Genomic DNA, 70,567 nt, shown 5'->3' on the forward strand with positions numbered 1-70,567 from the left:
CGACCGGGTGCCCCAGGTCCACATACAGGTCAGCCCAGGGAACTCAAATATGGGAGCAGACAGATCCTGGGAACTCGAGAGCTCGGGAACCCCAGCTCCGCTGTGCCCTGTGCGTGCAACTATCAGTAACCCTGAGAGATGCTTTTCCTTCCAGACTGAGGGAGGAGGCATGTCTCTTCGGCTGGCTTTACTCCTCGCGGCTGCCGTCTGTCTCCGTGTCTCCTGCAGCATTTCGAACCCAGCAGCAGAGACAAAGGTGGGGGCAACTCAGGAGAGCAGCAGAGCTGAACTGAGCCTGGTCCCTGCATCCTCAGGTCACCCGGCCACCAGAACAGGTGTCTCTCTCCCTCAAGGTGTGATGATGGATGGAAGCCCGCACCTCTTGCAGGCAGTCTGCTGAGATCTCTCAGGACGTGCCCATTCAGTCTTGCTGTCACCATGTGACATCGGTGCTGTCATTAGTCTCGGGATCTGGGGAGCAGAGAGAATCAATCATTCCCCACAAGGCCACTGATTTGGGTGTCTAGAGAGCCAGTTCTGGGGGCAGGGAGCCCCCCCACCAGGAGATTAAGCATTTCGACCAGCATTAAGGAGACCCAGAATTCAACTTAGGGCTGACGCTATGCATCTACAGTGTGGGCATGGGGTGGGGTCCTGCACTGTGGGGAGGGTCGGGGGTCCCCACAGTGTGGGGAGTGGGTGAGGACCCTGCAGGTCAGCTGCAGAGCACAAACATGTCATAACCACTGTCCCGGGACCCCTGTGTCCTGGGCCATGGGTCAATGGGAGTTTGAGGCTCAAGGGTGCAGGGACCCAGAAAGGCTGGAATTGGAGACAACACCATGAGGGGACCCCAGGTAGAGACTGGAGTGACCCTGCGGGGGTGACAAGGGAGAGAAGAGACAGGTGAAGGCACCTAGAGGCAGCCCAGATAATGTGCCCCAAACCAGGCCCCACTCAAATTTTGGGACTTCAGGTGATTCTGCACAAAATATGGATACCCAAACCACATAAAAAAGATCCCTGAGTACCGCCCAGTTGGCCCCAAAACAAACAGCAACAGCAACAGAGCCCGGGGTATTTGCACCAAATTTTGGATGAGATTCAATTCATGTACACACGCTGTTAAAATAGTCGTTGACAAAGTAAACAAAATGCCTTGTTTATTTTCTGGTATAACAAGGCCTTTGGGTCGTCCATAAACCAAATAGAAGCGAAGAGGGAAACGGGAATTTCATTTGGGGGTAGCAGGAAGGTCTCTGTGGAGAAAGAGTGAGCTGGACTGCTCCTTAAAGATGGACCCAGATTCTGGATGATTCCTGGTGTCAGAAGAGATCAAGAGGGCCAGGCCAGGCTGGGCACAGAGCTCTTGGCACGTGTGACCAGCAGGGGGCAGAGTAGGGAGCTTATAGAAAGCCTGAGTGTAGAAGGAGTACTTGGCTCTGTAGGGATGTGTGCGTGTGTGTGTGTGTGTGTGTGTGTGTGTGTGTGTGTGTCCGCGCGCACGCGCCTTTGTCTCTGTCTCTCTGTCTCTGTCTCTGTCTCTCTCTTTCTCTCTGTCCCAGAGTCTCTATCTATATCTCTGACACTACTAATCCTTGGCTGTTGGCTGTTCCATGCTGGGACTGTGCTTGGGAGGGGCCTTGGTTGGGGTCCCAGAGCCCGGGGGCACAGAAGGCGCTCTGAGACCTGAGCCTCTGTGGGGCGCCCAATGGTGTGAGTGTCCCTGAGGGGGGAGTTTCTGTCCCACAGGGGTGAGGCTCATGTCTGCCTCGGTGGACCATAACTGGGCATCCCTGCAGCTGGGCACCCACAAGTGGGTCCCCCATGCTGCTGACACCCCATAGAGCCGGGCACACTGTGCAGATGATACCCCATACAGCTGCCAGGACCTGCAGGTTCACAACTTCCCAGGTCAGGAGGGGCCCTGCAGGCCGAGCAGTGAACTCTTAGCAGTGTTGACTGTTTCCGGATTCCCCTGAGTGGAGAACCAGACACCCCGAGTTCTCAGCACTGACGGGCTGCAGAGGTGACCAAAGCAACACAGACACCCACCTACCACCAACGGTCAAACAGACGAGCCCTTACTCTTGTGCTGATGTGATGGGAAAGGGATAAGAAACAACGACCTGACGGGAAACATGTGTGACTGCAAAGAGACGGTTGCATCAGCCCGAGAATAAATAAAGCGTTGAGCCCAGGGAGGAGGCGAGGGTGAAGGTCTGTGCAACCTCAGGCAGCTCTTCAGGGTTCACAGACTTGGGGAGAAAGCCCAGGCTCACAGGTGTAGGGGCCCCAGGGGACACTGTGGCAGAGGGGAGGCGGCTCAACCTGAGAGCAGCTCAGACTTCCAGACTGAGGACGGAGGCATGTCTGTCCTGCAGGCCCTGCACCAGGTCCTCAGCCTCCCGGAGGGCACCACCACTGAGCCAGAGACGGTGACCCAGGAAGACAGAGGCAACAGCACCCTGGTGGGCGCCCTCAGTCTAGCCCGCAGCAACACCGACTTCGCCTTCAGCCTCTACAAGCTCTTGGCTGCCCAGAGTCCCGAAACCAACGTCATCTTCTCCCCGCTCAGCGTCTCCATGGCCTTGGCCTTCCTGGCACTGGGGGCCCGCGGCCACACCCAGACCGAGATCCTACAGGGCCTCAAGTTCAACCTCACCGAGACCCCCGAGGCCATCATCCACCGGGGCTTCCAGCAGCTACTGAGACATCTGAGCCGGCACGGGATGCCCCTGCAGCTGGACGTGAACACGGCCATGTTCCTGGACCAGCAGCTGGACCTGCAGGATGGCTTCCGGCAGGAGGCCCGAAAGTTGTACGCCGCCGACGCTCTCTCCACAGACTTCCATGATATCACTGCCGCCGAGAAGCTCATCAACGACTACGTGGAGCTGGAAACCCGGGGGAAGATCAAGGAGTTGGTCAAGGGCCTGGACGCAAAGACCAGGATGGTCTTGGTGAACTGCCTCTTCTTTAAAGGTGAGGCCGCGTGTGTGGGAGAGAAACGGGCTTGAGCACTGAGTCTTCGGGCTGCTTCTGCCCTGCACAGCCTGCTGTGATCCCAAGAGCCCCTGCCAAGAATCAGCCACCTGCCTGGAGACCAGGGGCCGGGCAGGAGCTCAGCGGGGGCCAGGAAGGAGTTGTAGGGTCCCTGCCTGCGGGTGGGGGCTGGGGGTGGGTCTGGGAACACCCAGAGATGATGGGGCCCAGGAGGCAGGTCAGGGTCCGAGAGAGGGCAGAAGACTGGCCATGCCGAAGAGGAGACCGAGGAGAGCAGAGGACAGGGGTGCTGGGCGCAGGCTGGGCGGCTGCGGGCAGGAGCAGGAGGAAGGACCTGTGGGATAGGGGGGCTGCGGGCCTCATTCAGTGCCCAGGGCTGCGTCACAGCTGCTCTGCTTGTCTGAGCCCCACGCGACCAGCTGAGGGTCCTGGGTGCAGAGACTTGGGCAGTCCCCATCCCCCACCCTGTGCCATGTGGTTGCAGGGACCAGGCTTCTTGTGAGGCGGGCAGAGACTCTCTCACCCATGGACCACAGTGCTCAGGAGCCTGGTCCCTGAGCTCAGCACAAACAGCTCCTCTGGGCCCCATTTCCTGCCTGCCCAGGTGACCCCAGGTCCAGGAACTACCTAGACAGTGTACAAGGTGGCCATTCCCTGTCAGGCGCTCAGCATTCTCTCTGCCTACAGCCCAGTGGAAGACGCCCTTCGACCCCGATGACACCCACCCATCAGATTTCCATGTGAGCAAGAGCAGGAAGGTGGAGGTGCCCATGATGAACGCTATGGTCATCCGAGTGCCCTACTTCCGGGACAAGGAGCTTGGCTGCACCGTGGTGCAGCTCCCGTACAAGGCCAGCAGCGCCTGTGCCATCCTTGTTCTCCCTGACGAGGGCCACATGGCCGAGGTGGAGGCCGCACTGCTCCCAGGCACGCTCCAGCGCTGGAGGGACTCACTGGAGATGAGGTACCCCACCCTGTCTCTGCACCTCCCCTTCCTCACCCTCACCCCCCCATCCCCACCAGTGGGACCCTCCACCTAGGGTCAACAACGGGACCCCTGGGTGGGTGCAGCGATGTGGTCGGGGGCTCCCAGGCTCTGGGCATCTGCCCCACCTTGGGGTACCACGGGAAGCAGAGGTCCAGCTGCCTCTGACAAGCACAGGCTCGGGGTATGGGATGAGGACCCCGAGCCCCCAGGACTCACATGCCTACGCCCCACCCCTGTCTCCATGTCATGAGGCCGGGACAGAGGACAGGACCTCTGAGGGCTGGGAGAGACGGGCCTGGGACAGCTGTGCCCTGGCTCACGGTGGAACCGCTCTGGGCCGAGAGAATACGGAGGGTGAGAACTTGCCTGCAGTGGTTGATTTTGGCTCCACCCCTGGCACCCGGACCCCTCAGAGTGATCCCTGAGTCAGATCTAGGTGTAAGCCCTGAGTACCATTGGGTGTGACAGGAAGAATTCAATTCACGCTCCCATCATTCACTCACTCATTCACTCACTCATTCACAGATTCATTCACTTTCTTTTATTCTTTCACTCACTCATTCATTCACTCACCCAGCCTGGGGTGTGATAACTGAGCACTACTTGCACCCAACCATGAATTCAGCAAGAGGGGATCCTGCTGTTGAAACCTGGTCCTCTGCCACCCTCTGTCCTGTGGAGAGTGACCCCCTCAGCACGCCAGTGGTTTTTTGTCCCCAGGGTGAGGACTGGATGGACGACTGGGGACACTGGAGGGAACACGGGGACCCTGGACCAGGGTGCATGTGTGAGAAAGGGGTGTGGATGTGGGAGCTCAGAGGTAGAGCCATGGGGGGATTTCCAGGGAAGAGCAGCTGAGCAGAGGGTGAGCAGGCAGCAGTCACGGGCAGGTGGCAGCCAGCAGGTCAGACTCTGAATTCATGCCCGGGTCCGAGTAGTGCTCAGTTGCAGCACACAGGTGAGTGAGCGAATGAGTGAGTGAGAGTCACAGGTGAAGGGAAGCTCAGTTGAGGCCTGTGTGTGAGCGTGGGGGCAGGGCCACGCACCCGCGGGGTCAGTGTCTCTCCCTGCTCTGAGGGAGCCCAGAGGATCAGGTTCGGGGCCTGAGTCCAGAGGGCCCAGAGGCCAGCGGGGCAGAGGGCCAGGGTCGCGCTGCTCACAGTTTCCTTCTGCTCCCAGGGCCATCACCCTGTGGCTGCCCAAGTTCTCCGTCTCCGGGGACTATGACCTGAAGCAAGTCCTGGCCCTCCTGGGCCTCAGAAGCGTCTTCTCCAGGGACGCGGATCTCTCAGGCCTCACCCATGCCAAGAACCTGCGCGTCTCCGAGGTGAGGGGACCTGCGGACCTGCACCTCGGAGGGGGACGCGTTCCAGACCCTGGGAGCACAGAGGGGCCCTGAGTCTGTCGTAGCTGTATCTGCGCCTCTGAGCCCTGCCCAAGGCTCCCTGGGAGAGTGGTCCTAGTTGGGGGGCGTGGGGGTCCCAGCCCCACTGTGGAAAGGGCCCTGAGTCAGGACCCAGCTTCTCCTGCCCAGGGGTCACCCAGGGGTCACCAGGCCCTCCAGCCTCTACTGGCCCACCATAGAGTGGGGGCTCGGGACTGGTCACGGCCCAGCAGGCCCAGCAGCTCGAGGGGTGAAGGAGCCCTGTGGGCTGCGCTGAGATGGATCTAACCCGGGGGACCCCACCCTGCCCCGGCTCCCCAAAGCATGGAAGATCATTCCTACAAGGGCGGTCGGGCGAATCTGGCCGGGGAGCAGGCGGCCGGGGGACAGGCAGAGACAGCGGGCACAGCCCAGCCGGGAGCCAGGGCCCTGCAGGGAGCAGCAGGCCAGGGCTGTCCACTCTGCTCCAGGCACTGTGTCACCTGCTGCCCCACCCACAGGGGCTTCATCTAGGAGCTAAGGAAAAGCACCCGAGTTGCCCCTTCCTGCTCCCAGAGTGCGTGTTGGGGACCTTGGACACTGCCCTGGGCAGAGCAGGACACCGAGGCCCCTCTCCCGTCTCCACACCTGAGTTCACTCCTGTCCATGGCCTGTCCGACCATCTGTGCTCTGGACTGTGCTGGCTGGGCCCTGGGTTCTGGAGGGGCCATGACTGGGGACCCCCAGAGCAGGGACAGCTGCCTCTCGAGGAGCTAGGCTGGCTGCCTTCTTCTTGTCCTGCCCAGTGGTGACAGCTCTGTGTCCCCCAGGTGGTCCACAAGGCGGTGCTGGACGTGGCGGAGGAAGGCACTGAGGCAGCAGCAGCCACAGGAACCAAGTTCACCCCTTTCTCCGCAAGGTCGTATAAAACCATCGTGAACTTCAACAGGCCCTTCCTGGTGGTCCTCCTCTCTGAGGACACAAAGAGCATCCTCTTCCTGGGCAAAGTGGCAGACCCCCAGCAGGCCTGAGCTCCCGCTGGAATGAGACCTGGCCTGAGGAGTCGGCCCTGCCCCAGGTGCCCGCCTGCCCCGCCCCACCTGGGCCCCCTTGCTGGTGGCAGACTCCGTGCACGGAGCTTTGTGAGAGCAATAAATCGTCTTCAAAGGTGTGGATAGTACAATGGGCTGGGCATTTGCCTTGCATACAGCCGACAGGGCTCAACCCTGGCACCCCATATAAGTACTATTAGGGACTCCAAGGGCTGTCCCACCCACCAGCAGAGGACGAAAGAGCGCAGAGTTGAGGGGCGCTGTCTCCATGCACCACCCAGTGCCCAGGTGCTAATGTGACCCGCTGTTACTGTGCCTCTGACTGAGTGTCTAGGAACTGGGACTTCATGACCCCCACCCCCAGCTTCGTTAATCTGCCAAAGCAGCTCAGGGGACTCAGGATAGAGTTCTCCTGGGGCCCCTGGGCCTCACCAAGGACAGAAAGCAGGAAGGGCAGCTGGACAAGGAGTTGGGGACAGGTCAGGGGAAGCCCAGAGCACCCCGTCCTCTACGTGAGCCCCTGCCCCAAATCTCCGTGTGTCCCCTAGTTGGGGAGCACCCGCAGCACTTTGGGATTTGTGGGTTTGTACACCAGTGTGACGGGGAGATCCCTGGGCAGGGGGAGGGGCACTCCCATCCTCTCCCCACTAGCCCCCTGGAAACAAATGTCGGTCCTCTGGCAATTAGCCCACCTTTCCTCTTCCCTTTGAACCCTGCACATACACCAGGCCCCTCTGGCCCTCTCGGCACTTAGGAAATTCAGGGCTCCTGTGTGTGGTGACACAGACACTAAGTGAAGACCAAGGACACGCGAGCAAGGCAGGTTAGCCATCTGCAAGATCAAGTCCCGGCTCCTGACACATCCCAGCCAGGCCCCAGTAAGGGCCACAGGCGGTCTGTTCCCCACCTGCTGACCACAGTGACTTGCCCTGAGGAGGCTCACAGGGATAGTCCATGGACTATCTGAAGGGCAAAATAGAGACTGAAAATAAAGCAATATTTTTAAAATATTGAATTAAGTAAATAATGTAAATAAAGTAAATAAGTAAATAATGAACGTGGCAGATGAGAGCAGGTTCTGGAAGATCAGTGAAGTTAAGCTGAGTGTCCAGTCAGCCAAGATTTTCTCAAGGAGGTGCTGTCAGAGGAAGCGGGGGAGGGGCGGCGCTACGGGAGGTGCAGTGACTGCAGCTCTAGAGAAGAGCAAGTTCGACACCAAAGAGTGATGGAGACATTGGCAAGAGTCGGAAGAATGGGGTGGGTCTGGAGCAGGAAGAGGGACTGCAGAGGGACGACCTATGTAGCTCATCTCCTGTTGCTGAGATCAGGGGCTTAGTAAGGTGTCTAGAATGTTCAGCCACTGATTCCATCAGTGACTCCAAGAATTTTGTGCTGATTTGCTGGCACGAGATTTTAACTTCAGAAAATGTGGTTGCTGGCTTGGTTGGAAACTCTGCCCAGAACAGAGTGGGTGGGAAGAACTTAAATTTCTGTTTGTATTCCACCCACCCATCTACCATCCATCAGTACAATCATCCATCCACCACCTATCTCCACCATATATCATATACCATGGGAGCACAATGATATAACCCAAGCTATCTCACATACATGCTCATTCACCCAGGATAGATGTCAATCCTTTGACAACAAAAACCCAGATAACAAGAAGTGGCCTGTGATGTCTCACAGACACCTAGACAAAGGGTCATAGGCTACGATCGACCTCCTGTACCTCACCAGAATTAGAATATTTGAACAGACTTTGACTTACCTCAGAGACTGGCAGTGAAGGGCAGCTCTGTTGGACAAAGGTGGCACTGACAGTGATTTTAGATGACCCTCCCAGCAAACCCAGGAGAGTGTCAAGTTTCTTTGCAAAAAGGCAAATGGCGTGGACCTGGCCGCTTCCCCCAGTTCTAGGCCAGCTCACGATCACGTGGAGGCCTGCAGCCAATCAGGAGCTTTTGGGCAGATCTCGCTGGGGTCTCCAAATGTTGTAGAGAGAACTCTCCCAGCATGTCTTGATCACACTTGTTTACTGAATTGAAGAGACTTCATTAACCTGAAGGGGCTACCCCTCTAGAAAAAGAGCCCTGATCCTGGGTCCACGCATGGTCCACATGCGTTGTTTATCACTTCCTGTTGGGCAACAGCATTATTTTCTCTGGCAGCTGGGGAGAATAGTACATGATGTGTAATTTGTCTAAATTCAGTGTATTCCCAGGGTTTCTGTCCACCTTGGGGTGACCCGATAAATTTTCCTAGGTCACCTCATGCCTGGCTCACATGATCACAAAGGCACCTCAAGACAGCCTAGACAGAAGGTCCCCAACATTAGGCCCCATTCAACCCCCAAATGCTGCAGACAAAGGCCCCTTTGGAACACAGGGGACCAGAGCCTGAACAGGAAAATGTGCTCATGGAAAGTCTACCATGCAGCAATTTTTTTTATTTGTATGTGTGTGTGTTCGCAGCACCATCAAGTCTGCTCCTAGACAATGCCCACGTGGTGATCTGCAGGGTTTGGAGACTAGGCCATGTCAGGCATTGAACATGGATGGGAAAATGCCACTATGCATGTGCTCCTATTGCTGAGATCAGTGTTTTTCCTAAGCAATCTGTGGATCCAAGAATTTTATGCATGTTATTGGCACCATATTTAAACCTGATAACGTGATACTGGTGACTTTTCTGCCCCACATAGAATGGGTAGAACAGAATGTGGAGTTCTAGATATATTCCATCTACCACCCAGCAATCTATCATACACCCATCCACCATCCATCTCCTATTCATCCATCCAACCATATATCATGCATGCAGAATTTATGTATCTTTCCATCCACCTATCCATTATCCACCCATCAATCATCCACCTACCTCCCATCGAACTGTCTATGCACCCAAGTGTTTATTCCTACATCTCTACCCATCATCCACCCACCCAACCATAAATCCATCCACTCTCCTTACATCATACATCCATCCACCAATCATTTCTCATCTATCCATACACCATTCATCTCAATCCAATGTCAATTCAACCGTCATCCATCCACGATCCAAACATTATAATCAGACTATTGGTCCATTCATCACCCATCCACCCAACTCCATCTATCCATCTTCAGTTGATCAAAAACTCCATCATCCATCCATAACTATTTTCCAATCACCTATATACACAGTCATCCTACTACTGCCCATTGTTATCTATCCTCTCATGATCTATAGTCATCCATGATCATCGATCTAGTCTTCCATTCATCTACAAATCCAACCACACTCCCATCCATGTCTATGTCCATCCCTCCATCTGTCCATCTATCTGTCTATCCATCCATCTGTCCTTCCATTCACCCATCGATCCATTTATCCATCCTCTGTCTATTCACTCATCTGTCTGCCCTTTCATCCATCCATCCATTCATCTGTTTGTCCATCTGTCCATCTGTCCATCCATCCACCCATTCATGCATCCACCCACTTACATATCCATCATCAATCCACCTGTTGATCTATCCATTAGTCTGTCCATCCATTCGTCTTTACGTCTGTCCATCCACCAACCCATGCATCCATCCATCTATCCATCCATCCTGATGTGCAGATGTTCTCAGGTTTCACTTATAAGGCACCCTTTTCTGTCCAGTCTTTGCTATCTCAGGAGGGAGTGGGCATTTGTGGGCAGGAAAACCAAGGCCAGAGTGGAAGAAGGGGTAGTGGAAGAAGGGCTGGCAGCAGCCAAATGCCAATGGAGCAGCATGCAACTTCCTGGTCCACTCCAGCCTTCAGGACTCCCAGTCCCTGTGCTCTGTCTGAAAGCCTTTCTGGGGGAGTAAATATAGCTGATCTGGGCCATAACACAATGGATTCTTTAGTCACAAGCCCACTACATGGATGGCCTTACCAGAGAAGAAGGAGTGTCCATGCAGGACGGAGCCAGTGAGGGGACACAGATGAGCCCACTTATGGCCTTGAGTTGTCCAAGAGACAGCTCCCAGAGGACCCCAGAGAAGGGTCAGTGTGGGATGCTCAGAGCCTGGTTCCAACCATGCCACAGGTGGTGGTGCTGGAGGCAGGAGATATGGCGGCCTAGACCCAGGAGAGGGCGCAGGGTCCTGGAGTGGGAGTGGGGGACAGAGCCCGAGTGAGGGTGTGAGAGGCCCTGAGCCCGTCTGTGACACAGTGAAGAAATGTATCGGGATCTCAGAGCCTAATGCCCCAGTGAGGAAGAGCCGGGAGATTGTGGGTGAGTGTGGCTGAGTGTGGCTGAGTGTCAGAGAGTGTGAGTGAGTGTGGGTGAGTGTGGGAGAGTGTGATGTGTGGGGGTGAGTGTAGGAGAATGTGGGTAAGTATAGGGTGAGTAGGTGAGTGTGAGGTGAGTGTGGCATGAATGTGGGGTAAATGTGCAATGAGTTTGAGCTGAGTGTATTGTGACTGTAGGGTAAGAACGGAAGTGAGTGTAGTGAGTCTGAGTGTTGGTTGAGTGTGGAGTGAGTGTGTATTCTTTTTTTTTCTTTTTGGGTCACACCCAGCGATGCTCAGGGGTTACTCCTGTCTCTGCACTCAGGAATTACTCCTGGCAGTGCTTGGGGGACCATATGGGATGCCTGGGATTGAACCCGGGTCGCCCGCATGCTAGGTAAACGCCCTACCCGCTGTGTTATCGCTTCGGCCCCAAGAGTGTGTATTCTTATATTCATTCATTTACTCAAATGATCATTCACTGACACACTCATTCACTTATTAACTCATTCAGTCACTCATTTACTCATTCACTCACTCCTTTTATTCTATTTTTAAATATAGGATCATTGTTATTTATTCAGCCATTGATCAAGCTGATTGAATTGGACATGACCTCTACATTACTTTTATTTAATTTTTTTAATTGGATATCAGTGAGATAGTTATTGCAAAGTTGTTCATTATTAGGCTTCATTCATACAATGATTCAACACCCATCCTTCCACCAGTGTACATTTCCCACCACCAATGTTCCCTATTTCCCTATCACCATCCACAAATCACCACCCCAACCCACAGCCTCCCTCTATGGGAGGCACTTTACTTCTTGCTCTGTCTCTCCTTTTCCTTTTGTACATTATGGTTTGCAGCACAGGTGCTATGAGGTCATGGTGTTTGTTCAGGGCATTCACTATTTTTTATCAGGAAGGTAAAGCTGGAATAACTTTTCAATTGGGTGGCCTATATGAGGTATCTATGTGACTACTGAGGCTTCCAGAAGTACAGGAAGGTGGAGTGAGGCAGCCAATTCCAATCTCTAGAAAACCTGGAGATTTCAGTTACAAAACCTGCATACCACAGTTTTCATCAGATTATATCCCGGTGAGATCCATCCCGAGACAGTGAAATTAGGCCAGGGATATGGCAGCGATTTTGGATTGTGGAAGAAAGTGTTTGCTGGGGGCTGTTTGGGCAGGCCTCCAGGATAACCTGCCCCCCCCCCCCACTGATTTACCCCGATCTGTTCGGCCATGTGTGGATATCAGATTTACTGCAGCTTTTGATCTCTTTTGAGATTTATTTATGAATTTCTGAAGTAAGACCTTTGGTAGAGCTTATATGGTAGCACCGGAATTGGTACATGGGGGTAACTGCCAGTGCAACCATGAGTATTGGGAAGTGGGGGAAGGTAGCTCATCCCAACTCTGTGAAAACCTGGAGATTTCAGTCACAAAACATGCACACCAAGATTTTCAACAGATGATATCTTGGTGAAGTCTGTCCTGAGACATTGGAGAGAGGCTGGAAGTACAGCAGCAATTTTGAATTGTGGAAGCAAGCGGCTGCCAGGGGCCCTGTAAGGTGGGCACAGGCCAACCCACCTCCCCCCCTGATATGTCCTGGTCTGTTCAGTCAGGTTTGGGTCCGAGTTTAACCACGGCTTTTGATCTTTTTCGAGATTTATCTATAGGTCTCTGCAGTTAGGCCAACAAATGGGCTTGTATTGCTGAGCCAGAGGTGTTTTGTGGGTTTGGCTCCCACAAACCTAATTTGGCGCTTAATTTCATGGTAAACTTGTTCCCAAGTTGTTGGGATCCAGCCAAAAGCACAAAGGCAATTTGGGGGTATCAGGAAGCCTGAAGGCACCGTCAGGATGCTGGTGGTCTTGCCCTGCATGTACAGGTTGATCTGCTGGCAGCACCATCGCCCCTATTCCTTTTTTATTTACAAAATCACTTATTCATTCCCAGAATGATCACTCACTCATTCACTCGTCAGCATGAGGATTGGTAACTGACAGATGTAAGATCCCAGGCTCCAATTCATGGATCCTCCACCACCCACAGTTTCCTTCTGCTCCCACAAAGATAAGCCAGGACCTGCCCAAATCTTTCATCTGACTCTGACCTGGAGCAAGCCCTGCCTGAGCTGGGCATCAGCGAGGTCTTCTCCCAGCAGACAGATCTCTCAGGCCTCACCACCACCACGAACCTGAGCCTGGCCCAGAGAGCTGAAGCTGGGGACCTGGGAAACAGTGTATCAGCGGGGTGGGCTGTTGTATCTGACACCCATCACTTTGCCCCTTAGACATATTTTACTGGTCTCTGAACATGTATGTGATGTGTGTGTAGTGATGTACGTGATAAGTCTCATGATCACCACGAGGATCCTTGGATTCGTCTCTAAGCTGTGTCACTCTCCAACCGTGTAAACAAGGCAGATTGTTTGCCTGAAGTCAGGGTGACATTTGGTTTTGGAAGTGGAATGATATTTGCATGTCCCAAAGCACAAGGGCAAAGGGAGCAGTAATGCCCTATCCCAACGTAAAGCCAAGAGGCCACCTGTTTCACATAAACAAAGTTTTATTGGTACACACCCTTTCCCATAACCTGTGTTTGATTATTTTGGCTCCAAGCAGAGCAGGGCCAGGCAGACATTAGAGAAAGGATGACAAATGAAAACTTCAAATATTTATTCTGTTGTGCAGAAGAAATTTGCCTATCCCTGACTGTTACACCAATACTCAGTAGTTCGAGTCATTGGAAGAGTGCCCATGATGTGCTTCTGCTGTCAAATAAAACAAAAATGTCTTATATGAAGACATTTTGAAATTCATAAAAAGGCATTTATTTGAAGATATTTTTTGAACATTTTTTTTTTTGGTTTTTGGGTCACACCTGGCGATGCACAGGGGTTACTCCTGGCTCTGCACTCAGGAATTACTCCTGGCGGTGCTCAGGGGACCATATGGGATGCTGGGATTTGAACCTGGGTCGACCGCGTGCAAGGCAAACGCCCTACCCGCTATGCTATCACTCCAGCCCCCTGAACATTTTTAAATACATTTAAAAATTACAAAAGAGTTTGAAAGTTTGTGGCTATCTGTGTAAGTTTAAGTCCCACAGACCCACAAAAGGAGTCGGTAGGGGAGTGAGAGAGAAGGGAGTGAAGGGGGGGAGAAACAGGGTGAGGACTGTGGTGAGGACTGTGGTGCCCTTTAGATACTATTATTAACAGTATCATAAATCAAACAATAAATACAAAGGAACAAGGTAGATAGCCCAGCATTCCACCACCTCCATGTGACCCGGGTTCACTTTTGAACCTGATGCCTCCTACTCTGTGAGCACTGTTCTGTGAGAGCACAACTGGAGCAGAACTCACTGCTGGGAGAAGTTTGTCCTGGTGATTCATCATGTTCTGTCACAGGACAGAGCCTCCGTGAGTGTTCAGGGAAAGAACAAGAACTGGAGTTAGACCATGAGCAGCTGTGGGAGGAACTGGGCAAGTCAAGGTCTGGAGGGAGAGGGACTGGGAAAGGCCCAGGGCAGGGGGATGGTCGGGCTGCTCAGGAGCCCTTCCCCAAGCATGTGCTGTCCCCATAGGCTGGCTGTAGGGGGCGCTGTGGAGAGGCTGGTGCTGAGCACCTGTGGCTGGTGGTTGAGGGGTGGGCATGGGCGGGACTGGAGTGGGGCGGGACTGGAGTGGGCCGGGAACTGGGGGAGAGCAGGGGTGGGGGAGCAGCAGGCCCTGCCTCTCCTACCTGGTCCTCGTTCTCTGTGCCTGTGAAGACCTCAGCGAGGGATGGCGCCTCCAGTGTAAGCCCCGGTCATGGCACCAGCTTGGAGCCAGATGGAAAGACAGAAGCAGCTTCCGGAAGCTCTGAGAGGAATGGATTAGCTGAGCTGTCACGCTGCGTCCTTGGCGCGTCTTTTCACTTACCCTAGAAAACGTTTCTAAAAGATCCTACTACTTGTTGACAACTATAATTCCCAGGAGTTGCCTGGCAGCGTCCAAGGCCCTTTCCCCCGCCCCCTGTGGAGTGTCTGGTGGCCCTGCAGGAACAGACCCAGGAGAGTGACATGGACCACACTGGCCAGCTGGTTCCTGTGGTGCCACTGTCACCTGTGCTCTTGGCTGTGTGAGGGAGTGTGTGTCATTCTAGATGATGAACCCTGTTGTTTAGAGCTCCTTGGCCCTGTCTGCCTCGATTCCATGGAAGGATCATGAAAACATATTTTATGTCATTATAGTCCCAAGCCTCCTCTTCATCATCATCATCATCCCATTGATCATCGAATTTCTCTAGTGGTCTCAGTAACGTCTCCATTCGTCAAGCCCTGAGATTTTAAAAGCCTCTCTTTACTCGTCCTTCCCAATGATGCCGCATTCGAGGCTATTTCAGGGTCAGGGGAATGAGACCCAGCATTCTTACTGGTTTGGCATATGAACACACCATGGGGAATTTGCGAGGCTCTCCCATAAGGGCAGGAAACTCTTGGTAGCTTGCCAGTTTCTCCCAGAGGGAGAAGTAGGTTATAAGATGTTGCTCGGCTGCATTACCGGAGCTTGGTTTTAAGTCTTGGATGTTGGCCGTTGGTGGCATTACACGGCGCTGGAGGAAGTCCCTGAGTGTGACCGCCTAGCTACTGGAAAATGGGAAGTCTGGGCGGAAGAGGCCCCGTCCCAATCCGAGCATGCTTGGGGGTCTCAGCCCCAGTTCCCAGTCCCAAGCCTGGTCAGTAATAATGTGCTCCTGCCTTAGAGAGGTTGGTCTCTGGCTACTGTTTCATTTATTATATATTTTCTCACTTTTTAAAAAATACCATGGTTTATAAAGTTGAGCATAATGATTTGTCACACGCATTCAATATTCCAACTCCAATCCTCCACCACAGTCACCTTCTCTCTGCCATTGTCTCCATATTCCCAGCCACCCCTCAAGCCTGCAGTGTAAGAAGCCCACAATAATTTATTTTATCGCCCTCAGCCCAGATAAGATCTGGAGCTGCTGCTCACGAAACAGACCCTCTACTCCTAAAGACTATGACCCAAGAGGTCTTATAACCCATTTTGGCATCCAGAGCAGCTTCTTACAGAAATGCAACTAGACTGTGAGCTGTACTATGACTATAGTCAAAATAAAATTCCTCCCCACCCTGTTTTTCTGCGCGGAAAACGGCAGCGGTGGCATCATCCACATGGTGAGAGCCACCCCCTAAGACTTGCGCCCAAAGATAGGAACTTTGCAATGTTGTGGCTCATAGGCGATCATGGGAAGGGGGTGGTACTGGAATGCCCTCGGTCCAGATAAGATCCGGAGCTGCTACTCGCGAAACAGACCCTCTACTCCTAAAGACGATGATCCAAGAGGTCTTCTAACCCATTTTGGCACCCAGAGTAGCTTCTTACAGAAATGCATCTAGACTGTGAACTGAACTAAAATATCAGAAATCCAAAACCACGCGGCCGCAACAGTGACAGCGGCCGCATGAGCTCATAGAATCTTCATTCTCAACAAAAAAGGAAATTATTAAATGATGCCTTTTCAGCTGGTCTGATTGTTGGCGGAAAATTCCAAACAATAATCGTGAGTTCTCTATTGAAATACTGAATCTATTCAAAATATAGAGAATAAAATGAAGATCATTAGCTACTTAGGTGGGGGCTGGGTGGGAGGGGGGTATATTGGGGTTCTTGGTGGTGGAACATGTGCACTGGTGAAGGGATGGGGTTTCAATTATGATATGACTGAGACTTATACGTGAAAGCTTTGTATTTTTCACGGTGATTCAATATAATAAAATAAAATCTAAATAATAATAATAATAATTTATTTTATATTGAATGTTACCACCAAATCGCAAATGGGATGATCAAAAGATATTTATGTATAAGAGAATTTAATCAGTTTAAACATCCACCTCCTATGTTAGGGGTGGCACATCTCTGCCCAGGGGAGGCTCGGAGAAACAAAAGAACAAAACCAAGACAACTCTTTCTGCAAACGCATGCCAATATAGCTATATCGGGACCTTCAACTGTGCCTGAAAAGCGGCAAAGCCGAAGGCCCCGAACTCAAAAAGCGAGCTGCTTTTATACCCTTTTGAGGGAGAAAAGGGAATCACACATATTACATCTAAGGGAAATTACACCTATTGGATCAAAGGAAATCACACCTATTGGATCAAAGGGGATCACACATAGGTCACTTAATTTGCTTATCTCAACATTTGTTGACTGTTAACTGTTTCCCTGCAAATGTTTGCTTACAGTTCCTAGGGCAGTTTGTTTGGCCCATTTGGTGACAGTTTCCTGCCCAGTGTTAGATCTAGAAAACATCTTTCAAAGCAGCCAAGCAGTTACAAAGGCAATTTTAACCCTTAACTTGCCCTCCTCTTCACCTATTCATCCATACACACTTCCATCCATCCAGAATTCATATACTCCCCTCCCTCAATTATTCACCCATCAACCACGCATCTACCTTTCAACAAACTGTCTTTACACCCAAGTGCATGTCCATACATGTCCCAACCATCCACCCAACTAACTATAAACCCATCATCTCTCCATTCTACATGCATTTATCATTCGTCTGTCCATCCATGCATCCATCCATCCATGCATCCATCCATCTTTCATCTTCCTTCCAACACCAGCTCAATCACCACCATCCACCATCCAATTGAAAATGATCCTACCATCGATCCATCCATCATCCATCCCCCTAACTCCTATCTATGCATATTCAATTTATTAAAAATAATCCATCACCCATCCATCAGCAAGGCACTATTGTCCAAACATCTCTACACTCATCCATCTTACTACTGTCCATCATTATTCATCCTCCTACCCAAATAGGCTCCATAGTCATCAATCATCTTTCCTTCCATCCACTCCCCATCCATCCATCCCTGCATGCATGCATGCATGCATGCCTATATCAATTCATCTATGCATGCCTCCATCCATCAATCCATGCATGCCTCCATGTAGCCATGCATGCATCCTGTGGTGCAGGTGCTCTCAGAATTTACTTCACTGTATTGGGGACGGACTGAGCTATCAGGGCAAGCCCATGTAGACTGTACTACGTACAGGAACGTTTCCCCCCCTTCAAGCTGCCTTCAGAAAATAATTCCAGTATCTTGTAAGGGGCAGTTTTCCTTTTCTCACAGAAGCCTGGCTGGTCTTTGACATGCAGATCTCAGGTGCTAGCCAGGCCTGATCTTTGACATTTGTAGATAGCAGGCTCTGGCCCAGCCTAGTCTTTGGGATGTAGATTTCAGGTGCTACCTAGTTTGTAATTGAAATGTAGATTTCATGTGGCAGCCTAGCCTTGTCTTTGGGATGTATATCCAAGTGCTTGTAGCCCAATAAAGGTTTTGGTTTTGGTTTTGTATCTTCTTTCTGGAGGCCAAAATTCCTGGCCTGAAGATGCAAGGAAACAATGCATGTTTTGCTGCCTCAATGTTCTTCCTGTAATTTCTATTGATGCCTTTAGTGATGTCACTGTATTGTGCCCTTTAGAGGTACCATGATCAATAAAGGAGGTGGGGGGGCTCTCTACCTTCGTCTAAGAGTCAGAGAGATCCTAGACCATCCATGAAATACATTTCTTCCGCGTTCCTTGTCTCAGCGCCTCTGACCACACGAATATTCACGCAACATCACTGTATCACTCTCATCCCGTTCATCGATTTGCTCAAACGGGCATCAGTAATGTCTCCATTGTAAGACTTGTTGTTACTGTTTTTGCCATATTGAATACGCCACAGGTAGCTTGCCAGGTTCTGCTGTGGGGGCAAGATACTCTCGGTAGCTTGCCGGGCTCTCTGACAGGGGTGAAGGAATCAACCCCGGGTCGGCTGCATGCAAGGCGAAAGCCCTACCCGCTGCACTACCACTCCAGTCCGAAAATAGTGAGTGGTCACAAGGTCAACCTAAGGTCAACCTGCAGCAAACTATAAACTAAACTCCAGTACTTACTTATAAGGGAATTATTTTCCTTCAATCTGCTTATCTCAGGAGTAGAAGGCCAGTGAAGGGCAGTGATGGGCAGGGAAGACTGAGGCCAGGTAGGCAAGTAAGGTGGGTGGCAGTCAAGGGCTGGATGGCAGCCCAGGCCAAGGGGGAAGTACGCTGCTCCCTGGTCCAGCTCCAGATTGTAAGACTCCCTGTGCTCTTGTCTGAGAGCCTTTCTCGAGGAGTAGCTGCAGCTGATCTGGGCTGTAGCACAATGGATTCTGTAGCCACAAGCCTGCTACACGATGGCCCTGCCTGAGCAGGTGAGGGCGTCCATGTAGGAAGGAGGCAGTGTGGGGAATGCAGATGAGCCCCTACATCGTCTTGAAGTATCCGGGAGGCAGCTCCCAGGGGATTGCAGAGGAGGGTCAGTGTGGGATGCCCAGAGTCTGTTTCTAATCATGCCACAGGTGCAGTGCTGGAGGAAGGAGAGATGTTAGCTGAGACCCAGAAGAGGGTTCAGGGACCCTCAAGTGCGGTGAGTGGGACAGACCCCCTGTGAGGGTATGAGAGGCCCTGAACCCATCTGTACCACAGTGAATAAGTGTCTCCGGCTCTTAGAGCCTGATACCCCAGTGAGGCAGAGCCTGAAAAGTGTGGGTGAGTGTGGGATGAGTGTGGGTGAGTGTAGGTGAGTGTTTTTGAGGGTTATGTGAGTTTGATGGGAGCATGGGTGAGTGTGGGTGAGTGTGGGGTGAATGTGAATGAGTGTGAGTGAGTTTGCTGTGTTGGGGATGGGTGAGGGTGAATGAGGGTGAGTGGGAATGAGTGGGGGTGAGAGGAGGTGAGTTTGGGTGAGGGTAGGTGAGTGTGGGGGTGTGCCCTGAGAGTGGGGGAGAGTGTGGGTGAGTGTGAGGGGAGCTGGGTGACTTTGGGATGTGGGTGCAGAGCAGCGGGTGTCGTGGGGGGCCAAGGTAAGGGTGCAGGAGTGAAGGGTGTGCTGGCAGTGTCTTCTTTAGCAGCCTCATTCCTGTGCTCAGAGACCCTGGAATCTCGAATCTGGGCTTAATTTCCTCAGGGTTTCCCACTGGATGAGACAGGAAGCAGCTGATTCCAGGATCCTGGGGCACTGAACAGGGTCAGCAGAGTTATGGGGCCTTCCGTGTGGCTGGGCTTGTGTCATCACAGGCGGTACAGATACTAGGAAGTAAGTGACTTGGGGGATCAAATGGGGCTTCCAGAAAAGCATCCCTGAAAACACGCTCCAGGGGACCTAGCAAACGTGGACCAAGAGGAGTTGTTTTGAGTGTGGGTGGCAGCACAGGGGTGGGGTCTGGGAGGTAAAGTGGCACCCACAGGTCACACATGTCCTATCTGGGTTTCCATGACCAGATGCCCCCAGACTGAGGGCACCAGCCACTGGGCAATACCCCAACAAAGGACTAGGGTAGGACAGGGGCATTGAATGTACCCACTGGTCCCATCCCACAACAGGCAGTAGGGGGTGGGACTGAGCCCTGGAACAAGTCACGACTGGCTGCCATCAGGGTAGAGGGAACACTTTGGAGTCCAGGTGTTCAAGGCGGATAGAGGTGGAGAGGAGGGTCTGGGGTGATGGCTGGAATGGAAGAGCGAGGTCTCAGCAGTAGAGGAGATTGGGGAGAGGAGGAGCATACAATTCTGCAGTGGGGAGACAGCGCGCCTGCTGGGCGGAGCAGGAGGGGAGAGCCCTCTGCTGGGAAAACGGAAGTAGGAGGCGAGCGCACCTGCTGGGGAAAGGGAAGCAGGAGTGCCCTCTGCCTGGGAAAGGGAAACAGGAGGGGAGTGCACATGGGGAGGAAGGGAAGCAGGAGATGAGCGCCTCCTGCTGGGAAAATGGAAGCAGGTGGGGAGCGCCCTCTGCTGGGACGGAGGGGGGAAAGAAGGGTGTGTCCCGGCAGGGGAAAGGGAAGCCAGAAGCTAGTGTCCTCTGCTGGAGAAAGAGAAGCAGGTAGTGTCCCCTGCTGGGGAAAGGAAAGCAGAAGGGGAGTGCCCCCTGCTGGGGGAAGGGGGAGGAGGGGAGCCCCCTTACTGGAAGGAGAATAGAAGTGGCTTGATGTGACTGGGCAGAAATAGATTCTTATGCTCAAGGTGAGAACAAGTTCAGGGTTCCCTAGACACTGGCTGGAAACCACCTCTTCCAGGTCCGGGGTCTCTCCGTGTGTCTGTGTCTCATCTGCTCTCCCTGCGGGTTCCCGCCACTAGGAAAGGCCCCCCCCCATGCCCTCAGTTTTCCTGAGAGACACAGAGACCTGAGGGCCCTGGTCCATCCTGAGATTTAGGGCTTCATGTCACTGGACCTTTGTCCCCATCAGACCGTTAGAGGGGCATGGGGGTTCTGGGCACAGAGAGGCCTGTGTGGAAGGCCTGGAGGAACCCACGGGCACGAGGCGTGATGTGGTGTGTGTGCTGGGAATCGGGGGACCCAATAACCAACCCACAGGTGTTCCCAATGTCTGCTGCAGGTGAGGGGTCCCAGAGTTTTGCCCATATCTGAATTAAAGTTCCCAGTTACAGTTCCCAAGAAGCTTGCAAGCAGTCAGTTCTGGGTCAAAGTGAGACAGAGGCCAAACAGGGAACAGGCTCCAGTCCTATCACCATGGACAAGATGACAGACAACAAGGAGGGGACAACCCCACCCCAGTAAAGGATCCCTAGGGGGTCTTCCCTGGAGCCCTGTTCCCACTTCCGGTCTCTACCTCTTTATCTCCCTGTTGTACTTATCCCTTCTGGAACGTGTCCTGAGCCCTTACACCCGAAAGCTTTCCCAATCTCAGCAGGGGCACACAACATGATGTTGCCTTGGGGTGTGGGGTGTCTTGCGTGTGGTGTGTCTTGCGTGTGGGGTGTCTCTGGGCAGGTTGCTCTGCCCTCAGTCCGTTAACTCCTAGTACCGTGGGTCTCTGGATCCTCCTGGGCCTGGCGCTCCTGTGCAGTGGCTCTGTGCCCTCTTTCTCTCCTGGAGGGAGAAAAAGAGTGAGACAGAGCCTGTCCCTGCAAGTGTCCCTCTTCCTAGAACACACTGTCATGTAACTACAATTCATTCGCATTCATTCGCCCAATCATGTCCCTTCATCACTCTCCCAACACTTTTGTCCATACCTCATTGCACCGTTATCTGCCCTACCTAAACAGGATAACCTCTCAGTATCTGCATTTCAAATCATAATTCCCAAAAGTGGAGAGAGTTTGGGGAATATCATCTGCCATGCAGGCAGTGGGAAGGTGGAAAAAGTGGGGTATATTGGAGATATTGGTGGTGGGGAATGTGTACTGGGGGAGGGATGGGTGAACAGCTCCTAACAGACTTCAAAGAGGACATCAGTAACAACACAATAGTAGTCGGAGACTTCAATACTGCCTTATCACCTCTAGATAAATCGACAAGAACAAAACTCAGCAAGGAAACACTGACTCTGAAAGAAGAAATTGAAGAGAGAGGCCTAATAGACCTATACAGGGCTTTACACCCCAAGAAAGAAAGAATACATATTCTTTTCCAGTGCACACGGAATATTTTCTAAAATAGATCATGTACTGGGCCCCAGAACATACCTCAATAGAATCGGAAAAATAGAAATTGTATCAACCATCTGTTCAGACCCTGATGCGCTGAAGTTAGAAGCTGACCAGTCACCGACACGGAGAACCAAATCAAACACCTGGAAATTAAACACCTTAATGTTGAACAATGAGTGGGTCAGGAAGGAAATCAAGAAAGAAATCAAAAGATACTTAGAAACAAATGAGAATGAAGACACGAGCTACCAAATCCTATGGGACGCAGCTAAAGCCGTGTTAAGGGGAAAATTTATAGCTCTCCAAGCATTCCTCAGGAAGGAAGAAAGGGCCCACACAGATAGCTTGACTTCACGGCTCAAGACCTTAGAAAAGGACCAGAAAAAGAAACCCAAACCAGACGGAAAGAAAGAAATAACAAAAATTAGAGCAGAAATTAATGACATCAAAATCAAAAAAACAATACGAAAGCTCAATGAAAAAAAGAGCTGGTTCTTCGAGAAAATAAATAAGATTGATAAACCGCTAGCAAGGCTCACAAAGAAATAAAGAGAGAGAATCCAAATAAATCGAATCAGAATTGAAAAGGGGGACAGCATAACAGAAACCAGTGAGATTCAAAAGATCATTAGAGACTACTTTGAAGGTCTATACACCAGAAAACAGGAGAACCTAAAAGAAATGGATGTATTCCTTGATTCCTATAATCTCCCAAGACTGAACAAAGAAGACTTGGAATACCTGAATAGTCCCATCAATATTAAGGAAATTAAAACTGAAATTAAAAATCTCCCCCAAAACAAAAGCCCAGGCCCAGATGGTTTCACTGGTGAATTCTTCCAAACATTTAAAGAAGACCTGTTGCTAGTTCTCCTCATGCTTTTCCAGGAAATTGAAAAGATAGAAACTCTCTCAAACAGTTTCTATGAAGCATACATGTCCCTAATACCAAAAGCAAACAAAGACACCACTAAGAAAGAAAATTACCGACCAATATCCCTGATGAACACCGATGCGAAGATCCTCAACAAAATTTTAGCAAATAGGATCCAACAACTCATCAAAAAGATCATACATCATGACCAAGTGGAATTCATCCCGGGGATGCAAGGATGGTTTAACATTCAGAATCAATCAACATAATCCACCATATCAACAAAAGTAAAGATAAAAACCATAGGATCATATCTATAGATGCAGAGAAAGCATTTGACAAGATCCAACATCCTTTCATGATGAAAACCCTCACCAAAATGGGGTTTGGAGGAACTTTCCTCAAACTGAGGACCTTTCCTCTAAGATCAGACACAAGACAAGGATGCCCACTCTCACCACTTCTCTTCAATATAGTACTGGAAGTACTTGCGATAGCTATTAGACAAGAAAAAGAGATTAAGGGCATCCAGATAAGAAAGGAAGAAATCAAAATTTCACTATATGCAGACGATATGATACTATATCTAGAGAAGCCTAAAGCCTCTACTAAGAAACTCTTAGAAACACTAGACTTATACAGTAAAGTTGCAGGCTACAAAATCAATACCCAAAAATCCATGGCCTTCCTATACACAAATAATGAGGCAGAGGAAAGGGACATGAAAAAAGCAATCCCATTCACAATCGTGACCCAGAAAATCAAGTACTTCGGAATCAGCTTAACCAAGGAAATGAAAGACCTCTACAAAGAAAACTATAAAACGCTACTCCATGAAATAAAAGAGGACATGAGGAAATGGAAACATATACCCTGCTCGTGGATAGGGAGAATCAATATTGTCAAAATGGCAGTACTCGCCAAAGCATTATACAGATTCAACGCAATCCCTATAAGGATACCCATGACATTCTTCAAAGAAATGGATCGAGCAATCCTAAAATTCATATGGAACAACAAACACCCACGGATAGCTAAAACAATTCTTGGGAAAAAGACGATGGGAGGCATCACTCTCCCCAACCTCAAACTTTATTACAAAGCAGTAACAATTAAAACAGCATGGTACTGGAACAAAGGCAGAGCTGTAGACCAATGGAACAGGATGGAATATCCCTACACACAACCCCAAATGTATGATCATCTAATCTTTGATGAGGGAGCAAGAGATGTGAAGTGCAGCAAGGAAAGCCTCTTTAACAAATGGTGCTGGCACAACTGGACAACCACTTGGAAAAAATGGGCTTAGACCTCGACCTGACACCATGCACAAAAGTCAGATCAAAATGGATTAAAGACCTCAACATCAGACCACAAACCATCAGGTACATTGAGGACAAAATCGGCAAAACCCTCTACGATATTGAAGATAAAGGTATCTTCAAAGATGACATGCAACTGGCCAACCAAGTGGAAATAGAGATCAACTAATGGGACTACATTCAACTAAAAAGCTTCTGCACCGCAAAAGATACAGTGACCAGAATACAAAGACTATCTGCAGAATGGGAAAGGATATTTACACAATACCCATCAGATAAGGGGTTGATATCAATGGTATATAAAGCACTGGTTGAAATCTACAAGAAGAAAACATCCAACTCCATCAGAAAATCGGGCAAAGAAATGAACAAAAGCTTTCCCAAGGAAGAGATACGAATGGCCAAAAGGCACATGAAAAAGTGCTCTACATCACTAATCATCAGGGAGATGCAGATCAAAACAACCACGAGATACCACCTCACAGCACAGAGACTAGCACACATTCAAAAGAACAAAAGCAACCACTGTTGGAGAGGATGTGGGGAGAAAGGGACCCTTCTACACTGCTGGTGGGAATGCCGACTGGTTCAGCCCTTTTGGAAAACAATATGGACGATTCTCAAAAACTTAGAAATTGAGCTCCCATTTGACCCAGCAATACCACTGCTGGGAATATAGCCCAGAGAAGCAAAATAGTATAGTCGAAATGACATCTGCACTTATACGTTCATCGCAGCCTTGTTTACAATAGCCAGAATCTGGAAAAAACCCGAGTGCCCTAGAACAGATGACTGGTTGAAGAAACTTTGGTACATCTACACAATGGAATACTATGCAGCTGTTAGAAAAAAGGAGGTCATGAATTTTGCATATAAGTGGATCGGCATGGAAAGTATCATGCTAAGTGAAATGAGTCAGAAAGAGAGAGACAGACATAGAAAGATTGCACTCATCTGTGGAATATAGAATAACAGAGTAGGAGACTAACACCCAAGAATAGTATAAATAAGTACCAGGAGGCTGACTCCATGGCTTGGAGGCTGGCCTCGCATTCTGGGGAGAGGGCAACTCAGAGAAGGAATCACCAAGTATAATGCGGTCGGAGGTCATGGGGGGGAAGGGTGGTGCAGGTCAAATTTAGACTAGAGGCTGATCACAGTGGCCACTCAACACCTTTATTTCAAACCACAACACCTAATTAGAGAGAGAGAACAAAAGGGAATACCCTGCCACAGTGGCGGGGTGGGGTGGGGGGAGATGGGATTGGGGAGGGTAGGAGCGATGCTGAGTTCACTGGTGGTGGAGAATGGGCACTGGTGAAGGGATGGGTTCTCGAACTTCGTATGAGGGAAACATGAGCACAAAAATGTATAAATCTGTAACTGTACACTCATGGTGATTCACTAATTAGAAATAAATAAATTTTAAAAAAGAGTTTACAAAAAAATAGAAAATAAAAAAACTGTTTCATTGAGAGATAAAAAATGAAAGCTTGTAACTATATCTCATGGTGAATCAATAAATTTTTTAAAAAATACTCTTACCTCTACCATGTGAGTCGCGTTTCATCAATGTATACTCTTATTCACTTTTTCATTCACTCACTCATCACTGATTCATTCACTTTCTTTATTCTCACTCACTCATTTATTCAGTCAACCAGCTAGATTCTTGATAACTAAGTACTACTCGGACCAGGCATGAATTCATACAGGAGGTCATCCTGTTGCTGAAACCTGGTCCTCTGCCACCCTCTGTCCGGGGAAGAGTGATTCCCCTCCACACATCAGTGCTTTGGTGTCTTCGGGTGAGAACTGGGTGGGCGACTGTGGCCATTGCAGAGAATGGGGACCCTGGAATGGAGCGGTGTTGTGATTTGAAAAGGGGGGAGTAGAGCTGGGAGCTCAGGTGGGGCCAAGGGGGCTTTCCAGGGAAGAGCAGCTGGACAGAGAGTCAGCGTGCAGCAATCACAGGTGGACGGGAGATCAGTGGAGTGGAAAATGTGAGCTCGAGCTCCGGGTCTACAGGGCCACTCAACCCACAGCATAAATGTCTCTTTCTCCTCTGAGAGAAGATGTCCCTTGCCCAGGCCCCACTGCTTTCCCAGGCTCTCCTGACGCCCTCTACTGGGGGGGGGGCGAAGAAGGGTGCATCCCTGCAGGGGGAAGGGAAGCAGGAAGCAAGTGCCCTCTTTTGGAGAAAAAGAAGCAGGTAGTGTCCCCTGCTGGGGAAAGGGAAGAAGAAGGGGAGAGCCCCTGCAGGGGGGAAGCAGAAGGGGAGTGCCCACTGCTAGGGGGAGAAGGGGAGGAGGGGAGCCCCCTTACTGGAAGGAGGATAGAAGTTGCCCTGATGTGACTGGGTAGAAACAGAACCTGGGAAAGCAGTGGGGCGTGGGCTGGGGGCCCTTCCCTCACGATTGGCTTCTGCTCCAGAAAGATAAACCTGAGCCTGCCTGCCCAAGTTCTCCATCTCTGGCGACTATGACCTGAAGCAAGTCCTGTGTCTGTTGGGCATCAGAAGCGTCTTCTCCCACCATGCGGATTTCTCAGGCATCACCGAGGATCAGAGACTGAGCATCTCCCAAGTGAGCTGGAGCTGCGGACTCATCGCTTTGTGGGGGATGCGCTCTGAGGAGCCTGGTACTCAGGGGAGGGGCGCCAGTGTCTATCATGCTGTGTCTCCCCCTCTGTACCCCCAGGCCCCCTGGGAGAGAGGTCCTTAGTTGGAAGAAAACTACATGCCCATATTATTTTTCAAAAAGGCTGGACCATAAGATATTCCCACAAACAATTAATGAGAATCCCTTTCTCACCTCAAACACACCAGCACTGGTTGTTCTTAATCTTTTTCATGTGGTATGAAGTGATATCTCATTGTTCTTCTCATTTGTGTCCCCCTGATGATTCATAAAGTAGAGAATTTTTTATGTGCCTTTTGGCTATTCTTCTTTGAGGATTTTTTTTTACTTAAAATTCTTTTTACATGAATCACTGAGGTTCAGTTACAGACTGACAAACTTTCATGTTTACGTTTCAGTCATACACTGATTGAGTACCCATCCCTCCACCAGTGTCTTTCAGGAATTTGTATTCATTTCTTTTCCCGTTTTTCGTGGGGTTTGATGACTTTTGTTCTTGTAAAGTTCTACCAGAGCCTTGTATATCTTGGATATTAACTCCTTATCAGCTGGGTATTGGGTAAATATTTTCCCCATTCTGTGGGACATCTTGTATTTAGGCAACAGTTTCTTTTGAGATTCAGAAGCTTCTTAGCTTAATGTAATCCCATTTGCTTATTTTTGTTTCCACTTAATTGGCAGTGCTGTTTCACCTTTGAAGATACCTTTAGCTTTGGTGTCATGGAGAGTTTGACTCTGTTTTCCTCCATGTGCTTTATGGATTCAGGTTTGATATTGAGATCTTCATAAATTTTGATCTGTTCCTGGCTGTAGAAAGAGGTCTGAGTTCATTTATTTGTATGTAGCTGCCCAGTTTTCCCAGCACTTGTTGAAGAGGCTTTCCTTGTTCCATTTCACATTTCTTGCTCCTTTATAAAATACTAAGATATCATATCTTTGAGAGTCTGTATCAGGATACTCACCTCCATTCCATTGACCTTATGGGTCTGTCTTTATTCTACTCCCATGTTGTTTTAATTCCTACCACTTTTTATTGAGAAGAACTCCACATTGGGACCCATGACCTAGAATGGAAAGATCAGGGTGAGAGACTATCTGAATTCATCATGTTGACCAAGACCATCGGTGGTAACTCACAGTTCCAGAAGGCCAAATCTAAACGTTGGACATGGGAGTCTCCCGGTGGACATTTCACAATGAAATTGACCACATCATATTCAATCGAAGGTTTGGCCTGACCAATGTCGCTGTTGTCTCAAAATTCCAAACGGGACCGAACCATCGACTCCTTTGTGCAAAATTCTACTTCACAGAGCGGGGAAAAAGGTCTGAAAAATTTAAGTCTAAGAAGGCAAACTACATGCCCATATTATTTCACTCTCCCAGAATGACCACCAACTGGGAGCTCTTTGGCACTATTACAGCAACGTGGGAAGATGCCGTCTTTGACTACATCAACGAAGAATACGATCGACTGGTTCAGTACCTCCATGTCTGTGCGAAGAATGCCAGGAGTGAGAAAGCCACAAACAGATGCCTGTCTTCAGAAACTCTAGAGCTCATTTGTCAACATGGTTTGGCGCAAGCTTCAGGCAACCACAAACTAACATACAAGCTCACAAAGCTGTGCAGAGATGCGATAAAGGAAGACCTCGAAGAGAGAAGAGCGGCAGTGTTGGCCAGTGCAACAGAAGCCAGAAAAAGTATTCGCAACGCTTGCCTGTCCTTCGCCAACTACAAGACCAAGATGACTGTCCTCCGCCTTCCCGATGGATCTATCACATCTTCCAGAAAGGGAATGGAGAGAATTATTCACGACTTCTACTCAGATCTCTTTGACAGCCATGTCCACCTGCCCAAGTACCAAATTCTGCAGGATTTATATGTCGTTCCCAATGTTCTCCCTTCTGAAATCCGACACACCATTTCATTGGTAAAGACGCGTATAGCACCATGGGGGCCTTCCATGGAAGAGCAGGTGGACAGAGGGTCAGCGGGCAGTAGTCACAGGCGGGTCAGGAGACTGGGAGGTCAGTGGAGGGGCGTGTGTGAGCTTGGGCTCCGGATCTACAGGGAAACCACAGTATCAGTGTCTCTTCCTCCTCTGGGAGAAAATGATCAAATTAAGGAAATAAGTCTTTCACTGTAGCTGGATCTTGGATTCAGGAGATGGTAGGGCAGGGGTAGATGGGGAGAGCAGCAGAGCTGCCCTGAGCCTCATTCTACCTGGACACCAGGACTGGTGTCGCCAAGCCATGAGGTTTGATGATGGGCTGAAGCCCGATGGACACCTCCTGCAGGCAGTCCACTGAGATCTCCGTGTGCAGTGACCCATTGGATTTTGCCATCTCCATGTGACTTCGATGCAGTTATTAGTCCTGGGAATGGAGGACAGAGAGGTTCAGTCATTCTCAACAAGGTCACTGAATTGGGAGTTCAGAGATCAATTGCCACAACTGGAAGCAGGAAACTCCCACAGACCACCAAGCATTTTCAACACCGCTTGGGAATCCCAGAACTCTCCTCGGGGCAGTCACACCCACCTGCAGAGGGCGCCAGAGCCCAGAGTTGAGGGGCGCGGTATCCCAGCACCACCAGTGCCCAGATGCTGGTGTGACCAAGCTGTTACTGTGCCTCTGACCTAGTGCCTAGGAACTGGGGCTCCATGAGCCCCTTCCAGCTAGTTAATGTTACAGAGCAGCTCAGCGGACTCAGGATTGAGTCCACTCGGGGCCCTGGGCATCACCAAGGACAGAAGGTAGGAAGGGCAGCTAGGCGAGGAGCCAGGGGCAGGTGGAGGGAAGCTCAGAGCACCCTTTCCTCTAGGTGAGTCCCTGCCCCAAATCTCCATGTGTTTCCAGCTTTGGACCACCCGCAGTTCTTTGGGATTTGTGTGGTTTCATCACCAGTGTGATGGGGAAATTCCTGGAGAGGAAGGTAGTGGCAACTTAGCCTCTCCCCATTAGCACCCAGAGGACTATGATGATCCTCTGGCAATGGGTCCACCTTTATTTCTGCCGTCTTATACCTTCTATGCTCGTACACACACACACACACACACACACACACACACAACAGCACCCTCCAATGCTCGCCTGTCCTTTGCCAACTACAAGACCAAGATGACTGCCCTCCAACGTCCTGATGGATCTTTCACATCTTCCAGAAAGGCAATGGAGAGGATTACTCATGACTTCTACTCGGATCTCTTCGACAGCCACGTCCACCTGCCCAAATACCAAATTCTGCAGGATGGATATGTCGTTCCCAACGTCCTCCCTTCCAAAATCCGACATGCCATTTTATTTTTGGTAAAGATGCATACAGCACCTGGTCTAGACGAGGTCAGACCTGAACACCTGAAGAATCTGCCTCCAGTACTCATCAATACACTGGCTTGGCTCTTCACACGCTACCTGTCCAAATGCAAGATTCCATCCCAGTGGAAAACCAGCAGGACCATTCTGTTCTATAAGAAGGGAGACATTCACGACATAGGCAACTATTGTCCAATATGCCTGTTGTCGGTCATCTGCAAGTTGTTCACTCGAGCCATCTCGAATAGAATAGAGAGAACACTAGACAAAGGACAACCAAGTGAACAAGCCGGGTTCCGAAAAGGATTCAGCAAGATCGACCATATGCACAGTGACCAAACTCATTGAATTTTCGCGGGAGTTCAAGATGCCGCTCTGTCTAACATTCATCAATTTAAAGAAGGCCTTTGATTCTGTTGAGACTGAAGTGGTCATCGAAGCCCTAGCCAAAAAGGACGTTCAAACTCAGTACATCAGGATCCCTCGCGAGCTGTATTATGGATTCACCACCTGGATATCAGCATTCTACAATGAAGTGATCATTGATGTAAAGAGAGGGGTTTAGCAGGGTGATACCATTTCACCTAAACTCTTCTGTGCCAACCTCGAGAACATCATGCGATGACTGGAATGGGAATGAATGGGAGTGAAGATAGGCAGTTGGCAACTACATCACCTCTGTTTCACTGATGACATCGTTCTCATAACGCGAAACATTAGCCAAGTGGCAAAAATGCTGGCCGACTTTGATGGCGAATGTGGAAAGGTCAGGCTTCAGCTGAATCTCAGCAAAATGATGTTCATGAAAAACAAACTAGTCCCTGAAACTCCATTTGCTCTCAATGGAATGAACATCTCCAAATGCAGCAGCTATGTGTACCTGGGTCGAGAACTCAACCTGAGGAACAACTTGGGGCCAGAACTGCGCAGGAGGAAGAGAGCAGTGTGGAATGCATTCAAGAGCATCAAAGAAGTGGTTAGGAAGAAAAAGAACCTCCGGCTCTGGGCATATCTTTTTGACTCCACCATTTTTCCTGCACTAACATATGCCTCAGAGACCTGGGTCGTATAAAAACAGGATGAGGACGCTATTCGCATATCCCAAATAGGAGTCGAAAGAGCCATGCTTTATGTTTCATTCAAGTGAGAGAAGGAATCTGGAGTTCTGACCTCCATCGATGGTCAAGAATCAAGGATGCTGTCGCATTTGCCACGGCATCAAAAATCAGATGGGCCAGACACATATTGAGATTCAGAGACAACCGCTGGACTAGAGCTGTTACCGACTGGCCATCTTGCCACAATCAACAGAGAAGCGGCAGGCATTTTGGTGAGCAACGCGGCCGGAGAAAGGCTCTGGACCCGAATTGGGGCCAAGAACACCGGGGAGCCGAAAGGAGGAGGTGCAGCCAGCACACCTTCTCCAGATGGAGCCCTGGCGACACTGAGCAGCAACTATCAAGGCTCTGGGATTCAGGACTGGGACACATCCGAGCCGCGGGAGGGCACTGGAGTGGGTCGGCTCCAGCCCAAACTCCAAGAGGTCCCGGCCGCCGGAAGTCACGCCCTCGACCCACCGTCGGCGCCATCTTGCCACAATCAACAGAGAAGAGGCAGGCATTCTGGTGAGCAACTCGGCCGGAGAAATTCTCCGGACCCGAATTGGGGCCAACAATACCGGGAGCCGGAAGGAGGAGGTGCAGCCAGCACACTTTCTCCAGATGGAGCCCTGGCAACACTGAGCAGCAACTAACACGGCTCTGGGATTCGGGACTGGGACACATCTGAGCCGCGCGGCCGCCTTAGGCCACGCGACCTTTTCTAATACCTGAAAACATACAATCTTTTAATGGAAAACTAATTATCAAATGCTTTCTTAATAGGGTTATCTTGTTTGGGGTATAACTCCCACAAAAACAGTGAGTTTTGTGTTAAAATATGGAACGTAATCAAGGTGAAGAGAAAATGAAGTGAAATTCATCAGTTAATACAGTTCGGGTGGGGGGCGGGGGGATACCGGGGATTTGGGAGGTGGAATATGGGCAGTGGTGAAGGGATGGTGTTTGAATATGGTATAACTGAGACATAAACCTGAGAACTCTGTAACTTTCCACATGGTGATAAAATAAAATAAAATAAAATAAAATAAAATAAAATAAAAAAGAAAGACAAGGAGACTTGGATGATGGAACTCTGATTGCAGGGACTAAGACCAAAACTATGACTACGAGTGCACCATAATAGGAGAGATCCAACCACGCTGGGGAGGAGAGAGAAATGAACCAAATGATAACCAGCCTGGAGCCCGGTTCCTGTATCTCCATTCCCCTCATCCATTCATCCGTCGTCTGGCCTGGGGATCTGGCTTTCAGTCATAGAACTCTCAAGTCCCCCGCATGCGTGGGCCCACCGTCCTTTTATTGAAACGTACACCCTGCCCTGAGTCTTTCCCAGTCCCTCTTCCTCTACACCTTGACTTGCCCGGTAACTCGCACAGCTACGCAAAGTCTAACTCTGGCTCTCGTTCCTTCCCTGAACACTCACGGAGGTTCTGTCCCATGATGGAACATGATGGATCGCCAGGACAAACCTGTCCCAGCACTGAGCGCTGCCTCAGTTGTGCTGTCACAGGACAGTGCTCACAAGACTAGAAGGCATCAGGTTCAAACTGAACCCTGGTTACCTCGAGGTGCACTGTTTACAATAGCCAAAATCTGGAAAAAACCGGAGTGCCCCAAAACAGATGACTGGTTAAAGAAACTTGGGTACATCTACACAACGGAATACTATGCAGCTGTTAGAAAAGATGAAGTCACGACCTTTGCATATAAGTGGATCAACATGGAAAGGATCATGTTAAGTGAAATGAGTCAGAAAGAGAGAGACAGACATAGAAAGAACGCACTCATATGTGGAATATAAAGTAACAGATTGGGAGACTAAAACCCAAAAGTAGTAGAGATAAGGACCAGGAAGTCTGCCCCACAGGTTGGAAACTGGCCTCACATGCTGGGGGAAAAGGCAGCTGAGAGAGAGAAGGGAACACCAAACAGAGGATGTTGGGAGGAGCCATTCGGGTTGAAAGATGCGTGCCAAATGTAGACTATAGACTGAACATGATGGCCACTTAATACCTCTATTGCAAACTGCAACACCCAAAGGACACAGAACAAAAGAGAATGCCCTGCCGCAGAGGCAGGGTGGGGTGGTGGGGGGTGGAGTGGGGGTGGTGGGAGGGATACTGGGAACATTGGTGGAGGAGAATGGGCACTGGTGGAGGGATGGGTAAATGATCACTGTATAACTGAAACGCAAACACGAAAGTTCATAAGTTTGTAACTGTACCTCACGGTGATTCACTAATAAAAAGTTTTTTAAAAAGCAATCTCTATGTTTAGCTATTTTCCCTCTAAGGCAGGTGAGGCAAATGCTAGGGACAAATGTCATCTAAAAGCCTCAAAAGTTTACTCTGTCTTTCTGAAAAAATAGTTATGCTGATCCCTGGTAGTTATATCAATACTAAATTTTTTAGAAACAGGTAGCACCTTTACTTTTGGCTGAAATAGATGACCCTTACTGTTCCCTTTTACTATTTTCCCAGGAACACATGAATATCATTCAACTCTCCAGCAAAACATTTATCCTGACTTCAAGTAAACCGTGTGCTTTGTTTAGATTAATTTGGCATCTGGTCTCAATGCCAACACCTTGATGGTGCTGGAAAATTATATCTGCTTACATGGTAGGGGCCAACTACTGATGCTCTGCTTTTATCTCCCATAAAAATGCTGGTTAATTTAATTAAAGAAAAAGGATGTGCATGAGTCAGATCGGTTTGGGGAATCTTTAAGGGGAGGGTGTTAGTCACACCCAATGATATTCAGGGCTTACTATTGGATCTGCACCCAGGAATCACTCCTGGCTATGATCAGGGGATCTTGGGGTGACAGGGATCAACCCCAGATCAGTGTATGCATGGCAAACTACTTACTATACTATCTCTCTGGACCCATGCACAGGTCAGAATCAACGGGGGCTGGGAATACTCTGAAGATGTAATGATAGTGTGTCAGGAGGGTGGACAGTTGAGTCAGGTTCCCATCATTTTGCCCCACAGACATATTTAATTTCTTTTTCTTTTTTAAAAATGATAAGTTTTATTTCATTCATTTATTTTTGGCTTTCTAGGTCACACCTGAAAAGTTCAGGGTTTACTCCTGGATCTGCACTGAGAAATTGCTCCTGGTGGTGCTTGGGGGGCCATAAGGAATGCTGGAGATTGAATCCACGTTGGCCATGTGCAAGGCAAACGCCCTCCCTGCTATATGATCGTTTTGGCCCCTCGACGTATTTTCTCACTGATCTCTGAATATGTGTGTGTACAGTGAAGTATGTGATGAGTTCGATCTCATGATTACCACAAGGATTCCTGGATTCATCTCCAACCTCTGCCACCAGCAACACAAACAAGGCAGACTGTTTGCTTAAACAGGACAGTTGTTTGTTTGAAGTCATGATGACTATTTTGTTGAGAGTGAAGCAATATTTATATTTATATGAAGGTAAAAGGGAACAGAAAGTTTCATCTGTTCCAGATAAAAGCCAAGAGACCGCCTCTTTCTTGCAAATAAAGTTTTATAGACACACAGCCTTGCCCACTTCCTTGTGTTTGGTTACCTTCGCTCCAAGGCAGTTGGGGCAGTTATTAGGGACAAGATGACAGATGAAAGCCTTAAACATTTACTCTGTGTTCCTTTGTAAAAGAAGTTTTCCAATCACCATTTGTTATATTTACACTTAATAATTAGTCATTGCAATGATCCCAATGATAACTTTTATTCTTTTATTTGAAGACTTTTTAAAAAATGCATAACAAATACAAGAGCAGCAATAGAGATTTCCCATCATCCTACAACCTCAAGGGAAACCAGTTTAACAGTGATTACATTTCTTCACTGTCACTGTCACTGTCATCGATTTGCTCGAGCGGGCACCAGTAATGTCTCCATTGTGAGATTTGTTGTTACTGTGTTTGGCGTATTGGATTCACGACGGGGAACTTGCCAGCTCTGCCGTGTGAGGGAGATACTCTCGGTAGCTTGCCAGGTACTTCGAGAGGGGAGGAGGAATAGAACCCGGGTTGGCTACATGCAAGGCAAACGCCTTACCGCTGTGCTATCTCTCCAGCCCAATTATATTTCTTACATAAGATAAATATTATTTAAGTTATGGAAAAATATAAATTGTATGTTCTAACAATCCTTATTATTCTTATTATATCACTGTGATTTATAAAATTCTTCATAATACAATCATTCCAGATATTCAATGTTCCACCACCATTGTGAACTTTTCACCAATGTTTCCAGTTTCCTACCTACCTTCCAATCCTACCCACCTTAGAAGACACACATTTACTTCATATTCCTTGTTACAACAAAACGGCAAATGGAATTATCAAGAAATTGATCAATAAAGGATTATTTTAGATCATTTCTCTATGAAACAATGGTGCTACTAAAGTCATCATCATAAAATTAACTGAGCTGGTTGGTGCTAGTTGTTCCTTTCTTGTTATTATTTTCACTGATTGGCCTTTTTTGGGATTCTATGCAAATTTCCCATAAAATTTGTTGTGCCCCTAATGGGCTGTCAATAGTATGAAATTTGATTGGGTTTCAGTCATACAATGTTCCAATACCTGTCTCTTCACAAGTGTACCATTTTTCACCACCAATGTCCCCTCCTAACCCCATTCATACTGTCTTCCTCTATGGCAGGCACGTTTCCTCCTCCTCCTCCTCCTCCTCCTCATTTCTCTCTGTCTCTCTCTCCCTCCTCCCTTTTGGGCACTATGGTTGGCTATACAGATACTGAAAGGTCATCATGTCTATCTCTTTACCTACTTTCAACACTCAGTTCTTGTCCAGAGTGATCGTTTCCAACTATTATCATCCTATTGTTCCCTTCTCTATCCTGACATCCTTGCGGCAAGCTTCCAACCATTGACTAGTCCTCTTGGGTCCTGTTTTCCCTGGCCTTGGATATTGCTCTAGTAGTATTTATGATATACTACAAATGAATGCAGTCATTCTATGTCTATCCCTCTCTCTCTGACTCATTTCACTCATCATAGTACTCTCCATGTCCTTCTATTTATAAGAAATTTCATGACTTAATTTTTACTAACAGCTGCATAGTATTCTATTGTGCAGATATGTCATAATTTCTTTACCCAGTTGTCTGTTCTCAGGGATTGGATTGTTTCCAGATTCAGGTGAAAACTGCTGCGATGAATATAGGAGTGCAGATGGTGTTTCTGCTGTGATTTGGGGCCTCCAGGATATATTCCTGGGAGTACTCATGGGTCAAATGGGAACTCAGTTCCTAATTTTTAAAAATATGCTCATGATTTCCATATATATGGACCAGTCAGCATTCCCATCTACAATGAAGGAGAGTCCCTTGATCCCTGCACCCACATCAGCACTGGTTGCTCTTGTTCTTTAGGATGTTTGCCAGCCTCTGGTGTGAGATGATATCTCATTGTTTTCATTTGAATCTACTTGACAATAAATGATCTAAATAATTTTTTAATTAAAAATTAACATTGCATCACTTGTGTCACATGTAGTCCTGTTGATCTTCAATTTGCTCGAGTGTGCGCCAGTAAACTCTCCATTTGTCCCTGTCGCGAGCTAGTGTAGCCCAATGATACCTGCTCGCTTCAGGAACAGGAAGAACCTCAAATCGTTCATTCAGGGATTTGACGATAAAATCTGACCATCTAGTTGGTGGGCGGCCACAAGGTCTTCTGACGTCCCGTGGAATCCAGTCGGTAACAGCTCTGGTCCAGCAGTCGTCTCTGAACCACGTTACTTGACCGGCCCATCTGATTTTTGATGCCTTGGCAAATGAGACAGCATCCCTGATTTTTGACCGTCCATGGAGGACAGAACTCCGGATTCCTTCTTTCTCTTGAGTGAGACATGATATTCCCAGCATAGCTCTTTCGATTCCTCTTTGGGACACCCGAATAGCATTCTCATCCTGTTCGTGTAGGGCCCAGGTCTCTGAGGCATATGTTAGTGCAGGAAGAACGTTGGAATCAAAAAGATGTGCCCAGAGTCAGAGGTTCTTCGTCCTCTTAACCACTTCTTCGACGCTGTTGAATGCATTCCACACTGCTCTCTTCCTCCTGCGCAGTTTTGGCCACAAGTTGTTCCTCATGTTGAGTTCTCAACCCAGGTACACATAGCTGCTGCATTCGGAGATGTTCATTCCATTGAGAGCAAATGGAACTTCAGGGACCAGTTTGTTTTTCATGAACATTGTCTTGTTGAGATTCAGCTGCAATCTGACCTTTCCACACTCATGGTCGAAGTCGGCCAGCATTTGTGCTGCTTGGGTAATGTTTGGTGTTATGAGAATGATGTGATCAGCGAAGCAGAGGTGGTGTAATTGCCGACCGTCTATCTTCACTCCCATTCCTTCCCATCCCAGTCATCGCATGATGTTCTCAAGGGCGACACTGAAGAGTTTCAGTGAAGTGGTATCACCCTGTTGCACCCCTCTCTTTACATCAATGATCAATTCTTTGTAGAATGGTGAGATCCTAGTGGTGAATCCACAATACAGCTTGCAGAGGAATTTGATATACTAAGTTTGAACGCCCTGTTTGGCCAGGACTTTGATGACCACCTCAGTTTCAACAGAATTGAAGACCTTCTTTAAGTCAATGAACATTAGAGAGTGGCATCTTGAACTCTCTCGAAACTTCAATGAGTTTAGTCACTGTGTGCATATGGTCTATCGTACTGAATCCCCTTCGGAACCTGGCTTGCTCACATGGTTGTCTTTCATCTAGTGTTCTGCCTATTCTATTCAGGATGACACGAGTGAACAACTTGCAGACGACGGACAATGGGCAGATTGAGCGATAGTTGCTGATGTCGTGGATGTCTCCCTTCTTGTACAACAGAACAGTCCTACTGGTTTTCCACTGAGACAGAACCTTGCATTCATCAGGTAGCGTGTAAAGAACCGAGCCAATGTATTGATGAGTACTGGCAGCAGATTCTTCAGGTGTTCGGGTCTGACCTTGTCCGGACCAGGTGCTGTTCACGTCTTTACCAACAAAATGGCATGTCGGATTTCAGAAGGGAGAACGTTGGGAATGACATGTCTATCTTGTGGAATTTGGTACTTGGGCAGGTGGACATGGCTGTCAAAGAGATCCGAGTAGAAGTCGTGAATAATCCTCTCCATTGCCTTTCTGGAGAATGTGATAGATCCATCGGGACATTGGAGGGCAGTCATCTTGGTCCTGTAGTTGGTGAAGGACAGGCGAGCATTGCAAATACTTTTCCCGACTTCTGATGCACTGGCCAACACTGCTGCTCTTCTCTGAGTTCTTCCTTTATCGCATCTCTTCACATCTCTAGGTTCAATGAGACTTGGAAACAAGATCCTCTGTTTGCCTCCTCCAATCTCCGGCATCTGAGGGAGGGGTCCAACCCAGACACCCCACCCTACCCAAACCAGATAAATACCTCACTGGCCGACTCCCACTACATCTACTACCCAGCCACCGCCATGCTCCAGGCTGCCTCCGGGAGGACACTTGAGCCGAACCTCGTGCAGGAGTGAAACTCTGTAAAGCCAGGTAAGCAGAACTTTGCGACCTTGAACTCTAGGTTCAACGAGACCTGGAAACAAGATCCTCTGTCTGCCTCTTCCAATCTCTAGCTTCTGAGGGAGGGGTCCAACTCAGATGTCCCACTCTACCCAAGCCAGATAAATACCTCACTGGCTGACCCCCACTACATCCACTGCCCAGCGACCGCTACACTCCAGGCCGCTCTCGGGACCGCACGGCTGCAAAGCAGCTGCACAACACACCATAAAACACTTAATACCTATTATTCCCGCACCATATTTGATAGGGTTCAAATTTGGTGTGAACCATGGTAACACCTCTTAGGTCAATTGGAGGCCGCCCTAAAAGCCTCCATCCCTCTCAGAGAGCCCAACCAGCTACCGAGAGTATCCCGCCCTCACTGCAGAGCCTAGTAAGCTACCTGTCGCGTATTCGATATGCCAACAACAATAACAATAATTGGCCTCATTCACCTGTCACCGAAAGAGCCCCTGATACGGCAGCGTTAAGAAAGATGAGCAAAGGAGGCTGAAAAAATCTCAGGGACGAACTAGACTGCCAAAACGAAGCAAGACTTAAATGATTGTCAGTACTTTCAACTGCACGGACACTGGCATCAGAAGCATTCATCAAGGACCTGATGGTGCAAGCGCAGAAGATCAAGTACGACATCATTTGTCTGACCGAAACAAGGAGACATCCATCACATCACGCCATTTTTCACTGGAGAAGAATTGTTCCTTGGAACATGTGACAACAGAGGTGTTGGTGGCGTTGGTGTCCTTTTCAACACAAACTTGGCCATAAATATCGATTCATTCGAATGCCTAACAACCCGAATTGGATGATTACGCTTGAATAGATGTGGCTCACTGCCTGTAGTTTCTATTTTCATCGTCTACCCACCAACTTCCAACTACGATGAAGAAGAAATTGAGAGGTTCTACATGGAACTGGAGAAGTTCTATAAAGAAGACCACACCTTCTTCAAGATCATTGTTGGTGATTTGAATGCCAAGATAGGTACGAGAAGGTCGCCTGAAGAATTCCACATTGGGACACATAGCCTAGAATGGGACGATCAGGCAGAAAGACTGTCTGAATTCATCATGTCGACCAAGACCATCCATGGTAACTCACAGTTCCAGAAGGCCAAATCTAAACGCTGGACATGGGAGTCTCCCGATGGACACTCCACAACGAAATTGATCACATCATATTCAATCAAAGGTTTTGCCTGACCGATGTCGCTGTTGCCCCAAAATTTCAAACTGGATCGGATCACCGACTCCTTCGTGCAAAATTCTACTTCACAGAATGGGGAGAAAAGTCTGCAAAATTTAAGTCTAAGAAGACAACTCCTAGAATGGCCACCAACTAGGAGCTCTTTGGCACTATTGCAGCAACGTGGGAAGATGCCATCCTTGACAACATCGACGAGGAATACAATCGATTGGTTCAGCACCTCCATGACTTTGCGAAGAATGCCCAGAGTGAGAAAGCCACAAACAGACGCCTGTCTTCGGAAACTCGAACTCATTCGTCAACGTGATTTGGCGCGAGCCTCAGGCAACCACAAGCTAACGTCTGAGCTCACAAAGCTGTGCAGAGATGCAATTAAAATTATAATTAAAAAAATAAAATTTTCATGTGTCTTTTAGTCATTTGGGTTCCTTTTTTGAGGAAGTTTCGGTTCATTTCTTCTCCCCATTTTGGACGTCTTTTTCTTGTAAAGTTCTACCAGTATATTATATATTTTTATTATTAACCCCTTATCAGAGAGGTATTGCATAAATAATTTTTCCGATTCCTTGTGCTTTCTTTGTACTTTGGTCACCATTTCTTTTATTATTATTATTATTAGTGAATCACTGTGAGGTACATTTACAGACTTACAACTTATTGTGCTTGTGTTTCAGTCATACAATGCTTGAGTACCCATCCCTCCACCAGTGCCCATTCTCCACCACCAATGATCCCAGTATTCCTCCCACCCTCTTTGATTATACTGAGAAAGGTTCCTTCCCCTCCAATTTTGTTGAGCGTTTTTATCATGAAGGGGTGCTGGATCTTGTCAATGCCTTTTCTGCATCTATTGATATGATCCTATGGGTTTTATTTTTCTTTTATTTATAGTTGTATTATGTTGACTCAGGCACATCCTGACAAGCTACCTGTGGCATATCCAATATGCCAAAAACAGTAACAACAAGTCTCACAATAGAGACGTGACTGATGTCCGCTCAAGTAAATCGATGAGAAATGGGATGACAGTGACAGTGACAATTATGTCGACCTACTTGTGAATGTTAAACAATCCTTGCGTTCTTGCAGTGAATGCCAGTTGTTCAAGGTGTATGATCTTTCTGATGAATCACTGGATTCTATTTGCTAATATTTTGTTGAGTATCTTTGCATCTGGGATATCAACCTGTTGTTCTCTTTATTGTGATGCTTCTTTCTGCTTTTGATATTAGGGTGATCTTTGTTCCTAGAAACAGATTGGCAGTGTTTCTGTTTCTTTAATTTGCTGGAAAAGTCTGAAAAATATTGGCAGTATTTCCTCTTTAAAGGTTTGGAAGCACTCACTAGTGAATCCTTCTAGGACTGGGCTTTTTCTTTGGGGAATCTTTCGATTACCATTTGTATTTCCTTGAAATTGATAGATCTGTTCAGGTATTAGAAGTCTTCTTCAGTCTTGGGAGATTTTGGGGATGCATTATTTTATCCATTTCTTCTATGTTCCCTTGTTTCAGAGAATACAAATTCACAAAGTAATCTCCGATGATCTTTTGAATTTCTGTAGTTTCTGTTGTGATGTCCCTCCTTTCATTTCTAATTAGGTTTATTACAGTTCTCTCTTTCTCTTTCTTTGTGACTGTGGTTTATCAATATTTCTTATTTTTATTCAAAGAACCTGCTCTTTGTTTCACTGATCTTTTTGATCATTTTCTGTGATTTCAGTTCATTAATTTCTGCTCTAAGTTTTGTGATTTTGTTCCTTCTGCCTGTTTTGTGCTCGTTTTGTTGGTCTTTTTCTAAGCTCTTCAACTGTGAAGTCAAGTTGTTAATGTGTGCTATATTTTTCTTCCTGATGAAAGCTTGCAGAACTGTAAACTTTCCCCTTAACCACTGCTTTAACTGTGACCCACAAGTTCTGATAACTCGTGACCTCATTCTTCTTTGTTTCTAAAAATCTGATTTCATCTGATTTCCTCTCTAAGCCACTAATTGATCATAGTGAGCTGTTTAATTTCCAAGTGTTTGATTTTATTCTCTGTTTCTGAGTGCAATTAACTTCTATTTTCAGTGCATCATGAACTAAAACAATAGTTGATAGAGGACTATGAAATTTGGAGGCCATGACCTCCAGGAGCTGTGGAACTGGAAGGAATTAGTGGCTTGGTGGCTTGATGAGAATCAGTAGTAGAACTGGGCTGTTTCTATGTCAGAGGATGTTGGATGTGGGTAGGAGCTGGGGCTTCCAGTCGGGATAGTGGTGTTAGGAATCGCCCACACAGATGCTGAGATTTAAAGTTCTCACCCCAGAGACGGATTCACCGTAACAATTCTACTTTATATTTCTGGTGTTCTGTTTCCCATGTTCAAATTTGAACCTGAGGACTTCAAGTCTTGTGAGTACTGTCCTGTGAGAGCACAAGTGATGCAGAGCTCAGTGCTGGTATAGGATTGTCCTGGTGGTCCATCAGGTTCCATCACGTGACAGAGCCTCTGTGAGAGTTCAGGGAAGTAATGAGAACTTGAGTTAGACCTTGCACAGCTGTGGGAGGAACTGGGCAAGTCAAGGTCTCAAGGAAGAGGGATTGAGAAAGACCCTGGGCAGGGGGATGGTCGGAGCTGCTCAAGAGCCCCCCCTCAAGCTTATGCTGTCACAGAGTGGCTGGCTGTAGGGGGCACTGTGGAGAGGCTGGTGCTGAGCAGCCTCTTCCTGGAGACCTTGACTGGCCCAGTTCCTCCCACAGCTGTGCAAGTTCTCCTGGGCTGTGGGTTGACTGTGGGACAGAGTGTCATGGATGTAAGAGCTGGGCCAGAGGAGAGGAGAAGGTGAAGGTTTCCCAGCTGAGCTCCCAGGTTAGGCTGCAGCCTGGCTGGGGGCTGGGAGGTACATGACAGGACAGAACAGGACAGTACAGGACAGGGCAGGGCAGGGCAGGGCAGGTAGGGGCGGGCAAGGCAGGAGATTGGAGGCGGGTCCTGCTGGGATAAATGAGCACTACGGAAGCCTTCTGAGCAGTCTCCGACCTGCACATCCTGATGGTCCTTTGTCTCTGCTCTGCTCAGGGACAGTAAGTACAGCGACTGGATGGATTGGTCAGTGGGCATGCGGGAGGGACAGAGATGGGCAGACAGTGAATGGAGGTCCTAGGCTTGAGGGCACAAGGGAGGGTCCAGGGGTGGGCCAGTGTCCTGGGATTTGCAGAGACATGAAGCTTTGTGGGTGGCCTGGCCAGGCAGGAAAACTCTCTACAGAGGGAGGAGGAGCCCCTGCATGAGCAGCTGAGGTGCGCACCTCTCTGTGCCCAGGCCAGACCCTCCGTGCTCAAGCCTCAGTGCCCCTGCAAGTCGCTATGATGACACCCTCTGTCTGCAGCACTCTTTAGGGGCAGCTGCTTTGGTGCCAGTGGGCCGACCTGCACTGCTGACGTGGGGCTGGGCGTCAGGCACCCTCGACGGGGTGCCCCAGGTCCACATACAGGTCAGCCCAGGGAACTCAAATATGAAAGCAGACAGATCCTGGGGACTCGAGAGCTCGGTATCCCCAGCTCCGCTGTGCCCTGTGCGTGCAACTATCAGGAAACCCTGAGAGATGCTTTTCCTTCCAGACTGAGGGAGGAGGCATGTCTCTTCGGCTGGCTCTACTGCTCGCGGCTGCCGTCTGTCTCCGTGTCTCCTGCAGCATTTCGGACATCCAAGAGCTAAGGGTGAAGATACAGGGGACATACCACGGCCCCCCTGTGGATATCTCCAGACAAGTCCACAGAAACAATGAATTCACCTTCAACCTCTACAGGCTCTTGGCTGCCCGAGATCCCTCGATCAACATCATCTTCTCCCCACTCAGCGTCTCCATGGCTCTGGCCTTCTTGGCACTCGGGACCGGTGGCCACACCAAGACTGAGATCCTCCAGGGCCTAAAGTTCAACCTCACCGAGACACCCGAGGCTGACATCTACTGGGGCTTTCATCTGGCGAGGAGCTTCCTGAACATGACCAGGAACATCCTGCAGCTGAACATGACCACCACCTTGTTTGTGGACCAGCAGCTGGTGCTGAAGAAGGATTTCCAGAAAAAAGCTCAGGCCCTGTATGGAGCCAAAGCCACCTCTGTAGACTTCCAAAATCTCACCACCACCGTGAAGCTCATCAATGACTATGTGGAGCAGAAAACGAACGGGAAAATCCTGGACGTGGTACTAGACTTAAACAAACAGACCAAGATGCTTTTGGTGAACTCCCTCCTCTTCAAAGGTGAGGTCACGCATGTGGGAGGGAACCGGGGTTCACCAGTCCCATTTGTCCTTGACTGTAACTGCTCCCAGCAACCCTGACCTCTTCCCCATCCCCTACTCCCATCTCCTGTACTCCTGAAGTCCCACTGGTTCTCAGTCAGCACATCAGACAGCTCTTGGCTACCTTGTCCCCCATTCTACATTTGTGGGGTCTCCCCGTTCTTAAAATGCCTTCACAAATCAAGCCTGGACACCCCACAGGGTCTGGGGTGGGCTGAGGGTATCTCAGGACTCAGGGACTCAGGGACCATGTGCAGAGCACACAGGATGCACCACCCTCCATGATTTCCATCATTCTCTCTGCCTCTAGCCAAGTGGATGACGCCCTTTGACCCCACTAACACCTTCATGTCAGATTTCTACGCAAGCGACATCACCGTGCTGAAGACTCCAATGATGAAAGCTGATAAACTGGAGGTGCTCTACCTCCGGGACAAGGAGCTCTCCTGCACCTTGGTTCAGCTCCCATACACGAGTAGTGTTGCCTTAGCCCTCCTCATCCTCCCTGACCAGGGTAACATGTCCAAGGTGGAGGCTGCACTGCTCCCAGACACGCTCCAACGCTGGAGGAAGTCGCTGAGACTAAGGTACCACAACCCATCTCTGCTGGCTCCTCCTCCATGGTCCTCTCTTCCCCATCCACCAACACCACGGACACCACCAACCCCAGAGCAGTAACATCCCTCAGGGGGAAACCACTAGGTTTGGGGCTCCCCAGCTCTGGGGCCTATATCACTCCTGAGTGTCAGGGAGACCAGTTGCCTCTGAGAGGCAAATGCTCAAGGTGTAGGGTGAGAACCCTCAACCAACTTGGCACTCACCTGCCTCTCTCCAACACCCACCCCAGCATAGTGCCAAGCAGAGGATAAACAAAGACAACTGGGTTTAGACAGGCTTGGGGACAGCTTCACACCAGCCCAGATAGGACCATTTACTCACATGTTGACTTACTTACCCATATACTCTTTTTTATTCTACTTTTTATTCTTTTTTTAAAAATTGAATCATCATGCGCTACAGTTACAAAACTTTTATGTTTGAGATTCAGTCTCCCAACGATTGAATACCCATCCCTCCTCCAGTGCACATTTTCTACCACCAATGTCCCCAATATCTTTCCCCCCACTGCCCCACCGCTCCCCCAGTCTCTATGGCAGACAATTTCCCCCATACTCTCTTTCTCTTCTTTGGGACATTATGGTTTGCAATACAGATACTGAGAGGCTATCACTTTTGGTTCTTTATCTACTTTCAGTACACATATCCAACCCGAGCGGTTCCAACAACTATCATTGACTAAGTGAATCCTTCTCTATTCCAGCTGCCTTCTCTCCCATATATTAAGGCAGGCTTCCATCTATGGAACAATCTTCCTGGTCTTTGTCTGAAATGTCCTTGGATGTCAGTCTCATATTATGATATTTTATATTCCACAAATGAGTGCAGTCATTCTATGTCTGTCCCTCTAATTCTGACTCATTTCACTTAGCATGATACTCTCCATGACCTTCCAATTATAAGCAAATTTTATGACTCTATCTTCCATAACAGCTGCATAGTATTTCATTGTGTAGATGTAGCAAAGTTTCTTTAACCACTCATCTGTTCTCAGGCACTCGGGTTATTTGTAGATTCCGGCTATTGTGAACATATAGGTGCAGATGTCATTTCTTCCACTACCTAATGATTTATTATTTACTCACATTTATTCACTTGTTCATTCACTCACTGATTATTCTCTTACTCATTTATTTACTCATTTCTTTATTTTTTTTTTTTGCTACCTCATTTATTGAATCAAGGATCAGTCATGTTCACTCAGCAGCTCAGTACGGTAACTGAGCACTGCTAGGTCCCAGCCTCCACTCTGTACTTGAGGGGAGCCTGCACAGGCCAGTCTGCTTCTGCTCCTAGGACGGCAAGCTTGTACCTGCCCAGGTTCTCCCTCTCCGAGGTCTATGACTTGGAAGAAGTCCTGCCTAAGCTGGGCATCGCCAAGGTCTTCTCCCAGGAGGCGGATTTCTCAGGCCTCACCCCCGCCAGGAACGCGAGCCTTTCCAGGGTAAGCCGGAGCTTCGGACCTGCCGTCTCTGAGAAGACAGGGTGCATCAGCTGGGTGTCCGGAGGGCCCCCGAGTCGGTCATAGCTGTGTCTCCTCTGGCATCCCTGCACTCCCAGACTCCCGGCAGTGTTGGTGTGTGATTGGGGGTCCCAACCCCGCGGTGGAAAAGTGTCTGAGTTGAGACCCATATTGTGCTGCCTCAGGGCCACTCAAGCCCTCCAGCCTCTGCTGGCCCACCAGAGAGTGGGGGCTCGGTACTGGTCACTGGCCCAGCAGGGAACAGCAGGGAGCAGCTCGAGGGGTAAAGGATCCTATAGGCTGTGCTGAGATGGACCTCAGCCAGGGGGGACACCTTACCTGCGCTGACTCCCCAGTGCGTGAAATTTCATTCCTTCCAGGGAGGTCGGGCTGATCTGGCCTGGGAGCTGGCAGCCAGGGGACAGGCAGAGATCACGGGCACGGCCCAGCCAGGAGGCAGGGAGCAGAAAGCCGGGACTGTCCACTCTGCTCCAGGTGCTCTGTCAGCAACTGCCCCACCCACAGGGGCTCCTTCTAGGAGCAAAGGAAAAGCCCCTGAGTTGCCTTTTCCTCCTCCCAGGATGCGTGTTGGGGACCTCAGGCACTGTCCCAGGCAGAGCAGGACACCGAGGCCCCTCTCTCGTCTCCACACCTGAGCTCACTCTTGCCCACGGCCTGTTCCACCTGAGCTCACTCCTGGCCCTCGAACCATTTGCCCATCTGTGCTGGCTCACTGCTGGGATCTGGGGGGAACCATGATAGATAACCCCCCAGGCCGGAACAGCTGCCCCTCATGGGGCTCTGGCAGGCTGGCTGCTTCTGCTCGTCCTGCCCAGTGGTGACAGCTCTGTTTCCCCAGGTGGTCCACACAGCTCTGCTGGATGTGTCCGAGAATGGCTCTGAAGGAACTAAAGGAGATGCCGCCAGAGGAAATGAACCTAATCCTCTTGGCACAAGTCCAAATATTATAACTGTGAACTTCAACAGGCCCTTCTTGGTGGCCGTCATCTCAGAGGACACACAGAGAATCCTCTTCCTGGGCAAAGTGGCCAACCCGACCCTGCCTGGAGCAAGTGTGCCGTATGTAAGGGAATAATGGGACCTATCACGAGAAGCTGGCACTGCCCAGGACCCTCACACCCCGGCCCACCTGGGTCGCCTTCCTGGTGGCTGTGTCCAGTAGGGGGGGGGGGACTGCGTGAGAACAATAAACATCTTCCTCACCACACATGACCCAGAGGTCCCTGAGGGACCCTTTATCTGCCTCCGCTGGCCCCTGTTCCTGGACCTCAGCCCTGTCCCTCAGCTCTGGGCAGTCCATGTTCAGGGGCGCAGACCTGGGGAATCTAGCTGCTTCCATCTCCTTGGCTCTTTCTGCTCAATTTGGGTGTACTCGGCCCAGGACCAAGACTGTCCGACTGGACCCCTCAGAGCACCCGAGTCAGGGCCTCAGCTGAGCTGGCACCCCTGCTAGGACGCTAGCCCTGGCTCCAGCAGCCCAGTTTGGGAGAAAATTTTCAACCAGGTTCAGCTGGAGCCCCTCAGTTCCTCAGGGTCCCCCTCCTTCCTGGACAGAAGCCCCTGACCCAGCAGCAGAGATGAAGGCGGGGGCACCGCAGGAGAGCAGCAGAGCTGAACCGAGCCTGGTCCCTGCATCCTCAGGTCACCCGGGCACCAGAACGGGTGATGGACGGAAGCCCGACACCTCCTGCAGGCAGTCTGCTGAGATCTCTCAGGACGTGCCCATTCAGTCTTGCTGTCACCATGTGACATCGGTGCTGTCAGTAGTCTCGGGAACTGGGGAGCAGAGAGAATCAATCATTCCCCACAAGGCCACTGATTTGGGTGTCTAGAGAGCCATTTCTGAGGGCAGGGAGCCCCCCCCACCAGGAGATTAAGCATTTCGACCAGCATTAAGGAGACCCAGAATTCAACTACGGGCTGACGCTATGCATCTACAGTGTGGGCATGGGGTGGGGTCCTGCACTGTGGGGAGGGTCGGGGGTCCCCACAGTGTGGGGAGTGGGTGAGGACCCTGCAGGTCAGCTGCAGGGCACAAACATGTCATCACCACAGTCCCGGGTCCCCCTGTGTGCTGGGCCATGAGTCAATGGGAGCTTGAGGGTCAAGGGTGCAGGGACCCAGAAAGGCTGGAATTGGAGACAACACAATGAGGGGACCCCAGGTAGAGACTGGAGTGACCCTGCGGGGGTGACAAGGGAGAGAAGAGACAGGTGAAGGCACCTAGAGGCAGCCCAGATAATGTGCCCAACACCAGGCCCCACTCAAATTCTGGGCCTTCGGGTGATTCTGCACCAAATATGGATACCCAAACCACATAAAAAAGATCCCTGAGTACCGCCCAGTTGGCCCCAAAACAAACAGCAACAGCAACAGAGCCCAGGGTATTTGCACCAAATTTTGGATGAGATTCAATTCATGTACACACGCTGTTAAAATAGTCGTTGACAAAGTAAACAAGATGCCTTGTTTATTTTCTGGTATAACAAGGCCTTTGGGTCGTCCATAAACCAAATAGAAGCGAAGAGGGAAACGGGAATTTGATTTGGGGGTAGCAGGAAGGTCGCTGTGGAGAAAGAGTGAGCTGGACTGCTCCTTAAAGATGGACCCAGATTCTGGATGATTCCTGGTGTCAGAAGAGATCAAGAGGGCCAGGCCAGGATGGGCACAGAGCTCTGGGCACGTGTGACCAGCAGGGGGCAGAGTAGGGAGCTTATAGAAAGCCTTAGTGTAGAAGGAGCACTTGGCTCTGTAGGGATGTGTGTGTGCGTGTGTGTGTGTGTGTGTTTGAGCGTGCGTGCGCGCCTTTGTCTCTGTCTCTCTGTCTGTCTGTCTGTCTCTCTCTCTCTCTCTCTCTCTCTCTCTCGATCTCTCTTTCTCTCTGTTCCAGGGTCTCTATCCATATCTCTGACACTACTACTCCTTGGCTGTTGGGTGTTCCATGCTGGGACTGTGCTTGGGAGAGTCCCTGGTTGGGGTCCCAAAGCCTGAGGGCACAGAGGGCGCTCCGAGACCTGAGACTCTGTGGGGCGCCCAGTGGGGATGAGTGTCCCTGAAGAGGGAGTTTCTGTCCCACAGGGGTGAGGCTCATGTCTGCCTCGGTGGACCATAACTGGGCATCCCTGAAGCTGGGCACCCACAAGTGGGTCCCCCATGATGCTGACACCCCATAGAGCCGGGCACACTGTGCAGATGACACCCCATACAGCTGCCAGGACCTGCAGGTTCACAACTTCCCAGGTCAGGAGGGGCCCTACAGGCCGAGCAGTGAACTCTCAGCAGTGTTGACTGTTTCCGGATTCCCCTGAGTGGAGAAACAGACACCCCGAGTTCTCAGCACTGACGGGCTGCAGAGGTGACCAAAGCAACAAAGGCACCCACCTACCACCAACGGTCAAACAGATGAGCCCTTACTCTTGCGCTGATGTGACGGGAAAGAGATGAGAAACAACAACCTGACGGGAAACATGTGTGACTGCAAAGAGACGGTTGCATCAGCCTGAGAATAAATAAAGCGTTGAGCCCAGGGAGGAGGCGAGGGCGAAGGTCTGTGCAACCTCAGGCAGCTCTTCAGGGTTCACAGGGCCAGACTTGGGGAGAAAGCCCAGACTCACGGGTGCAGGGGCCCCGGGAGACTCTGTGGCAGAGGAGAGGCGGCAGAACCTGAGAGTTGCTCAGCCTTCCAGACTGAGGACGGAGGCATGTCAGTCCTGCTGTCCCTACTCCTGGGGGCTGTGCTCTGCTCCCATGTCCTCAGCCTCCCAGAGGGCACCACCACCGAGCCAGAGACAGTGACCCAGGAAGACAGAGTCAACAACACCCTGGTGGGCCCCCTCAGTCTAGCCCGCAGCAACACCGACTTTGCCTTCAGCCTCTACAAGCTCTTGGCTGCCCAGAGTCCCGAAACCAACGTCATCTTCTCCCCACTCAGCGTCTCCATGGCCTTGGCCTTCCTGGCACTGGGGGCCCGCGGCCACACCCAGACCGAGATCCTACAGGGCCTTAAGTTCAACCTCACCGAGACCCCCGAGGCCAACATCCACAGGGGCTTCCAGCAGCTACTGAGACATCTGAGCCGGTCTGGGATGCCCCTGCAGCTGGACGTGAACACAGCCGTGTTCCTGGACCAGCAGCTGGACCTGAAGGAGGGCTTCCGGGAGGAGGCCCGAGAGTTGTACGCCGCCGATGCTCTCTCCGCAGACTTCCAGGATACCACTGCCGCCGAGAAGCTCATCAACGACTACGTGGAGCTGAAAACCCGGGGGAAGATCAAGGAGTTGGTCAAGGGCCTGGACACAGAGACCAGGATGGTCTTGGTGAACTGCCTCTTCTTCAAAGGTGAGGCCGCGTGTGTGGGAGGGAAACGGGCATGAGCACTGAGCCTTCGGGCTGCTTCTGCCCTGCGCAGCCTGCTGTGACCCCAAGAGCCCCTGCCAAGATTCGGCCACCTGCCTGGAGACCAGGGGCCGAGCAGGAGCTCAGCGGGGCCAGGAAGGAGCTGTAGGGTCCCCGCCTGCAGGTGGGGGCTGGGGGTGGGTTTGGGAAGACCCGGAGATGATGGAGTCCAGGAGACAGGTCAGGGTCCGAGAGAGGGCAGCAGACTGGCCATGCCAAGGAGGAGACCGAGGAGGGCAGAGGACAGGGGTGCTGGGCGCAGGCTGGGCGGCTGCGGGCAGGAGCAGGAGGAAGGACCTGTGGGATAGGGGGGCTGCTGGCCTCATTCAGTGCCCAGGGCTGCGTCACAGCTGCTCTGGTGGCCTGAGCCCCACGCGACCAGCTGAGGGTCCTGGGTGCAGAGACTTGGGCAGTCCCCATCCCCCACCCTGTGCCATGTGGGGAGCAGGGACCAGGCTTCCTGTGAGGCGGGCAGAGACTCTCTCACCCATGGCCCACAGTGCTCAGGAGCCTGTTCCCTGAGCTCAGCACAAACAGCTCCTTTGGGCCCCATTTCCTGCCCGCCCAGGTGACCCCAGGTCCAGGAACTACCTAGACAGCGTACAAGGTGGCCATTCCCTGTCAGGCGCTCAGCATTCTCTCTGCCTACAGCCCAGTGGAAGACGCCCTTCGACCCCCACGACACACGCCCATCAAATTTCCATGTGAGCAAGAGCAGGAAGGTGGAGGTGCCCATGATGAACGCTAAGGACATCCGGGTGCCCTATTTCCGGGACGAGGCGCTTGGCTGCACCGTGGTGCAGCTCCCGTATAAGGCCAGCAGCGCCTGTGCCCTCCTCGTCCTCCCTGACGAGGGCCACATGGCCAAGGTGGAGGCCGCACTGCTCCCAGGCACGCTCCAGCGCTGGAGGGACTCACTGGAGATGAGGTACCCCACCCTGTCTCTGCACCTCCCCTTCCTCACCCTCACCCCCCCATCCCCACCAGTGGGACCCTCCACCTAGGGTCAACAACGGGACCCCTGGGTGGGTGCAGCGATGTGGTCGGGGGCTCCCAGGCTCTGGGCATCTGCCCCACCTTGGGGTACCACGGGAGGCAGAGGTCCAGCTGCCTCTGACAAGCACAGGCTCGGGTATGAGATGAGGACCCCGAGCCCCCAGGACTCACATGCCTACGCCCCACCCCCTGTCTCCATGTCATGAGGCCGGGACAGAGGACAGAACCTCTGAGGGCTGGGAGAGACGGGCCTGGGACAGCTGTGCCCTGGCTCACAGTGGAACCGCTCTGGGCCGAGAGAATACGGAGGGTGAGAACTTGCCTGCAGTGGTTGATTTTGGCTCCACCCCTGGCACCTGGACCCCTCAGAGTGATCCCTGCGCCAGATCTAGGTGTAAGCCCGGAGTACTATTGGGTGTGACAGGAAGAATTCAATTCATGCTCCCATCATTCACTCATTCATTCACTCACTCAGTCACTCACTCATTCACTCACTCATTCACTTTCTTTTATTCTTTCACTCACTCATTCACTCACTCACCCAGCCTGGGGTGTGATAACTGAGCACTACTTGCACCCAACCATGAATTAAGCAAGAGGGGATCCTGCTGTTGAAACCTGATCCTCTGTCACCTTCTGTCCTGGGGAGAGTGATCCCCTCGGCACGCCAGTGGTTTTCTGTCCCCAGGGTGAGGACTGGAAGGACAACTGGGGACACTGGAGGGAACACGGGGACCCTGGACCAGGGTGTGTGTGTGAGAAAGGGGTGTGGATGTGGGAGCCCAGAGGTAGAGCCATGGGGGGATTTCCAGGGAAGAGCAGCTGCGCAGAGGGTCAGTAGGCAGCAGTCACGGGCAGGTGGCAGCCGCAGGTCAGACTCTGAATTCATGCCCGGGTCCGAGTAGTGCCCAGTTGCAGCACCCAGGCTGAGTGAGCGAACGAGTGAGTGAGAGTCACAGGTGAAGGGAAGCTCAGTGGAGGCCTGTGTGTGAGCGTGGGCGCAGGGTCACGCACCCGCGGGGTCAGTGTCTCTCCCTGCTCTGAGGGAGCCCAGAGGATCAGGTTCGGGGCCTGAGTCCAGAGGGCCCAGAGGCCAGCGGGGCAGAGGGCCAGGGTCGCGCTGCTCACAGTTTCCTTCTGCTCCCAGGACCATCACCCTGAGGCTGCCCAAGTTCTCCGTCTCCGGGGACTATGACCTGAAGCAAGTCCTGGCCCTCCTGGGCCTCAGAAGCGTCTTCTCCAGGGACGCGGATCTCTCAGGCCTCACCCATGCCAAGAACCTGCACGTCTCCCAGGTGAGGGGAACTGCGGACCTGCACCTCCGAGGGGGACGCGTTCCAGAACCCTGGGAGCACAGAGGGGCCCTGAGTCTGTCGTAGCTGTGTTGGCCTCTCTGAGCCCTGCCCAAGGCTCCCTGGGAGAGTGGGCCTAGTTGGGGGGTGTGGGGGTCCCAGCCCCGCTGTGGAAAGGGCCCTGAGTCAGGACCCAGCTTCTCCTGCCCAGGGGTCACCAAGGGGTCACCAGGCCCTCCAGCCTCTACTGGCCCACCATACAGTGGGGGCTCGGGACTGGTCACGGCCCAGCAGGGCCCAGCAGCTCGAGGGGTGAAGGAGCCCTGTGGGCTGCGCTGAGATGGATCTAACCCGGGGGACCCCAACCTGCCCCCACTCTACAAGGCATGGAAGATCATTCCTACAAGGGTGGTCGGGCGAATCTGGCCTGGGAGCAGGCGGCCGGGGACAGGCAGAGACAGCGGGCACAGCCCAGCCGGGAGCCAGGGCCCTGCAGGGAGCAGAAGGCCAGGGCTGTCCACTCTGCTCCAGGCGCTGTGTCACCTGCTGCCCCACCCACAGGGGCTTCATCTAGGAGCTAAGGAAAAGCACCCGAGTTGCCCCTTCCTGCTCCCAGAGTGCGTGTTGGGGACCTTGGACACTGCCCCGGGCAGAGCAGGACACCGAGGCCCCTCTCCCGTCTCCACACCTGAGTTCACTCCTGTCCATGGCCTGTCCGACCATCTGTGCTCTGGACACTGCTGGCTGGGCCCTGGGTTCTGGAGGGGCCATGACTCTGGTACCCCCAGAGCAGGGACAGCTGCCCCTCGAGGAGCTAGGCTGGCTGCCTTCTGCTAGTCCTGCCCAGTGGTGACAGCTCTGTGTCCCCCAGGTGGTCCACAAGGCGGTGATGGACGTGGCGGAGGAAGGCACTGAGGCAGCAGCAGCCACAGGAATCAAGATCATGCCTGCCTCCGCAAGGTTGCATTACACCTTCGTGAATTTCAACAGGCCCTTCCTGGTGGTCCTCCTCTCTGAGGACACAAAGAGCATCCTCTTCCTGGGCAAAGTGGCAGACCCCCAGCAGGCCTGAGCTCCCGCTGGAATGGGACCTGGCCTGAGGAGTCGGCCCTGCCCCAGGTGCCCGCCTGCCCCACCCCACCTGGGCCCCCTTGCTGGTGGCAGACTCCGTGCACGGAGCTTTGTGAGAGCAATAAAACGTCTTCAAAGGTGTGGATAGTACAATGGGCTGGGCATTTGCCTTGCATACAGCCGACAGGGCTCAACCCTGGCACCCCATATAAGTACTATTAGGGACTCGAAGGGCTGTCCCACCCACCAGCAGAGGATGAAAGAGCGCAGAGTTGAGGGGCGCTGTCTCCATGCACCACCCAGTGCCCAGGTGCTAATGTGACCCGCTGTTACTGTGCCTCTGACCGAGTGTCTAGGAACTGGGACTTCATGACCCCCCCCCCCAGCTTCGTTAATCTGCCAAAGCAGCTCAGGGGACTCAGGATAGAGTTCTCCTGGGGCCCCGGGCCTCACCAAGGACAGAAGGCAGGAAGTGCCGCTGGACGAGGAGCTGGGGACAGGTCGGGGGAAGCCCGGAACACCCCGTCCTCTACGTGAGCCCCTGCCCCAAATCTCCGTGTGTCCCCTAGTTGGGGAGCACCCGCAGCACTTTGGGATTTGTGGGTTTGTACACCAGTGTGACGGGGAGATCCCTGGGCAGGGGGAGGGGCACTCCCATCCTCTCCCCACTAGCCCCCTGGAAACAAATGGCAGTCCTCTGGCCATTAGCCCACCTTTCCTCTTCCCTTTGAGCCCTGCACATACACCAGGCCCCTCTGGCCCTCTCGGCACTTAGGAAATTCAGGGCTCCTGTCTGTGGTGACAGACACTAAGTGAAGACCAAGGACACGCGAGCAAGGCAGGTTAGCCATCTGCAAGATCAAGTCCCGGCTCCTGACACATCCCAGCCCGGCCCCAGTAAGGGCCACAGGCGGTCTGTTCCCCACCTGCTGACCACAGTGACTCGCCCTGAGGAGACTCACAGGGATGGTCCATGGACTATCTGAAGGGCAAAATAGAGGCTGAAAATAAAGCAATATTTTTAAAATATTGAATCAAGTAAATAATGTAAATAAAGTAAATAAGTAAATAATGAAGGTGGCAGATGAGAACAGGTTCTGGAAGATCAGTGAAGTTAAGCTGAGTGTCCAGTCAGCCAAGATTTTCACAAGGAGGTGCTGTCAGAGGAAGCGGGGGAGGGGCGGCGCTACGGGAGGTGCAGTGACTGCAGCTCTAGAGAAGAGCAAGTTCGACACCAAAGAGTGATGGAGACATTGGCAAGAGTCGGAAGAATGGGGTGGGTCTGGAGCAGGAAGAGGGACTGCAGAGGACGACCTATGTAGCTCATCTCCTGTTGCTGAGATCAGGGGCTTAGTAAGGTGTCTAGAATGTTCAGCCACTGATTCCATCAGTGACTCCAAGAATTTTGTGCAGATTTGCTGGCACTAGATTTTAACTTGAGAAAATGAGGTTGGTGGCTTTTCTGCCCAGAACAGAGTGGGTGGGAAGAACTTAAATTTCTGTTTGTATTCCACCCACCCATCTACTATCCATCAGTACAATCATCCATCCACCACCTATCTCCACCATATACCATATACCATCCATCAATCCGTCTATCCAACCATCCCTCCATCCAGAATTCATCCACTTACCCATTTTCCCAACCAATATGCACTCATTCATCTTCCATCCAACCAAACATCCATCCACCCAACATCCATCCAACTATCTATATTCTCACTTATTATACCATACACCTATCATCATAACCAATCTACCACCCAGCCCATCATCACCAACCATCATCCAAACATCCAACCACCCATCCATCCATCCATTCTGCCGTATGCCCTTCCTGGTTTGTAGAGAGACACAGGTCTCCCTGCCACAGGACCCCCGTCCTTCAGATCTTTGCTTATCTCAGGAGGGAAGGGCAGTGGTGGACTTCAGGAAGCAAGGCTTGAGAGGGAAGAAGGCCAGGGGTAGGTGGACATGGATGGACTGAGGAGCACAACCTTCCTGATAGGGCCCGAGCTTATGAGCTTTGCTGTCCCTCTGCTCTTGTCTGAGAGCCTTTCTGGGGAAGTAGCTGCAGGTGGTCTGCAGAGAAGCACAATGCTTTCTTCAGCCGCAAACCCACTGCAGAGATGGCCCTGCCTGAGCAGGAGGGCACCTCCATGCAGGACGGAGCCAGTGGGAGACACAGATGAGTCCCCACATGGCCTTGAAGTGTCCGGGAAGCAGCTCCCAGAAGAGCCCAGAGGTCAGTGTGGGATGCTCAGAGCATGTTTCCAACCATGCCACAGGTGGTGGTGCATCCTGGGACCACCAGCCTGGAAACACTGCAGGAAAGATGGTGGCTGAGACCCAGGAGAGGGCCAGAGACCCTGGGGTGCAGGTGAGGGGGACGGAGCCTGAGTGAGGGTGTGAGAGGCCCTGAGCCCATCTGTGCAACAGTGAACAAGTGTCTTGGGCTCTCAGCTCCTTGTTCCCCAGTGAGGAAGAGCCCGGAGAATGTGAATGAGTGTGAGTGTGGAAGAGTGTGGGGGTGAGTGTGGGTGAGTGTGGGTGAGTGTGGGTGAGTGTGGGGTGAGTGTGGGTGAGTGAGGGGTGAGTGTGGGTGAGTGTAGCTGAGTATGGGGTGAGTGTGAGGGTGAGTATAGGGTGAGTGTGGGTGGGTGTGGGTGAGTGTGGGTGAGTGTGGGTGGGTGTGGGTGAGTGTGGGTGAGTGTGGGCTGAGTGAGGGGTGAGTGTGGGTGAGTGTAGCTGAGTATGGGGTGAGTGTGAGGGTGAGTGTGGGTGAGTGGGTGAGTGTGGGTGAGTGTGGGGTGAGTGTGAGGGTGAGTGTGCCTGAGTGTGGGTGAATGTGAGTTGACTGTGGGGTGAGTATGAGAGTGAGTGTGGGGTGAGTGTGAGAGTGAGTGTGGGGAGAGTGTGGGTGAGTGTAGGTGAGTGTGAGGGTGAGTGTGGGTGAGTGTGGCGTGAGTGTGGGGTGAGTGTGCCTGAGTGTGGGGTGAGTGTGTGTGAGAGCATATGGGTGAGTCTGAGTGTGTCTCTTGAGGTGCCACATGTGTGGGGTGCAGATTGCTCAAATGATCATTCACTGACACACTCATTCACTTATTAACTCATTCAGTCACTCATTTACTCATCCACTCACTCCTTTTATTCTATTTTTAAATATAGGATCATTGTTATTTATTCAGCCATTGATCAAGCTGATTGAATTGGACATGACCTCTACATTACTTTTATTTAATTTTTTAATTGGATATCAGTGAGATAGTTATTACAAAGTTGTTCATTATTAGGCTTCAGTCATACAATGATTCAACACCCATCCTTCCACCAGTGTACATTTCCCACCACCAATCTTCCCTATTTCCCTATCACCATCCACAAATCACCACCCCAACCCACAGCATCCCTCTATGGGAGGCACTTTCCTTCTTGCTCTCTCTCTCCTTTTCCTTTTGTACATTATGGCTTGCAGCACAGGTGCTAAGAGGTCATGGTGTTTGTTCAGGGCATTCGCTATTTTTTATCAGGAAGGTAAAGCTGGAATAGCTTTTCAATTGGGTGGCCTATATGAGGTATCTATGTGACTACTGAGGCTTCCAGAAGTACAGGAAGGTGGAGTGAGGCAGCCAATTCCGATCTCTAGAAAGCCTGGAGATTTCAGTCACAAAACCTGCATACCACAGTTTTCATCAGATTATATCTCGGTGAGATCCATCCTGAGACAGCGAAATTAGGCCAGGGATATGGCAGCGATTTTGGATTGTGGAAGAAAGTGTTTGCTGGGGGCTGTTTGGGCAGGTCTCCAGGATAACCTGCCCCCCACTGATTTACCCCGATCTGTTCGGCCATATGTGGATATCAGATTTACTGCAGCTTTTGATCTCTTTTGAGATTTATTTATGAATTTCTGAAGTAAGGCCGGTAGCAGAGCTTATATGGTAGCACCGGAATTGGTTCATGGGGGTAACTGCCAGTGCAACCATGAGTATTGGGAAGTGGGGGAAGGTAGTTCATCCCAACTCTGCGAAAACCTGGAGAAAACCAGTCAGAAAACATGCACACCAAGATTTTCAACAGATGATGTCTTATATGAAGACATTTTAATATTCAGAAAAAGACGTTTATTTGAAGACCTTTTACTTTTTTGAACATTTTTAAATAAATAAAAAAATCAAAATAGTTGAAAACTTTGTTTTTATCTGCATAAGTTTAAGTCCCACTGACCCACAAAAGGATTAGGTAGGGGAGTGAGAGAGAAGGGGAGTGAAGGGTGGAGAAGCAGGGTGAGGACTGTGATGAGGACTGTGGTGCCCTTTAGATACTATTATTAATAGTACCACAAAGCAAACAATAAATACAAAGGAACAAGGGCGATAGTCCAGCATCCCACCACCTCCAGGTGACCAGGGTTCACTTTTGAATCTGATGCCTCCTAGTCTGTGAGCACTGTCCTGTGAGAGCACAACTGGAGCAGAACTCAGTGCTGGGACAGGTGTGTCCTGGTGATCCATCAGGTTCTGTCACAGGACAGAGCCTCCGTTAGTGTTCAGGGAAAGAAGAAGAACCGGAGTTAGACCGTGGGCAGCTGTGGGAGGAACTGGGCAAGTCAAGGTCTGGAGGGAGAGGGACTGGGAAAGGCCCAGCACAGGGGATGGTCGGGCTGCTCAGGAGCCCTTCCCCAAGCATGTGCTGTCCCCATAGGCTGGCTGTAGGGGGCGCTGTGGAGAGGCTGGTGCTGAGCACCTGTGGCTGGTGGTTGAGGGGTGGGGATGGGTGGGACTGCAGTGGGCCGGGAACTGGGGGAGAGCAGGGGTGGGGGAGCAGCAGCCCTGCCTCTCCTACCTGGTCCTCGTTCTCTGTGCCTGTGACGACCTCAGTGAGGGATGGCGCCTCCAGTGTAAGCCCCGGTCGTGGCACCAGCTTGGAGCCCAGATGGAAAGACAGAAGCAGCTTCCGGAAGCTCTGAGAGGAATGGATTAGCCGAGCTGTCACTCTGCGTCCTTGACGCGTCTTTTCACATCCCAGCCCGCTCTGGCTCTCTCAGCGCTTAGCAAATTCAGGGCTCCTGTGTGTGGTGACACAGACACGGTGGGTGAAGACCGAGGATGCATGAACAAGGCAGGTTGGTCATCTGCAAGATCAAGTCCCCGTTCCTGACACATCCCAGCTCGACACCAGTAATGGCCACACGTGGGCTGTTTCCACCTGCTGACCACAGTGCCTCACCCAAAGAGGCTCACAGGGATGGTATATGGGCTACCTGATGGAGAAGATAGAAGGTGACAAAAAATAAATTTTCATGTTTTTGAAGTAGGTAGATAATGAAAGGGGAAGAAATAATAGAGGATGAGAGCAGGCTCTCAAAATCAAGCACAGTTAAATTAAGTGTGAGGTCAGGGAAGACTTCCCTAAGGAGGTGCTGTCAGAGGAAGCAGGTGAGTATGGCTGTGAGGGTGACTGCAGGACTAGAGAAGAGAACGTTCTGGCACCAAAGAGGGACGGAGACATTGGCAAGAAGCTGAAGGAATCGGGCAGGTCTGGAGCAGGAAGGAGGATTTGCAGACAGGAAGGGGCTATGGCTGAGCTCCTACTGCTGAGATCAGGAGCTGGGAAGGTGTCTAGAATGTTCCTTCAAGCCATCAGTGTCTCCAAGAATTTTGTGCATGTTCTTGGCACCAGATTTGAACCTAAGAACGTGATGCTGGTGATTTTTCTGCCCATGATAGAGTAGGTGGGAGAGAATGTGGAATTCTACATCTATATCTACCCACCACTCAACAATATGTCATCTGCCCAGCCACCATCTGTCTCCTATTTAACCATAAAAACTTCTAACCATCCAGAGTTTATGTACTCCCCATCCTTCGATTATTCACCCATCAATCATCCATCTTTCTTCCAACAAACTGTCTATGCACCCGTGTGTATCCATATATCATGTCCCGACCATCCACCCAACCAACCATAAACCCATCATCCATCTTACTATCATCCATAATTCTACATATGTTCATCGTCCATCCATAATTCATCCATCATTCATCTTCCTTTCCACATCAACTCAGTCACCACCATCCACCTAACATGATCCAACCATAGATCCATCCATCATCCATCCACCCAACTCCTATTTACGCATCTTCAATTTATTTTTTAAAAATCCATCATGTATTCATCAACAAGCCACTATTGTCCAGCCACCTAATCACACATTCTTCTTACTACTGTCCATCATTATTCATCCATGGTCATCATTCATTTACCCATCCATTCCTCTACCCATCTACCCATCCATCCATCACTGTGTCCATCTATACATGCATGCATGTCTCCATCCATCCATCCATGCATGCCTCCAAGTAGCCATGCTTACATGCGTGCATCCATCCTGTGGTGCAGATGGTCTCAGGATTTACTTACAAGGGAACTTTCTCATTCTAATCTTGGTTATGAGGAGTCGAAGGGCAGTGGTGGGCAGGGTAGACTGAGGCCTGATAGGGTGGGTGGCAGCCAAGGGCTGGATGATAGCCCAGGACAAGGGGCAAGTACGCTGCTTCCTGGTCCAGCTCCAGTTCACAAGGCTCCCTGTGCTCTTGTCTGAGAGCCTTTCTGGGAGAGTAGCTGCAGCCGATTTGGGCCGTAGCACAATGGATTCTTTAGTCTCAATCCTGCTACATGGATGGCCATATCTGAGCAGGTGTGGGCATCCATTAAGGAAGGAGGCAGTTGGGGGGAAGCAGATGAGCCCTTCATGGCCTTGAAGTGTCCAGGAGGAGGCCCCCAGGGAATCGCAGTGGAGGGTTAGTGTGGGATGCCCAGAGCCTGTTTCCTATCATGCCACAGGTGTGGTGCTGGAGGCAGGAAAGTTGGTAGTTGAGACCCAAGAGAGGGCGCAGGGACTCTTGGTTGTGGGTGAGTGGGACAGAGACTGTGTGAGGGTAGGAGAGGCCCTAAGTCCCTCTGTGCCACAGTGAACAAGTGTCTCGGGTTCTCAGAACCTGATGCTCCAGTGAGGAAGAGCCGGAAGAGTGTGAATGAGTGTGTGTGAATGTGGGGTTAGTATGTGTGAGTGTGGGTGAGTGTGGAATGAGTGGTGGTGAGTGGGGGTAAGTGTGGGTATGAGTGTGGGTGAGTACGGGTTAGCGTGTAGGAGTGAGGGTGAGTGTGGTGGGAGCGGGGGTCAGTGTGGGTGAGTGGGGGTGAGTATGTGAGTGAGTGTGAGTGAGTTTGGGGTGAGTATGGGTGAGTGTGTGTGTGGGTGAGTATGGGTTCGTGTGTAGGATTGGGGGTGAGTGTGGTGGGAGCGGAAGTGAGTGTTGAGTGTGGGGTGATTCGTGGTGAGTGAAGGTGAGTGTGGGGATGAGTGTGGGTGTGTAGGAGTGAGTGTGGGTGAGTATGGGTTAGTGTGCAGGAGTGGGGGTACGTGTGGTTGGAGCGGGGTGGGTGAGTGTGTGGGGGTGAGTGTGGGGGTCTGGGGGTGAGTTTGGGTGAGTGTGGGGTGAGATTTATGGGGGTGGGGGTAATTAAGGGTGAGCGTGGGGGTATGGGGGTGAATGTTGGGTTGAGCTTGGGTGAGTGTGGGCTGAGTGCGGTGATGTGTGGGCAAGTGGGGTTGAGTGGGGGCAAGTGAGGGTGAGTGTGGGTGAGTGGGGGTGAGTTTAGCATGGGTGAGTGTGGCGTGAGTATTGTGGGAGTGGGGGGAGCTTGGGCGAGTGTGGTGGGAGCTGGGTGGGTTTGGTGTGTGGGCGCAGAGCAGCGGGGGTCGTGGGGCCACAGTGAGGGTGCGGGAGTGGAGGGTGTGCTGGCAGCGCCTTCTGTAGAAGCTCATTCCTGTGCTCAGGAGCCCCTGGAATCTGGAATCTGGGGCAGATTTCCCTCAGGGAACCCGCTGGCTGAGACAGGAGGCAGCTGGTCCCAGCCCCCTGGGGCACTGGACAGAGTCAGCAGAGCTGTGGGGCCTCCTGTGCGACTGGGCTTGTGACATCACGGGCGGGATGGATCTTGGACAGCACAGTGACTTGGGGGATCAAATGGGGCTTCCAGGAAAGCGTCCCTGAAAACACGCTCCAGGGCACCTAGCAACCCTCGGCCAGGAGGACCTGCCCTGAGTGTGGGCGACAACGCAAGGATGGGGTCTGGGTGGCAGAGTGGCACTCACAGGTCACAAGTGTCCCATCTGGGCTTCCATGACCAGCTGTCCCCAGACTGAGGGCACCAGCCACTGGGCGAGACCCCAACAAGGGACTCAGATAGGACAGGGGTTTGCATGTACCCGGCCAGTCCCATCCTTCAACAGGAAGTAGGGGGCGGGACTGAGCTCTGAAGCCAGTTTTGACTGGCTGCTGTCAGGGTAGAGGGAAGACTTTGGGGTCCGGGTGTGCACAGTGGAGAGAGGTGGAGAGGAGGGTCTGGGGTGATGGCTGGAGCTGAAGAGCCGAGGTCTCAACAGTGGAGGAGACTGGGGGAGTGGGGGTGAGGAGGAGCACACAATTCTGCAGTTTGGGGACAGGGCCCCTGCTCAGGGAAGCAGGAGGGGAGCGCCCTCTGCTGGGGAAAGGGAAGCAGGAAGGGAGCGCCCTCTGCGGAGAAAGGGAAGCAGGAGGGGAGCGCCTCTGAAGAGGGTAGCAGAAGGGGAGTGTCCCTGATTCGGGAGAGAAGGAGGAGGGAGCGCCCTTACTGGAAGGAGGACAGAGGTGGCGCTGATGTGACTGGGCAGAAACAGATTCAGCTGCTCAAGGTGAAAACAGGTTCAGGGTTCGCCAGGCTCTTGAGGGGGACCAAGAGTTCAGCCTATATCTGAATTACAGTTCCTGGGAGCCAAGAGGACTGCAAGCTCTTCCGGGTCATAGTGAGAAAGAGGCCAAACAGGGGTCAGGCTCTAGTCCTGTCACCATGGACATGGCAGAGGGCAAGGAGGGGCCACTCACACATAGTAAAGGATCCCTAGGGGGTCTTCCCTGGAGCCCTGCTCCCACTTCCGGTCTGTACCTCCTTCTCTTCCTGTTGTATTTATCCCTTCCGGAACGTGTCTTGAGCCCCTTAAACCCGGAACCTTTCCCAGCCTCAGCAGGGACACATAACATGGTGTTGCCTTGGGGGTGTTTCTGGGTTTGGGGTGTCTCTGGGCATGTTGTTCTGCCCTCAGGTCTCCTTAGTCCCCAGTGCATGAGACTTTGGCTCCTCCTGGGCCTGGCACTCCTGTGCCCACAGGCAGTGGCACGGTGTACCCCTTCTCTCCTGGAGAGAGAAGCAGGGTAAGACAAAGCCTGTCCCTGCAAGTGTCCCCATGTCCAGCCTCCACCCACCTTGCTCCAATGTCCTCTTCTCCCTCTGATCATGGCCATGAGCCTGGTCGTGCTCGCCCTGGGTGCTGAGGGTAGCATCAAAGCACAGAGCCTGCGGGCCCTGCATCTGGACACCCAGACATCATCTAAGCAGCAGTTCACAGTGACTTCCAGAAGCTTCTGCAGGACCTAAACCAATCCAGAGATGGTCAGAAGCTGAGCCCGGGCAGCAGTTTGTCCATCTGTGCCCAGTTGCACATGTAGGCCAGCTTCCTGGGTGTCAAGAGAACCTTCTACTTGGCAGAGTTCACATGGATTTTGGGGACCCTGAGGCAGCCAGGAAGCAGATCCACAACCACCTGATTGGGGAAGCGCAGGGCAGGGTCACGGAGCTGGTGCGGGCAGTAAAGCACCCCAGCCTCATGGTTCTGGCCAGCTATGTCTTCCTCACAGGGCAGGCCTGGAGGTGCCCCTGGACCTCGCCCCGCTTTCAGCTCTTTGGTCAGAGACACCAGTGGCAGAAGAGTCTTGGGCAGAAGAGCATCCCGGGGCCCTGGGTGGGGAGAAGCAGGAGTGTCCGCAGGGAGAGGATGCCTTCCCGAGACCCTGTGTGACCCCAGGAGGGCCAGCTGGGTCTCCCACACAGACCTGGGAACTAGGGGTGCACGCCTGAGGCCACAGTTCCTACTGAGAGGGAGTCACCCGAAGCTGCTCAGGACAGTTTGGACTTCATTAGCAACTGGACACAGAAGAACCGGGACTCCCGCAGTTCTATGATTGACCCTATTACCCCCTGGACCCTGGACACTGTGGAAAACATTCTCCTAGACCCTGAAACCCGCATGCCTCAGGGGGCCTCTACCAGGAGCGGGCAGAGAGGAGAACAATTAGGCACTCTGGCAGGCTGGAGGGGCTCAGAGAGGAAGGTGAGGAGGGGAGAGCAGGAAACCCTCTCCTGCCTCGCTCCAGCCCTAGGTCCGACTGTACCTGCTACCGTCATGGTGTCAGGGTCCCTGTCTGGGACCCGTCCCCAGGCTGCAGACACACAGGGCCTGGGAGGTCTACATGGGACCAACAAACCAGGTTTAATACTCACATATGTGAGGGTCACCCAGATGCCCTCAGAGGCTGAGCACAAGTCAATGGGGACGATCCCAGAGGTGCCCCATCCAAGGACCCTCACAACCATGCTCAGACCCGAGCTCATGCAGATGGGAAATGAGGACCATGTGGGCGGGGAGCACTGTCAGTGGGGCAGCATGAGCCTATCCTGGAGACCCCAAGGCTGACCCCGCCTGACAGAATCCAAGCGAGAGTCAGACCCCGCATTGGGGCTCGGTCAGTGGCAACTGTGTGACCCCAAACTGGGGCCTCTGGCCTCAAGGACACCCAGATTCAACTCAGTTGAATCTGGGACCCGAAGTCTTAGAATAGGAATGGCCCCTCCCTGACAGAGACAGGCAGAGTCGTTCCCGCAAACGAGAGTGTCCCCCAAGGGGCATGTCCTCCTCCCAGGGTGCTGGTCACAGCCCGGGAGACCCTAGGCAAGGGAGCTCCACCATCTGCTGGGTGCTCCCAGCATCCATGTCCTGAGCCCTGTGTCCTTGCCCTGCTTTGCAGCCCAGGGACAGCAGCTTCCGGCCAGCAGCCCCAAGAGTGGCCCTTCCACGTGAGCCTGACACAGAGCTCTGATGCCCGTGATGCAGCCTCGGGGCCTGTTCCAGGTGGTGAGGGACCAGGAGCTGTCCTGAAGGGAGGTGGTGGTGTCCGACCACAGGGACGGCTATACCCTCCTGGTCCTGCCCCAGCAGGGTGCCTGCAATGGCTGAAGGGACGGCTCAGCCCGACAACACTGGGCAAGGGGTTGAGGTTGCTGAGGAGAGACACCGGCAAGCCGGCTGTTCCTACACACACACTGTCCCAGGATGATGAGGAAGAGGAGCCTGCCTAGGAGCTGTCTCTCACCACCCCCACCCCACCAACAACACACATTGTCCCAGGATGCTGAGGAAGAGGCACATGTACATGCCACTGTCAGAGGCACCTCCCAGGGCTAGGCATGCCCACAGCCACCCTGAGAGGCACCTGGAGTGCTGGGCTGGTAAGTGGGTGTACTGAAGGTGCTGGAAAGCAGCCAGGTAGGGCCCCAGATGCTCTATGAGGGCTCTTGGCCCCAGGGGAGGGACACGCCTCCTAGCAGAGGCTCCAAAGAGGCTGAGAAGGTCCTCGTGTCTCCAGGGACACAAGGTCCACCCCAATTTCTTCATCCAGGACCCCTCCCAGCTCGGGAAGTCCCCCTGCACTGGGCATTCACTATATCTTTACCTCCTGGGTCCACCTGTCAACCATCACCAACCGCTCCAACGTCTTTTCTTCGAGGTGAGTCCTACAGTCTCTTGTTCTGTCCTTGTTCTGTCCTGTCCCATCCAGTCCTGTCCTGCCCTTGTTGGATATGGAGCGGGACATGACAGACTCCATAACACACTCCATTTTTATAGCCCCTGCTCCGTACCCCTTTCAGCATCCCCCCCCCCACACACACACACATATTGTTTTCCTAATAGTTTGTTGCTCTCAACAGTTTGACTTTCTCAGGATTTTGCTCCTTTCCCCCTGGCCATCTGCAAGAGGAGGACATCTGGGCTGATAAGTCGGCCTTGGTTCTCAGAATTCTGCTTCTCCCCGCCCCCCGCCCCTCCGACCCTCTGCTGGAGAAGAATGTCTGGGCTGAAAACTTGGCCTTGGACAATAACTCTAAAACTGCCACCTGGCTCTGCTCCTTAAAGACTATTGATCCGGGAGTCTACTAACCCATTTTGGCACCCCGCAGCTTCTGATAGGAATGCATCTAGACTGTGAACTGAGCTACAACCCCATGCCACCCAAGGGGGGGAGGGAAGAATTTTCTCTCTCAACGCTTTCTTTCTACAGGGGAGATAGCAGCGGCAGCAATGGCAGCAGCAACGCCCACGTGGCGTCCGTCATTTTCTAGAACTCAAAACCCAGAGGTATGAGCTTGCAGTGGCACGCTCTCCGCCCAGATGAGATCCGGAGCAGCCGCGCACGCATGGCCTCTCTGCTCCTTAAAGACTATGATCTGGGAGGTCTACTAACCCATTTTGGCATCCCGTGGCTTCTGATAGGAATGCATCTAGACTGTGAACTAAGCTAAAATAACAGAAATCTAAAATAACAGAAATCTAAAACTGCACGGCCGTGCAAGCTCATACAATCTTCATTCTCAGCAATGGAAAACAAATTATCAAATGATGCCTTTTCAGCAGGTTTGATTGTTGGGGGAAAATTCCAAATAATAATAGTGAGTTCTCTGTTGAAATAATGAATGTATTCAAAGTATTGAGAGAATAAAGTGAAGATCATTAGTCACTCAGGTTGGGGGGTGGGTGTGGGAGGGGGTATATTGGGGTTCTTGGTGGTGGAATATGTGCACTGGTGAAGGGTGAGGGTTTGATCATTGTATGACTGAGATTTAAACCTGAAAGCTTTGTAACTTTTGTCACGGTGATTCAATAAAATAAAATTTTTTAAAAAAATAAATAAATAAATAAAACTGCCACCTGTTATCTATGGAAACCACCCGGATGGGAGCAGGGGAGGAGGGAACAATGGCCAGAATGGCCTGGGAAACGGGATAAGATGAACTACCTGTAACTGTTCATTGTGTTGTGTGAAATTATGCTGAAACTTGCGCTTTTACTTATGTCTCTCTTTGAACCTGTAAGCGTGGACTATGACACACACATTGACTATAAAACTTGCAACTTTTCCCTTGTTCAGGGTCTTGATTTGGCCTGCGTGCCTGAGGCCTTGACCCCAGCTGGTTGGCTTGAATAAACTCCGCTTGTGTTTTGCAATACTGGTCAACACTTTGTGCAGCTCGGAGAAGGAAATTATCAACCCCAGACCTTGGTTCTGGGGGCTCGTCCGGGATCCGTAATCCCCCTTTTTCTGGGATCCACAAACCAGCCAACAGTGCAGGAGTTGATTACAGGCCTTTCTAAGTCCCTGAAGTGATATCTGGGGCAAAACGGCAGGCTAGGCCCGAGGACAGAACTGGGTTCCAGTGACCATTGTAAGAGAGGTTGGCTGCTCTCTCTCTCTCTCTCTCTCTCTCTCTCTCTCTTTCTCTCTCTGTCTCTAATTGAATCACCATGAGAAAAGTTACAAAGCTTTCAGGTTTAAGTCTCAGTCCTACAATGATCAAACACCCATCCCGTCACGAGTGCACATATTCCAGCACCAAGAACTCCAGTATACCTCCCATCCCACACCCCCTCCCCACCACCTGTGTAGCTAATGATTTTCACTTTACTCTCTCTTTACTTTGATTACGTTCAATATTTTGACAGAAAACTCACTATTATTAATTGGAATTTCCCCCCAACAATCAGACCTTCCGAAAATGTATCATTTGATAATTTGTTTTCCATTTCTGAGAATGAAGAGCATTTTGGATTTCTGATATTTTAGTAATTAAGTCCAGAGAAATTTCTGCCAGAAGCAATGTCACTGCAAGCTCGTACCTCTTCTAGTGGGCTCTAAAAGATGGCGGTCGCCACGCCATCACTGCCACTGAAAGGAAAGGCCAAGGAACAAAGTCCTTTCCCCACCCGGGGCAGCATGGGTTCGTAGCTTAGTTAACAGTCTAGAGCCATTTCTGCAAGAAGGGGCTGGGTTCCAAAATTGGTTTGTGTGCCTCTGGGATCATGGTTGTTCAGGAGCAGAGGAGCCATTTGTGTGGGGTCACTTGGGGTCTCATCCAGGCGGGAAGCAGCACCGATACCACCCCCCATCCCGAGATCTCCCGCATGCCCCGTCACTGCAAGCTCGTACTTCTGTCTAATGGGTTCCAAAAGATGGCAGTCGCCACGCCGCCGCTGAAAGGAAAGGCTGAGGGACAAAAACTTTTCCCCTCCCGGGGCGGCATAGAGCCGTAGCTTATTTCACTGTCTAGAGGCATTTCTGCAAGAAGCCGCTGGGTTCCGAGATTGGTTTGTGTGCCTCCGGGATCGCGGTTGTTCAGGAGCAGAGGAGCCATTCATGTGGGGCCACTCCGGGTCACTTCTGGGCGGCGACCTCTCTCTTTTGGGAGGACTAGCTCCTCTTCTGGGAGGACTAGCTCCTCATTTTGGAGGACTAACTCCTCGTTCGGCACTTAGGGGCAGTTTGGATTCTGGAATCAATCCTGGAGACTCCCTTGTTGACATTGCAGGGAGACGTCCCTGGCAGGCTGCGGCAGTCCCAGTGGACGCCCTTTGGCCTGATACCGATACTAAGTAAGGAGGAAGAGGACGTGTGTGTGAATGTGGAAGAAGAGGAGGTATGTTTGAATGTTGGAGAAGTGACAGAAAGGACCTATCCATGTGAAAGCGTGCGTGTCTCTCCTCTGAGATTGTGTTTGTGGGCTGCCTTGATTTCTGTTTTGATAACCTTTGTTTCTTCCCAAGTTTTGCCGGTTTCGAGAAACTGGAGTTTTGCCAGTTTTGGAACACTGGATTGTGCCAGTTCTTTCTTGTGTAGAAAGCCAGCTTGGCAGGATGCTAGTCAGGGGGACTAGCAGAAGGGCCCGATCTGGAGACCAGCAGAGGACCTCGGCGGATGCACCGGAAGGTCGCTGGTCGGTAGTGTGGGAGATGTCCCCACTACTCCTGAAAAGCCCCGAGAACGGTGGACGCAGTTCTGTAAGGAAACTTTCGGGGTGTCTGAATCTGAATCTGAATCTGAAGCGCGCATTGCCAGGAAGTTTTTTTTACAGCTGTTGTGTGTCTGTTGCCTGAGAGTCATACTTTTGTGTTGTCTGTTTGTCTTGTTTCTAGGAGTCCTTTTCGTCTCTGGCCCCCTAGTTCACCATCTAGTCATGGGTCAGAATACACAACAGCTCTCAATTCTTGTTCCATGATGGGATTAATACCCCACTTAGAGAATATTTCCTCTAAGCCAGAACACTCTGCAGAAGAAGAATGGGCATTGGAGTAAGGTTTCCAAAGGGAAGTTGAAAATTACTGACCTCTAGACTAATACAGTGAAATAGTGAAAGGAAGGAAGAAAGGTAGCTTGAGATTTCACCCCTTGTACAGGCAGGGTTAGCGTCCCTGTGTCAACAGGAAGAAGCTCTAGAAGATGGAACTTCAACCAATTTCCCTTCAAAGATTTAAGGTGGTGAAATTTCTTGGAATATGATGTAGGTAGAAAATCCCTTCCAATTGCCCTGTTGTGAGTACAAATTCCCTTACAGAGGAACTCTGCTTCCTTTGAAATTTTTGGGGTCAACTGCCACTACTCCAACTTAGCCTTGAAAAGGAAGTGTAGGCCAGAATGTATGATCTATCTCTTCTCCAGTTATTACTAGCCTTTACAGGTCTCAAGGCCCAGCTCCATGCGGGGCCTGGAGCACACTGCCAGGGTGAACTCCTCATCTGTATGCATTGGGAGATTTGGTTTGATTTAGGTGACATAAAACTGCCACCCACGGATCTCGGTGGAGAGGTCCTCACACTGTGATCCTGAAAACACCAACTGCTCTGAAGGAGGATGGGATAAATAAGCTCCCTCTCCCTTGGAGACAGAATGACACCAACCAGTGGCATGTCCAGACAATGGGAGATAACCCCTCAAGATAGGGCTGATGAAAGTGACTTAAAGAAACCATGGGAAGGGCATGGGTTATTCTCTGTTTCTGTATGCTCGTAGTGAAAGCTGCAGAGCGAGCTCCTTACCTGCCCCAGTTTCGGCACTGGGTAGTTTCTGATACTGAGACAGGTATAATTAACCTTCATCTTTGCCAATTATGACCCACATGGGGACATGTGTTTGTTCAGGGACCTAACAAGCTTATTGTAACCAGAACTATAGAGTGGCCTCCCAGCAATT

The 70,567-nt window shown here is 51.0% G+C and overlaps 3 protein-coding genes across 3 annotated transcripts; all 3 read left to right on the plus strand.

Annotated features, from left to right (window-relative positions):
* Positions 1 to 2,369: 2,369 nt before the first annotated feature.
* LOC129403343 (alpha-1-antichymotrypsin-like) lies at positions 2,370 to 6,388 on the plus strand. Its single transcript, XM_055130265.1, has 4 exons — positions 2,370 to 2,985; positions 3,694 to 3,970; positions 5,174 to 5,321; positions 6,188 to 6,388. The coding sequence occupies exons 1-4, from the start codon at positions 2,370 to 2,372 to the stop codon at positions 6,386 to 6,388; spliced, it is 1,242 nt and encodes a 413-aa protein (XP_054986240.1).
* Positions 6,389 to 18,939: 12,551 nt separating this feature from the next.
* On the plus strand, positions 18,940 to 47,710 carry LOC129403344 (serpin A3-8-like). The gene is made up of 7 exons (XM_055130269.1): positions 18,940 to 18,957; positions 26,851 to 27,028; positions 28,452 to 28,509; positions 43,922 to 44,493; positions 44,845 to 45,121; positions 46,449 to 46,596; positions 47,474 to 47,710. The coding sequence occupies exons 1-7, from the start codon at positions 18,940 to 18,942 to the stop codon at positions 47,708 to 47,710; spliced, it is 1,488 nt and encodes a 495-aa protein (XP_054986244.1).
* Positions 47,711 to 50,336: 2,626 nt separating this feature from the next.
* LOC129403345 (serpin A3-8-like) lies at positions 50,337 to 54,390 on the plus strand. The gene is made up of 4 exons (XM_055130270.1): positions 50,337 to 50,973; positions 51,682 to 51,958; positions 53,174 to 53,321; positions 54,190 to 54,390. The coding sequence occupies exons 1-4, from the start codon at positions 50,337 to 50,339 to the stop codon at positions 54,388 to 54,390; spliced, it is 1,263 nt and encodes a 420-aa protein (XP_054986245.1).
* Positions 54,391 to 70,567: the final 16,177 nt, after the last annotated feature.

This window comes from Sorex araneus, chromosome 3, assembly GCF_027595985.1.
Source record: "Sorex araneus isolate mSorAra2 chromosome 3, mSorAra2.pri, whole genome shotgun sequence".
Lineage (NCBI taxonomy): Eukaryota > Metazoa > Chordata > Mammalia > Eulipotyphla > Soricidae > Sorex > Sorex araneus.

Excerpts from the sequence above, each read along its gene's own strand:
- LOC129403343 (XM_055130265.1), top strand. The coding sequence starts at position 2,370 with ATGTCTGTCCTGCAGGCCCTGCACCAGGTCCTCAGCCTCCCGGAGGGC. Across the intron at positions 2,986-3,693 it reads GAACTGCCTCTTCTTTAAAG|CCCAGTGGAAGACGCCCTTC; the intron begins GTGAGGCCGCGT and ends CTCTGCCTACAG. Across the intron at positions 5,322-6,187 it reads AGAACCTGCGCGTCTCCGAG|GTGGTCCACAAGGCGGTGCT; the intron begins GTGAGGGGACCT and ends TGTGTCCCCCAG.
- LOC129403344 (XM_055130269.1), top strand. Across the intron at positions 44,494-44,844 it reads GAACTCCCTCCTCTTCAAAG|CCAAGTGGATGACGCCCTTT; the intron begins GTGAGGTCACGC and ends CTCTGCCTCTAG. Across the intron at positions 45,122-46,448 it reads AGGAAGTCGCTGAGACTAAG|GACGGCAAGCTTGTACCTGC; the intron begins GTACCACAACCC and ends TTCTGCTCCTAG.
- LOC129403345 (XM_055130270.1), top strand. The coding sequence starts at position 50,337 with ATGTCAGTCCTGCTGTCCCTACTCCTGGGGGCTGTGCTCTGCTCCCAT. Across the intron at positions 51,959-53,173 it reads AGGGACTCACTGGAGATGAG|GACCATCACCCTGAGGCTGC; the intron begins GTACCCCACCCT and ends TTCTGCTCCCAG. Across the intron at positions 53,322-54,189 it reads AGAACCTGCACGTCTCCCAG|GTGGTCCACAAGGCGGTGAT; the intron begins GTGAGGGGAACT and ends TGTGTCCCCCAG.